This window comes from Schistocerca gregaria, chromosome 10, assembly GCF_023897955.1.
Source record: "Schistocerca gregaria isolate iqSchGreg1 chromosome 10, iqSchGreg1.2, whole genome shotgun sequence".
In the NCBI taxonomy this organism is placed as follows: Eukaryota; Metazoa; Arthropoda; class Insecta; order Orthoptera; family Acrididae; genus Schistocerca; species Schistocerca gregaria.
In genome coordinates this window covers 28,287,702-28,359,790 of record NC_064929.1, presented here as the reverse complement: position 1 = coordinate 28,359,790, position 72,089 = coordinate 28,287,702, and positions in this window count along the sequence as shown.

The window sequence follows — 72,089 nt, the reverse complement described above, 5'->3', positions numbered from 1 at the left end:
AGTAGTTTCCAATGCACATCTGTAGGCTTTCTGTAATCTGTGGACTATCAGAGTGTTGATGAAACACAGAGTATGCATCGGGATTGAATACAACAGTCCCCATGCGCACTTTCCTCCATGGGGGTAATTCTCAATCAGTCTACGTTTTGATCGTTCCCTGGAAGACCAGTAGTAGTTATCGATGCACATCTGTAGACAATATGTAATCTGTGGACATTCGAAGTGTTGATAAAACACAGAAATTGCATCGTGATTCAATACAACAGGCACCATGCGCACGTTCCTCCATGGGAGTAATGTCTCAAACAGTCAATTCTTTGATCGTTCCCTGGAAGACCAGAAGTAGTTTCCGATCACATCTGGAGGCATTCTGTAATCTGTGGACTTTCAAAGTGCTGATGAAACACAGAAATTGCATCGGGATTGTATTCAACAGTCACCATCCGCACTTACCTCCATGTTAAAAATGTCTCAAACAGTCTACGCTTTGATCGTTCCCTGTAAGACCAGTGTAAGTTCCCGATGCACATCTGGAGGAATTCTGTAATCTGTGGACTATCAAAGTGTTGATGAAACACATCAACTGCTTCGGGATTGAATACAACAGTTACAATGCGCACTTCCCCCTTTGGAGTAATATCACTAACAGTCTACGCTTTGATCGTTCCCTGGAAGACCAGTTGTAGTTTCCGATGCACATTTGGAGGCATTCTGTAATCTGTGGTTTATCAGAGTGTTGATGAAACACAGAAATTGCCTCGGGATTGAATACAACAGTCCCCATGCGCACTTTCCTCCATGGGAGTAATTCTCAAACAGTCAACGTTTTGATCGTTCCCTGGAAGACCAGTAGTCGTTTCCGATGCACATCTGTAGACAATCTGTAATCTGTGGACCTTCAAAGTGTTGATGAAACACAGAAATTGCCTCGGGATTCAATACGACAGTCCCCATGCGCACTTTCCTCCATGGGAGTAATTCTCAAACAGTCTACGTTTTGATCGTTCCCTGGAAGACCAGAAGTAGTTTCCGATCACATTTGGAGGCATTCTGTAATCTGTGGACCTTCAAAGTTTTGATGAAACACAGAAATTGCATCTGCCGTGAATACAACAGACTCCATCCGCATTTCCCTCCATGGGGGTAATTCTCAAAAAGTCTACGCTTTGATCGTTCCCTTGAAGACCAGTAGTAGTATCCGATACACATCTGTAGGCATTCTGTAATCTGTGGACTATCATAGTGTTGATGAAACACAGAAATTGCATCGGGATTGAATACAACAGTCAACATGCGCACAACCCTCCATGGGAATAATCTCTGAAACAGTTTACGTTTTTATCGTTCCCAGGAAGACCAGTAGTAGTTTCCGATGCACATCTGGAGGCATTCTGTAATCTGTGGATCTTCAGAGTGTTGATGAAACACAGATATTGCATCGGGATTGAATACAACAGTCACCATTCGCAGTTTCCTCCATGGGAGTAATTCTCAAACGTCTACGCTTTGATCGTTCCCTGGAAGACCAGTAGTAGTTTGCGATGCACATCTGGTGGCATTCTGTGATCTGTGGACCTTCAAAGTGTTGATGAATCACAGAAATTGCATCGGGAGTGAATACAACAGTCACCATCCGCACTTTCCTCCATGGGAGTAATTCTCAGTCTACGCTTTGATCGTTCCCTTGAAGACCAGTAGTAGTTTCCGATGCACATCTGGAGGCATTCTGAAATCTGTGGACCTTCAAAGTGTTGATGAAACACAGAAGTTGCATCGGGAGTGAATACAACAGTCACCATCCGCACTTTCCTCCATGGGAGTAAATCTAAAAGAGGCTACGCTTTGATCGTTCCCTGGAAGACCAGTAGTAGTTTCCGATGAACTTCTGTAGGCATTCTGTAATCTGTGGACTATCAGACTGTTGATGAAACACAGAAATTTCATCGGGATTGAATACAACAGTCACCATGCGCACATCCCTCCATGGGAAAAATGTCTGAAACAGTCTACGCTTTTATCGCTCCCAGGAAGACCAGTAGTAGTTTATGATGTACATCTGGAGACAATCTGCAATTTGTGGACTATCAGAGTGTTGATGAAACACAGAAATTGCATCGGGATTGAATACAACAGTCACCATGCGCACTTGCCTCCATGGGAGTAATGTCTCAAACAGTCTACGCTTTGATCGTTCCCTTGAAGACCAGTGGTAGTTTCCGATGCACATTTGGAGGCATTCTGTAATCTGTGGACTATCAGAGTGTTAATGAAACACAGATATTGCATCGGGATTGAATACAGCAGTCACCATGCGCACTTTCCGCCATGGGAGTAATGTCTCTTACAGTCTACGATTTGATCGTTCCCTGGAAGACCAGTAGTAGTTTCCGATGCACATCTGTAGGTATTCTGTATTCTGTGGACTATCAGAATATTGATGAAACACAGAAATTGCATCGGGATTGCACACAACAGTCACCATGCGCACTTTCCTGCATGGGAGTAATGTCTCAAACAGTCTACGCTTTGATCGTTCCCTGGAGGACCAGCAGTAGTTTCCGATGCACATCTGGAGGCATTCTGTAATCTGTGGACTATCAAAGTGTTGATGAAACACAGAAATTGCATCGGGATTGAATACAACATTCCCCATGCGCACTTTCCTCCATGGGAGTAATTCTCAAACAGACTACGTTTTTATCGTTCCCTGGAAGACCAGTAGTAGTTACCGATTCACATCAGGAGGTATTCTGTAGTCTGTGGACTATCAGTGAGTTGATGAAACACAGACATTGCATCGGGATAGAATACAACAGTTACCATGCGCAGTTTCCTCCATGGGAGCAAAGTCTCTAACAGTCTACGCTTTGATAATTCCCAGGAAGACCAGTAGTAGTTTCCGATGTACATCTGGAGGCATTCTGTAATCTGTGGACTATCTGAGTGTTGATGAAACACAGAAATTACATCGGGATTGAATACAGCAGTCACCATGCGCACTTTCTTCCATGGGAGTAATGTCTCTAACAGTCTAAGCTTTTATCGTACCCCGGAAGACCATTAGTAGTTTCCATTGCACATCTGGAGGCATTATGTAATCTGTGGACTATCAGAGTGTTGATGAAACACAGAAATTGCATCGGGATTGAATACAACAGTCACCATGCGCACTTTCCTCCATGGGAGTAAAGTCTCTAACAGTCTACGCTTTGATCAATCCCTGGAAGACCAGTAGTAGTTTCTGATTCACATCTGGAGGCATTCTGTAATCTGTGGACTATCAGAGTGTTGATGAAACACAGAAATTGCATCGGGATTGAATACAACAGTCACCATGCGCACTTCCTACAATGGGAGTAATGTCTCTAACAGTCTAAGCTTTTATAGTTCCGCAGAAGACCAGTAGTAGTTTCCGATGCACATCTGGATTCGTTCTGTGATCTGTGGACTATCAGAGTGTTGATGAAACACAGAAATTGCAACGGGATTGCATACAACAGACACCATGCGCACGTTGCCCCATGGGAGTAATGTCTAAAACAGTCTATTCTTTGATCGTTCCCTGGAAGAGCAGAAGTTGTTTCCGATGCACATCTGGAGGCATTCTGTAATCTGTGGGCCTTCAAAGTGCTGATGAAACACAGAAATGGCATCGGGATTGAGTACAACAGTCACCATCCTCACTTTCCTCCATGTTAAAAATGTCTCAAACTGTCTACGCTTTGATCGTTCCCTGGAAGACCAGTGTAAGTTTCCGACGCACATCTGGAGGAATTCTGTAATCTGTGGACTATCAGAGTGCTGATGAAACACAGAAATTGCATCGGGATTGAATACAGCAGTCACCATGCGCACTTTCCTCCATGGGAGTAATGTCTCTAACAGTCTAAGCTTTTATCGTTCCCCGGAAGACCAGTAGTAGTTTCCAATGCACATCTGGAGGCATTCTGTAATCTGTGTACTATCAGAGTGTTGATGAAACACAGAAATTGCATCGGGATTGAATACAACAGTCACCATGCCCACTTTCCTCCATGGGAGTAATGTCTCAAACAGTCTACGCTTTGATCGTTCCCTGGAAGACCAGTAGTAGTTTCCGATGCACATCTGGAGGCATTCTGTAATCTCTGGACTATCAGACTGATGATGAAACAGAGAAATTTTATCGGGATTGCATGCAACAGGCACCATGCGCACTTCCCTCCATGGGAGTAATGTCTCAAACAGTCTATTCTTTGATCGTACCCTGGAAGATTGGAAGTAGTTTCCGATGCACATCTGGAGGCATTCTGTAATCTGTGGACTATCAGAGCGTTGATGAAACACAGAAATTGCATCGGGATTGAATACAACTGTCACTATGCGCACTTTCCTCCGTAAAAGTAATGTCTCAAACAGACAACGCTTTGATCGTTCCCTGGAAGACCAGAAGTAGTTTCAGATCACATCTGGAAGCATTCTGTAATCTGTGGACCTTCAAAGTGCTGATGAAACACAGAAATTGCATCGGGATTGTGTACAACAGTCACCATCCGCACTTTCCTCCATGATAAAAATGTATCAAACAGTCTACGCTTTGATCGTTCCCTGGAAGACCAGTGTAAGTTTCCGATGCACATCTGGAGGAATTCTGTAATCTGTGGACTATCAAAGTGTTGATGAAACACATAAATTGCATCGGGATTGAATACAACAGTTACCATGCGCACTTTCCCCCTTTGGAGTAATGTCTCTAACAGTCTTCGCTTTGATCGTTCCCTGGAAGACCAGTAGTAGTTTCCGATGCACATTTGGAGGCATTCTGTAATCTGTGGACTATCAGAGTGTTGATGAAACACAGAAATTGCCTCGGGATTAAATACAACAGTCACCATGAAACTTTCCTCCATGGGAGTAATGTCTCAAACAGTCTACGCTTTGATCGTTCCCTTGAAGACCAGTGGTAGTTTCCGATGCACATCTGGAGGCATTCTGTAATCTGTGGACTATCAGAGTGTTAAATATACACAGATATTGCATCGGGATTGAATACAGCAGTCACCATGCGCATTTTCCCCCATGGGAGTAATGTCTCTTACAGTCTACGATTTGATCGTTCCCTGTTAGACCAGTAGTAGTTTCCGATGCACATCTGTAGGTATTCTGTATTCTGTGGACTATCAGAATATTGATGAAACACAGAAATTCCATCGGGATTGCACACAACAGTCACCATGCGCACTTTCCTGCATGTGAGTAATATCTCAAACAGTCTACGCTTTGATCGTTCCCTGGAAGACCAGCAGTAGTTTCCGATGCACATCTGGAGGCATTCTGTAATCTGTATACTATCAAAGTGTTGATGAAACACAGAAATTGCATCTGGATTGAATACAACTGTCCCCATGCGCACTTTCCTCCATGGGAGTAATTCTCAAACAGTCTACGCATTTATCGTTCCCTGGAAGACCAGTAGTAGTTACCGATGCACATCAGGAGGCATTCTGTAATCTGTGGACTATCAGAGTGTTGATGAAACACAGAAATTGCATCGGGATAGGATACAACAGTCACCATGCGCACTTTCCTCCATGGGAGTAAAGTCTCTAACAGTCTAAGCTTTTATCGTTCCCCGGAAGACCCGTAGTAGTTTCCAATGCACATCTGGAGGCATTCTGTAATCTGTGGACTATCAGAGTGTTGATGAAACACAGAAATTACATCGGGATTGAGTACAACAGGCACAATGTGCACTTTTCTCCATGGGAGTAGTGTCTCAAACAGTCTATTCTTTGGTCGTTCACTGGAAGTCCAGAAGTAGCTTCCGATGCACATCTGGAGGCATTCTGTAATCTATGGACCTTCAAAGTGCTGATGAAACACAGAAATTGCATCGGGATTGAATACAACAGGCACCATGCGCACTTTCCTTCATGGGAGTAATTCTCAAACAGTCTACGTTTTGATCGTTCCCTGGAAGGCCAGTAGTCGTTATCGATGCACATCTGTAGACAATCTGTAATCTGTGGACCTTCAAAGTGTTGTTGAAACACAGAAATTGTCTCGGGATTCAATACAACTGTCACCATGCGCACTTTCCTCCATGGGAGTAATGTCTCAAACAGTCTAGGCTTTGATCGTTCCCTGGAAGACCAGTAGTAGTTACCGATGCACATCTGGAGGCATTCTGTTATCTGTGAACTATCAGAGTGTTGATGAAACACAAAAATTGCATCGCGATAGAATACAACAGTCACCATGCGCACTTTCCTCCATGGGAGTAAAGTCTCTAACAGTCTACGCTTTGATCGTTCCCAGGAAGACCAGTAGTAGTTTCCGATGCACATCTGGAGGCATTCTGTAATCTGTGGACTATCAGAGTGTTGATGAAACACAGAAAATGCATCGGGATTGAATACAAGAGTCACCATGCGCACTTTCCTCCATGGGTGTAATGTCTCAAACAGTCTACGCTTTGATCGTTCCCTGGAAACCAGTAGTAGTTTCCGATGCACATCTGGAGGCATTATGTAATCTGTGGACTATCAGAGCGTTGATGAAACACAGAAATTGCAACGGGATTGAATATAACTGTCACTATGCGCACTTTCCTCCGTAAAAGTAATGTCTCAAACAGACTACGCTTTGATCGTTCCCAGGAAGACCAGTAGTAGTTTTTGATGCACATCTGGAGGCATTCTGTAATCTGTGGACTATCAAAGTGTTGATGAAACACAGAAATTACATCGGGATTGAATACAACAGTCCCCATTCGCACTTTCCTCCATGGGAGTAATGTCTCTAACAGTCTAAGCTTTTATCGTTCCCCGGAAGACCAGTAGTAGTTTCCGATGCACATCTGGAGGCATTCTGTAATCTGTGGACTATCAGAGTGTTGATGAAAAACAGAAATTGCATCGGGATTGAATACAACAGGCACCATGCGCACGTTCCTCCATGGGAGTAATGTCTCAAACAGTCTATTCTTTGATCGTTCCCTGGAAGACCAGAAGTAGTTTCCGATGCACATCTGGAGGCATTCTGTAATCTGTGGACCTTCAAAGTGCTGATGAAACACAGAAATTGCATCGGGATTGAATACAACAGTCACCATCTGCACTTCCCTCCATGTTAAAAATGTCTCAAACAGTCTACGCTTTGATCGTTCCCTGGAAGACCAGTGTAAGTTTCCGACGCACATCTGGAGGAATTCTGTAATCTGTGGACTATCAAAGTGTTGATGAAACACATTAATTGCATCGGGATTGAATACAACATTTACCATGCGCACTTTCCCCCTTGGGAGTAATGTCTCTAACAGTCTACGCTTTGATGGTTCCCTGGAATATCAGCAGTAGTTTCCGATGCACATTTGGAGGCATTCTGTAATCTGTGGACTATCAGAGTGTTGATGAAACACAGAAATTGCCTCGGGATTGAATACAACAGTCACCATGCGCACTTTCCTCCATGGGAGTAATGTCTGAAGCAGTCTACGCTTTGATCGTTCCCTGGGAGACCAGAAGTAGTTTCCGATGCACATCTGGAGGCATTCGGTAATCTGTGGACCTTCAAAGTGTTGATGAAACACAGAAATTGCATCTTGCGTGAATACAACTGTCACCATCCGCACTTTCCTCCATGGGAGTAATTCTCAAACAGTCTACGCTTTGATCGTTCCCTTGAAGATCAGTAGTAGTTTCCGATACACATCTGGTGGCATTCTGTAATCTGTGGACCTTCAAAGTGTTGATGAATCACAGAAATTGCATCGGGAGTGAATACAACAGTCACCATCCGCACTTTCCTCCATGGGAGTAATTCTCAAAAAGTTTACGCTTTGATCGTTCCCTTGCAGAACAGTAGTAGTTTCCGATACACATCTGTTTGCATTCTGTAATGTGTGGACCTTCAAAGTGTTGATGAATCACAGAAATTGCATCGGGAGTGAATACAACAGTCACCATGCGCACTTTCCTCCATGGGAGTAATTCTCAAACAATCTACATTTTTATCGTTCCCTGGAAGACCAGTAGTAGTTACCGATGCACATCAGGAGGAATTCTGTAATCTGTGGACTATCAGAGTGTTGATGAAACACAGAAATTGCATCTGGATAGAATACAACAGGCACCATGCGCACTTTCCTCCATGGGAGTAAAGTCTCTAACAGTCTACGCTTTGATAATTCCCTGGAAGACCAGTAGTAGTTTCCGATGCACATCTGGATTCATTCTGTAATCTGTGGACTGTCTGAGTGTGGATGAAACACAGAAATTACATCGGGATTGAATACAGCAGTCACCATGCGCACTTTCCTCCATGGGAGTAATGGCTCTAACAGTCTAAGCATTTATCGTTCCCCGCATGACCAGTAGTAGTTTCCAATGCACATCTGGAGGCATTCTGTAATCTATGGAACTTCAAAGTGCTGATGAAACACAGAAATTGCATCGGGATTGAATACAACAGGCACCATGCGCACTTTCCTCCATAGGAGTAATGTCTCAAACAGTCTATTCTTTGATCGTACCCTTTAAGATTAGAAATAGTTTCCGATGCACATCTGGAGTCATTCTGTAATCTGTGGACCTTCAAAATGTTGATGAAACACAGAAATTGCATCGGGCGTGAATACAACAGTCACCATCCGCACTTTCCTCCATGGGAATATATCTCAAACAGTCTACGCTTTGATCGTTCCCTTGAAGATCAGTAGTAGTTTCCGATACACATATGGGTGCATTCTGTAATGTGTGGACCTTCAAAGTGTTGGTGAATCACAGAAATTGCATCGGGAGTGAATACAACAGTCACCATCCGCACTTTCCTGCATGGGAGTAATGTCTCAAACAGTCTACGCTTTGATCGTTCCCTGGAAGACCAGCAGTAGTTTCCGATGCACATCTGGAGGAATTCTGTAATCTGTGGACTATCAAAGTGTTGATGAAACACAGAAATTGCATCGGGATGGAATACAACAGTCCCCATGCGCACTTTCCTCCATGGGAGTAATTCTCAAACAGTCTACAATTTTATCGTTCCCTGGAAGACCAGTAGTAGTTACCGATACACATCTGGAGGCATTCTGTAATCTGTGGACTATCAGAGTGTTGATGAAACACAGAAATTGCATCGCGATAGAATACAAAAGTCACCATGCGCACTTTCCTCCATGTGTGTAAAGTCTCTAACAGTCTACGCTTTGATCGTTCAGTGGACGACCGGTAGTAGTTTCTGATGCACATCTGGAGGCATTCTGTAATCTGTGGACTATCAGAGTGTTGATTAAACACAGAAAATGCATTGGGATTGAATACAACAGTCACCATGCGCACTTTCTCTAAATGGGAGTATTGACTCAGACAGTTTACGCTTTGATCGTTCCCAGGAAGACCAGTAGTACTTTCCGATGCACATCTGGAGGCATTCTGTAATCTGTGGACTATCAGAGTGTTGATGAAACACAGAAAATGCATTGGGATTGAATACAACAGTCACCATGCGCACTTTCTCTAAATGGGAGTATTGACTCAGACAGTTTACGCTTTGATCGTTCCCAGGAAGACCAGTAGTACTTTCCGATACACATCTGGAGGCATTCTGTAATCTGTGGACTATCAGACCGTTGATGAAACACAGAAATTACATCGGGATTGAATACAACAGTCCCCATGCGCACTTTCCTCCATGGGAGTATTGTCTCTAACAGTCTAAGCTTTTATCGTTCCCCGGAAGACCAGTAGTAGTTTCCGATGCACATCTGGAGGCATTCTGTAATCTGTGGACTATCAGAGTGTTGATGAAACACAGAAATTGCATCGGGAGTGAATACAACAGGCACCATGCGCACGTTCCACCATGGGAGTAATGTCTCAAACAGTCTATTCTTTGATCGTTCCCTGGAAGACCGGAAGTAGTTTCCGATGCACATCTGGAGGCATTCTGTAGTCTGTGGAACTTCAAAGTGCTGATGAAACACAGAAATTGCATCGGGATTGAATACAACAGTCACCATCCGCACTTTCCTCCATGTTGAAATGTCTCAAACAGTCCCACGCTTTGATCGTTCCCTGGAAGGCCAGTGTAATTTTCCGACGCACATCTGGAGGAATTCTGTAATCTGTGGACTATCAAAGTGTTGATGAAGCACATAAATTGCATCGGGATTGAATACAACAGTTACCATGCGCACTTTCCTGCTTGGGAGTAATGTCTCTAACAGTCTACGCTTTGACCATTCCCTGGAAGACCAGTATTAGATTCCGATGCACATCTGGAGGCATTCTGTAATCTGTGGACTATCTGAGTGTTGATGAAACACAGAAATTACATCGGGATTGAATACAGCTGTCACCATGCGCACTTTCCTCCATGGGAGTAATGTCTCTAACAGTCTAAGCTTTTATCGTTCCCCGGAAGTCCAGAAGTAGTTTCCGATGCACATCTGGAGGCATTCTGTAATCTGTGGACCTTCAAAGTGCTGATGAAACACACAAATTGCATCGGGATTGAATACAACAGTCACCATGCGCACTTTCCACCTTGGGAGTAATGTTTCTAACAGTCTACGCATTGATCGTTCCCTGGAAGACCAGTAGTAGTTTCCGATGCACATTTGGAGGCATTCTGTAATCTATGGAACTTCAAAGTGCTGATGAAACACAGAAATTGCATCGGGATTGAATACAACAGGCACCATGCGCACTTTCCTCCATAGGAGTAATGTCTCAAACAGTCTATTCTTTGATCGTAACCTTTAAGATTAGAAATAGTTTCCGATGCACATCTGGAGTCATTCTGTAATCTGTGGACCTTCAAAATGTTGATGAAACACAGAAATTGCATCGGGCGTGAATACAACAGTCACCATCCGCACTTTCCTCCATGGGAATATATCTCAAACAGTCTACGCTTTGATCGTTCCCTTGAAGATCAGTAGTAGTTTCCGATACACATCTGGTTGCATTCTGTAATGTGTGGACCTTCAAAGTGTTGGTGAATCACAGAAATTGCATCGGGAGTGAATACAACAGTCACCATCCGCACTTTCCTGTATGGGAGTAATGTCTCAAACAGTCTACGCTTTGATCGTTCCCTGGAAGACCAGCAGTAGTTTCCGATGCACATCTGGAGGAATTCTGTAATCTGTGGACTATCAAAGTGTTGATGAAACACAGAAATTGCATCGGGATGGAACACAACAGTCCCCATGCGCACTTTCCTCAATGGGAGTAATTCTCAAACAGTCTACAATTTTATCGTTCCCTGGAAGACCAGTAGTAGTTACCGATACACATCTGGAGGCATTCTGTAATCTGTGGACTATCAGAGTGTTGATGAAACACAGAAATTGCATCGCGATAGAATACAAAAGTCACCATGCGCACTTTCCTCCATGTGTGTAAAGTCTCTAACAGTCTACGCTTTGATCGTTCAGTGGACGACCAGTAGTAGTTTCTGATGCACATCTGGAGGCATTCTGTAATCTGTGGACTATCAGAGTGTTGATGAAACACAGAAAATGCATTGGGATTGAATACAACAGTCACCATGCGCACTTTCTCTAAATGGGAGTATTGACTCAGACAGTTTACGCTTTGATCGTTCCCAGGAAGACCAGTAGTAGTTTCCGATGCACATCTGGAGGCATTCTGTAATCTGTGGACTATCAGAGTGTTGATGAAACACAGAAAATGCATCGGGATTGAATACAACAGTCACCATGCGCACTTTCCTCCATGGGAGTAATGTCTCAAACAGTCTACGCTTTGATCGTTCCCTGGAAACCAGTAGTAGTTTCCGATGCACATCTGGAGGCCTTATGCAATCTGTGCACTATCAGACCGTTGATGAAACACAGAAATTACATCGGGATTGAATACAACAGTCCCCATGCGCACTTTCCTCCATGGGAGTATTGTCTCTAACAGTCTAAGCTTTTATCGTTCCCCGGAAGACCAGTAGTAGTTTCCGATGCACATCTGGAGGCATTCTGTAATCTGTGGACTATCAGAGTGTTGATGAAACACAGAAATTGCATCGGGAGTGAATACAACAGGCACCATGCGCACGTTCCTCCATGGGAGTAATGTCTCAAACAGTCTATTCTTTGATCGTTCCCTGGAAGACCGGAAGTAGTTTCCGATGCACATCTGGAGGCATTCTGTAGTCTGTGGAACTTCAAAGGGCTGATGAAACACAGAACTTGCATCGGGATTGAATACAACAGTCACCATCCGCACTTTCCTCCATGTTGAAATGTCTCAAACAGTCCCACGCTTTGATCGTTCCCTGGAAGGCCAGTGTAATTTTCCGACGCACGTCTGGAGGAATTCTGTAATCTGTGGACTATCAAAGTGTTAATGAAGCACATAAATTGCATCGGGATTGAATACAACAGTTACCATGCGCACTTTCCTGCTTGGGAGTAATGTCTCTAACAGTCTACGCTTTGACCATTCCCTGGAAGACCAGTATTAGATTCCGATGCACATCTGGAGGCATTCTGTAATCTGTGGATTATCTGAGTGTTGATGAAACACAGAAATTACATCGGGATTGAATACAGCTGTCACCATGCGCACTTTCCTCCATGGGAGTAATGTCTCTAACAGTCTAAGCTTTTATCGTTCCCCGGAAGTCCAGAAGTAGTTTCCGATGCACATCTGGAGGCATTCTGTAATCTGTGGACCTTCAAAGTGCTGATGAAACACAGAAATTGCATCGGGATTGAATACAACAGTCACCATGCGCACTTTCCACCATGGGAGTAATGTCTCTAACAGTCTACGCTTTGATCGTTCCCTGGAAGACCAGTAGTAGTTTCCGATGCACATTTGGAGGCATTCTGTAATCTGTGGACTATCAGAGTGTTGATGAAACACAGAAATTGCCTCGGGATTGAATACAACAGTCACCATGCGCACTTTCCTCCATGGGAGTAAAGTCTGATACAGTCTACGCTTTGATCGTTCCCTGGGAGACCAGAAATACTTTCCGATGCACATCTGGAGTCATTCTGTAAACTGTGGACCTTCAAAGTGTTGATGAAACACAGAAATTGCATCGGGCGTGAATACAACAGTCACCATCCGCACTTTCCTCCATGGGAGTAATTCTCAAACAGTCTACGCTTTGATCGTTCCCTTGAAGATTAGTAGTAGTTTCCGATGAACATCTGGTGGCATTCTGTAATCTGTGGACCTTCAAAGTGTTGATGAATCACAGAAATTGCATCGCGAGTGAATACAACAGTCACCATCCGCACTTACCTCCATGGGAGTAATTCTCAAACAGTCTATGCTTTGATCGTTCCCTTGAAGACCAGTAGTAGTTTCCCATGCACATCTGGTGGCATTCTGTATTCTGTGGACCTTCAAAGTGTTGATGAATCACAGAAATTGCACCGGGATTGAATAGAACAGTCACCATGCCCACTTTCCTCCATGGGAGTAATGTCTCTAACAGTCTACGCTTTGATAATTCCCTGGAAGACCAGTAGTAGTTTCCGATGCACATCTGGATTCATTCTGTAATCTGTGGACTATCTGAGTGTGGATGAAACACAGAAATTACATCGGGATTGAATACAGCAGTCACCATGCGCACTTTCCTCCATGGGAGTAATGTCTCTAACAGTCTAAGCATTTATCGTTCCCAGCATGACCAGTAGTAGTTTCTAATGCACATCTGGAGGCATTCTGTAATCTATTTAACTTCAAAGTGCTGATGAAACACAGAAATTGCATCGGGATTGAATACAACAGGCACCATGCGCACTTTCCTCCATAGGAGTAATGTCTCAAACAGTCTATTCTTTGATCGTACCCTTTAAGATTAGAAGTAGTTTCCGATGCACATCTGGAGGCATTCTGTAATCTGTGGACTATCAGAACGTTGATGAAACACAGAAATTGCATCGGGATTGAATATAACTGTCACTATGCGCACTTCCCTCCGTAAAAGTAATGTCTCAAACAGACTACGCTTTGATCGTTCCAAGGAAGACCAGTAGTAGTTTCCGATGCACATCTGTAGGCATTCTGTAATCTGTGGACTATCAAAGTGTTGATGAAACACAGAAAATACATCGTAATTGAATACAACAGTCCCCATGCGCACTTCCCTCCATGGGAGTAATTCTCAAACAGTCTACGTTTTGATCGTTCCCTGGAAGGCCAGTAGTAGTTATCGATGCACATCTATAGACATTCTCTAATCTGTGGACCTTCAAAGTGTTGATAAAACACAGAAATTGCCTCGGGATTCAATACAACAGTCACCATGCGCACTTTCCTCCATGGGAGTAATGTCTCAAACAGTCTACGCTTTGATCGTTCCCTGGAAGGCCAGTAGTAGTTACCGATGCACATCTGGAGGCATTCTGTAATCTGTGGACTATCAGAGTGTTGATGAAACACAGAAATTGCATCGCGATAGAATACAAAAGTCACCATGCGCACTTTCCTCCATGTGTGTAAAGTCTCTAACAGTCTACGCTTTGATCGTTCAGTGGACGACCAGTAGTAGTTTCCGATGCACATCTGGAGGCATTCTGTAATCTGTGGACTATCAGAGTGTTAATGAAACACAGAAAATGCATTGGGATTGAATACAACAGTCACCATGCGCACTTTCTCTAAATGGGAGTATTGACTCTGACAGTTTACGCTTTGATCGTTCCCAGGAAGACCAGTAGTAGTTTCCGATGCACATCTGGAGGCATTCTGTAATCTGTGGACTATCAGAGTGTTGATGAAACACAGAAAATGCATCGGGATTGAATACAACAGTCACCATGCGCACTTTCCTCCATGGGAGTAATGTCTCAAACAGTCTACGCTTTGATCGTTCCCTGGAAACCAGTAGTAGTTTCCGATGCACATCTGGAGGCATTATGCAATCTGTGCACTATCAGACCGTTGATGAAACACAGAAATTGCATCGGGATTGAATATAACTGTCACTATGCGCACTTTCCTCCGTAAAAGTAATTTCTCAAACAGACTACGCTTTGATCGTTCCCAGGAAGACCAGTAGTACTTTCCGATGCACATCTGGAGGCATTCTGTAATCTGTGGACTATCAGAGTGTTGATGAAACACAGAAATTGCATCGGGAGTGAATACAACAGGCACCATGCGCACGTTCCTCCATGGGAGTAATGTCTCAAACAGTCTATTCTTTGATCGTTCCCTGGAAGACCGGAAGTAGTTTCCGATGCACATCTGGAGGCCTTCTGTAGTCTGTGGAACTTCAAAGTGCTGATGAAACACAGAAATTGCATCGGGATTGAATACAACAGTCACCGTCCGCACTTTCCTCCATGTTGAAATGTCTCAAACAGTCCCACGTTTTGATCGTTCCCTGGAAGGCCAGTGTAATCTTCCGACGCACATCTGGAGGAATTCTGTAATCTGTGGACTATCAAAGTGTTGATGAAGCACAGAAGTTGCATCGGGATTGAATACAACAGTTACCATGCGCACTTTCCACCTTGGGAATAATGTCTCTAACAGTCTACGTTTTGATCGTTCCCTGGAAGACCAGTAGTAGTTTCCGATGCACATTTGGAGGCATTCTGTAATCTGTGGACTATCAGAGTGTTGATGAGACACTGAAACTGCATCGGGATTGAATACAACAGTCACCATTCGCAGTTTTCTCCATGGGAGTAATTCTCAAACGTCTACGCTTTGATCGTTCCCTGGAAGACCATTAGTAGTTTCCGACGCACATCTGGAGGCATTCTGTAATCTGTGGACCTTAAAAGTGTTGATGAAACACAGATATTGCCTCGGGATTGAATACAACAGTCACCATCCGCTCTTTCCTCCATGGGAGTAATTCTCAAACAGTCTACGATTTTATCGTTCCCTTGAAGACCAGTAGTAGTTTCCGATGCACATCTGGTGGCAATCTGTAATCTGTGGCCCTTCAAAGTGTTGATAAATCACAGAAATTGCATCGGGAGTGAATACAACAGTCACCATGCCCACTTTCCTCCATGGGAGTAATGTCTCAAACAGTCTACGATTTGATCGTTCCCTGGAAGATCAGTAGTAGTTTCCGATGCACATCTGGAGGCATTCTGTAATCTGTGGACTATCAGAGTGTTGATGAAACACAGATAATGCATCGGGATTGAATACAACAGTCACCATGCGCAATTTCCTCCATGGTAGTAATGTCTCAAACAGTCTATTCTTTGATCGTACCCTGGAAGATTAGAAGTAGTTTCCGATGCACATCTGGAGGCATTCTGTAATCTATGGACTATCAGAGTGTTGATGAAACACAGAAATTGCATCGGACGTGAATACAACAGTCACCATGCGCACTTTCCTCCATTGGAGTATTGTCTAAGACAGCCTACGCTTTGATCGTTCCCAGGAAGACCAGTTGCAGTTTCCGATGCACATCTTGAGGCATTCTGCAATCTGTGGACTATCAGAGTGTTGATGAAACACAGAAAATGCATCGGGATTGAATAGAACAGTCACCATGCGCATTTTCCTCCAAGGGAGTAATGTCTCAAACAGTCTACGCTTTGATCGTTCCCTGGAAACCAGTAGTAGTTTCCGATGTACATCTGGTGGCATTCTGTAATCTGTGGACCTTCAAAATGTTTATGAATCACAGAAATTGCATCGCGAGTGAATACAACAGTCACCATCCGCACTTTCCTCCATGGGAGTAATGTCTCAATCAGTCTACGCATTGATCGTTCCCGGGATGACCAGTAGTAGTTACCGACGCACATCTGGAGGCATTCTGTAATCTTTGGACTATCAGAGTGTTGATGAAGCACAGAAATTGCATTGCGATAGAATACAACATTCACCATGCGCACTTTCCTCCATGGGAGTAAAGACTCTAACAGTCTACGCTTTGATCAATCCCTGGAAGACCAGTACTAGTTTCCGATGCACATCTGGAGGCATTCTGTAATCTGTGGACTATCAGAGTGTTGATGAAACACAGAAATTGCATAGGACTTGAATACAAATGGCACCAACGCACGTTCATCCATGGGAGTAATGTCTCAAACAGTCTATTCTTTGAGCGTTCCCTGGAAGACCAGAAGCAGTTTCCGATGCACATCTGGAGGCATTCTGTAATCTGTGGACCTTCAAAGTGCTGATGAAACACAGAAATTGCATCGGGATTGAATACAACAGTCACCATCCGCTCTTTCCTCCATGTTAAAAATGTCTCAAACAGTCTACGGTTTGATTGTTCCCTGGAAGACCAGTGTAAGTTTCCGATGCACATCTGGAGGAATTCTGTAATCTGTCGACTATCAAAGTGTTGATGAAACACAGAAATTGCATCGGGATTGAATACAACAGTTACCATGCACACTTTCCACCTTGGGAGTAATGTTTCTAACAGTGTACGTATTGATCGTTCCCTGGAAGACCAGTAGTAGTTTCCGTGGCACACCTGGAGGCATTCTGTAATCTGTGGACTATCTGAGTTTTGATGAAACACAGAAATTACATCGGGATTGAATATAGCAATCACCATGCGCACTTTCCTCCATGGGAGTAATGTCTCTAACAGTCTAAGCTTTTATCGTTCCCCGGAAGACCAGTAGTAGTTTCCGATGCACATCTGGAGGCATTCTGAAATCTGTGGTCTAACTGAGTGTTGATGAAACACAGAAATTGCATCGGGATTGAATACAACAGTCACCATCCGCACTTTCCCCCATGGGAGTAATTCTCAAACAGTCTACGCTTTGATCGTTCCCTTGAAGACCAGTAGTAGTTTCCGAAGCACATCTGGTGGCATTCTGTCACCTGTGGACCTTAAAAGTGTTAATAAATCACAGAAATTGCATCGGGAGTGAATACAACAGTCACCATGCCCACTTTCCTCCATGGGAGTAATGTCTCAAACAGTCTACGATTTGATCGTTCCCTGGAAGATCAGTAGTAGTTTCCGATGCACATCTGGAGGCATTCTGTAATCTGTGGACTATCAGAGTGTTGATGAAACACAGATAATGCATCGGGATTGAATACAACAGTCACCATGCGCAATTTCCTCCATGGTAGTAATGTCTCAAACAGTCTATTCTTTGATCGTACCCTGGAAGATTAGAAGTAGTTTCCGATGCACATCTGGAGGCATTCTGTAATCTATGGACTATCAGAGTGTTGATGAAACACAGAAATTGCATCGGACGTGAATACAACAGTCACCATGCGCACTTTCCTCCATTGGAGTATTGTCTAAGACAGCCTACGCTTTGATCGTTCCCAGGAAGACCAGTTGCAGTTTCCGATGCACATCTTGAGGCATTCTGCAATCTGTGGACTATCAGAGTGTTGATGAAACACAGAAAATGCATCGGGATTGAATAGAACAGTCACCATGCGCATTTTCCTCCAAGGGAGTAATGTCTCAAACAGTCTACGCTTTGATCGTTCCCTGGAAACCAGTAGTAGTTTCCGATGTACATCTGGTGGCATTCTGTAATCTGTGGACCTTCAAAATGTTTATGAATCACAGAAATTGCATCGCGAGTGAATACAACAGTCACCATCCGCACTTTCCTCCATGGGAGTAATGTCTCAATCAGTCTACGCATTGATCGTTCCCGGGATGACCAGTAGTAGTTACCGACGCACATCTGGAGGCATTCTGTAATCTTTGGACTATCAGAGTGTTGATGAAGCACAGAAATTGCATTGCGATAGAATACAACATTCACCATGCGCACTTTCCTCCATGGGAGTAAAGACTCTAACAGTCTACGCTTTGATCAATCCCTGGAAGACCAGTACTAGTTTCCGATGCACATCTGGAGGCATTCTGTAATCTGTGGACTATCAGAGTGTTGATGAAACACAGAAATTGCATAGGACTTGAATACAAATGGCACCAACGCACGTTCATCCATGGGAGTAATGTCTCAAACAGTCTATTCTTTGAGCGTTCCCTGGAAGACCAGAAGCAGTTTCCGATGCACATCTGGAGGCATTCTGTAATCTGTGGACCTTCAAAGTGCTGATGAAACACAGAAATTGCATCGGGATTGAATACAACAGTCACCATCCGCTCTTTCCTCCATGTTAAAAATGTCTCAAACAGTCTACGGTTTGATTGTTCCCTGGAAGACCAGTGTAAGTTTCCGATGCACATCTGGAGGAATTCTGTAATCTGTCGACTATCAAAGTGTTGATGAAACACAGAAATTGCATCGGGATTGAATACAACAGTTACCATGCACACTTTCCACCTTGGGAGTAATGTTTCTAACAGTGTACGTATTGATCGTTCCCTGGAAGACCAGTAGTAGTTTCCGTGGCACACCTGGAGGCATTCTGTAATCTGTGGACTATCTGAGTTTTGATGAAACACAGAAATTACATCGGGATTGAATATAGCAATCACCATGCGCACTTTCCTCCATGGGAGTAATGTCTCTAACAGTCTAAGCTTTTATCGTTCCCCGGAAGACCAGTAGTAGTTTCCGATGCACATCTGGAGGCATTCTGAAATCTGTGGTCTAACTGAGTGTTGATGAAACACAGAAATTGCATCGGGATTGAATACAACAGTCACCATGCGCACTTTCCAACTTGGGAGTAATGTCTCTAACAGTCTAAGCTTTGATCGTTCCTTGGAAGACCAGTAGTAGTTTCCGATGCACATCTGGAGGCATTCTGTAATCTGTGGACCTTCACAGTGTTGATGATGCACAGAACTTGCATCGGGCGTGAATACAACAGTCACCATCCGCACTATATTCCATGGGAGTAATTTTCAAACAGTCTACGCTTTGATTGTTCCCTTGAAGACCAGTAGTAGTTTCCGATGCACATCTGGTGGCATACTGTATTCTGTGGACCTTCAAAGTGTTGATGAATCACAGAAATTACATTGGGATTGAATAGAACAGTCACCATGTCCACTTTCCTCCATGAGAGAAATGTCTGAAACATGCTACGCTTTGATCGTTCCCTGGAAGACCAGTAGTAGTTTCCGTGGCACACCTGGAGGCATTCTGTAATCTGTGGACTATCAGACTGTTGATGAAACACAGATATTGCATCGGGATTGAATACAACAGTCACCACGCGCACTTTCCTCCATGGGAGTAATGTCTCTAACAGTCTACGCTTTTATCGTTCCTTGGAAGACCAGTAGTAGTTTCCGATGCATATTTGGTGGCATTCTGTAATCTGTGGACATTCAGAATGTTGATGAAAAACAGAAATTGCCTTGGGATTGAATACAACAGTCACCATGCGCACTTTCCTCCATGGGAGTAATGTTTCTAACAGTCTACGCTTTTATCGTTCCTTGGAAGACCAGTAGTAGTTTCCGATGCAAATTTGGACTCATTCTGTAATCTGTGGACTATCAGACTGTTGATGAAACACAGAAATTTAATCGGGATTGAATACAACAGTCACCATTCACAGTTTCCTCCATGGGAGTAATTCTTAAACCTCTACGCTTTGATCGTTCCCTGGAAGACCAGTAGTAGTTTCCGACGCACATCTGGAGGCATTCTGTAATCTGTGGACCTTCAAAGTGTTGATGAAACACAGAAATTGCATCGGGAGTGAATACAACAGTCACCATCCGCACTTTCCTAAATGGGAGTAATTCTCAAACAGTCTACGCTTTTATCGATCCCTTGAAGACCAGTAGTAGTTTCCGATGCACATCTGGTGGCATTCTGTAATCTGTGGTCCTTCAAAGTGTTGATGAATCACAGAAATTGCATCGGGATTGTATACAACAGTCACCATGCCCACTTTCCTCCATTTGTGTAATGTCTCAAACAGTCTTTTTTTATCGTTCCCTGGAAGACCAGTAGTAGTTTCCGATGCACATCTGGAGGCATTCTGTAATCTGTGGAATATCAGACTGTTTTTGAAACACAGACAATGCATCGGGATTTAATACAACAGTCACCATGCGCACTTTCCTCCATGGGTGTAATGTCTTAAAGATTTTACGCTTTGATCGATCCCTGGAAGACCAGTAGTAGTTTCCGATGCACATTTGGAGGCATTCTGTAATCTGTGGATTATCAGAGTGTTTATGAAACACTAAAATTGCATCGAGATTGAGTACAACAGTCACCAAGCGCACTTTCCTCCATGGAGTAATGTCTCAAACAGTCTACGCTTTCAACGTTCCCTGGAAGACCAGTAGTAGTTTCCGTGGCACACCTGCAGGCATTCTGTAATCTGTGGACTATCAGACTGTTGATGAAACACAGAAATTGCATCGGAATTGAATACAACAGTCACCATGCGCACTTTCCTCCATGGGAGTAATGTCTCAAACAGCCTACGCTTTGATCGTTACCTGGAAGACCAGTAGTAGTTTCCGATGCACATCTGGATGCATTCTGTAATCTGTGGACTATCAGAGTGTTAATGAAACACCGAAATTTCATCGGGATTGAATACAACTGTCACCATTCGCAGTTTCCTCCATGGGAGTAATTCTCAAACGTCTACGCTTTGATCGTTCCCTGGAAGACCAGTAGTAGTTTCCGACGCACATCTGAAGGCATTCTGTAATCTGTGGACCTTCAAAGTGTTGATGAAACCGGGAAATTGCCTCGGGATTGAATACAACAGTCACCATGCGCACTTTCCTCGATGGGAGTAATGTCTCAAAAAGTCTACGCTTTGATCGTTCCCTGGGAGACCAGAAGTAGTTTCCGATGCACATCTGGAGGCATTCTGTAATCTGTGGACCTTCAAAGTGTTAATGAAACACAGAAATTGTATCGGGAGTGAATACAACAGTCACCATCCGCACTTTCCTACTTGGGAGTAATTCTCAAACAGTCTACGCTTTTATCGTTCACTTGAAGACCAGTAGTAGTTTCCGATGCACATCTGGAGGAATTCTGTAATCTGTGGACTATCAAAGTGTTGATGAAACACAGAAATTACATCGGGATTGAATACAACAGTTACCATGCGCACTTTCCTCCATGGGAGTAATTCTCAAACAGTCTACGTTTTGATCGTTCCCTGGAAATCCAGTAGTAGTTATCGTTGCACATCTGTAGACAATCTGTAATCTGTGGACCTTCAAAGTGTTGATGAAACACAGAAATTGCCTCAGGACTCAATACAACAGTCACCATGCGCACTTTCCTCCATGGGAGTAATGTCTCAAACTGTCTACGCTTTGATCGTCCCCTGGAAGACCAGTAGTAGTTACCGATGCACATCTGGAGGCATTCTGTAATCTGTGGACTATCAGAGTGTTGATGAAACACAGAAAATTCATCGGGATTGAATACAACAGTCACCATGAGCACTCTCCTCCATGGGAGCAATGTCTCAAACAGTCTACGCTTTGATCGTTCCCTGGAGGACCAGTTTTAGTTTCCGATGCACATCTGGAGGCATTCTGTAATCTGTGGACTATCAGAGTGTTGATGAAACACAGAAATTGCATCGGGATTGAATACAACAGTTACCACGCGCACTTTCCTCCAAGGGAGTAATGTCTCTAACAGTCTACGCTTTGACCGTTCCCTGGAAGGCCAGTAGTAGTTTCCGATGCACATCTGAAGGCATTCTGCAATCTGTGGACTATCAGAGTGTTTATGAAACACTAAAATTGCATCGGGATTGAGCACAACAGTCGCCATGCGCACTTTCCTCCATGGAGTAATGTCTCAAACAGTCTACGCTTTGATCGTTCCCTGGAAGACCAGTAGTAGTTTCCGATGCACATCTGTAGGCATTCTGTAATCTGTGGACTATCAGAGTGTTGATGAAACACAGAAATTGCATCGGGATTGAATACAACAGTCACCATGCGCACTTTCCAACTTGGGAGTAATGTCTCTAACAGTCTAAGCTTTGATCGTTCCTTGGAAGACCAGTAGTAGTTTCCGATGCACATCTGGAGGCATTCTGTAATCTGTGGACCTTCACAGTGTTGATGATGCACAGAACTTGCATCGGGCGTGAATACAACGGTCACCATCCGCACTATATTCCATGGGAGTAATTTTCAAACAGTCTACGCTTTGATTGTTCCCTTGAAGACCAGTAGTAGTTTCCGATGCACATCTGGTGGCATACTGTATTCTGTGGACCTTCAAAGTGTTGATGAATCACAGAAATTACATTGGGATTGAATAGAACAGTCACCATGTCCACTTTCCTCCATGAGAGAAATGTCTGAAACATGCTACGCTTTGATCGTTCCCTGGATGACCAGTAGTAGTTTCCGTGGCACACCTGGAGGCATTCTGTAATCTGTGGACTATCAGACTGTTGATGAAACACAGATATTGCATCGGGATTGAATACAACAGTCACCACGCGCACTTTCCTCCATGGGAGTAATGTCTCTAACAGTCTACGCTTTTATCGTTCCTTGGAAGACCAGTAGTAGTTTCCGATGCATATTTGGTGGCATTCTGTAATCTGTGGACATTCAGAATGTTGATGAAAAACAGAAATTGCCTTGGGATTGAATACAACAGTCACCATGCGCACTTTCCTCCATGGGAGTAATGTTTCTAACAGTCTACGCTTTTATCGTTCCTTGGAAGACCAGTAGTAGTTTCCGATGCAAATTTGGACTCATTCTGTAATCTGTGGACTATCAGACTGTTGATGAAACACAGAAATTTAATCGGGATTGAATACAACAGTCACCATTCACAGTTTCCTCCATGGGAGTAATTCTTAAACCTCTACGCTTTGATCGTTCCCTGGAAGACCAGTAGTAGTTTCCGACGCACATCTGGAGGCATTCTGTAATCTGTGGACCTTCAAAGTGTTGATGAAACACAGAAATTGCATCGGGAGTGAATACAACAGTCACCATCCGCACTTTCCTAAATGGGAGTAATTCTCAAACAGTCTACGCTTTTATCGATCCCTTGAAGACCAGTAGTAGTTTCCGATGCACATCTGGTGGCATTCTGTAATCTGTGGTCCTTCAAAGTGTTGATGAATCACAGAAATTGCATCGGGATTGTATACAACAGTCACCATGCCCACTTTCCTCCATGGGTGTAATGTCTCAAACAGTCTTTTTTTATCGTTCCCTGGAAGACCAGTAGTAGTTTCCGATGCACATCTGGAGGCATTCTGTAATCTGTGGAATATCAGACTGTTTTTGAAACACAGACAATGCATCGGGATTTAATACAACAGTCACCATGCGCACTTTCCTCCATGGGTGTAATGTCTTAAAGATTTTACGCTTTGATCGATCCCTGGAAGACCAGTAGTAGTTTCCGATGCACATTTGGAGGCATTCTGTAATCTGTGGATTATCAGAGTGTTTATGAAACACTAAAATTGCATCGAGATTGAGTACAACAGTCACCAAGCGCACTTTCCTCCATGGAGTAATGTCTCAAACAGTCTACGCTTTCAACGTTCCCTGGAAGACCAGTAGTAGTTTCCGTGGCACACCTGCAGGCATTCTGTAATCTGTGGACTATCAGACTGTTGATGAAACACAGAAATTGCATCGGAATTGAATACAACAGTCACCATGCGCACTTTCCTCCATGGGAGTAATGTCTCAAACAGCCTACGCTTTGATCGTTACCTGGAAGACCAGTAGTAGTTTCCGATGCACATCTGGACGCATTCTGTAATCTGTGGACTATCAGAGTGTTAATGAAACACCGAAATTTCATCGGGATTGAATACAACTGTCACCATTCGCAGTTTCCTCCATGGGAGTAATTCTCAAACGTCTACGCTTTGATCGTTCCCTGGAAGACCAGTAGTAGTTTCCGACGCACATCTGAAGGCATTCTGTAATCTGTGGACCTTCAAAGTGTTGATGAAACCGGGAAATTGCCTCGGGATTGAATACAACAGTCACCATGCGCACTTTCCTCGATGGGAGTAATGTCTCAAAAAGTCTACGCTTTGATCGTTCCCTGGGAGACCAGAAGTAGTTTCCGATGCACATCTGGAGGCATTCTGTAATCTGTGGACCTTCAAAGTGTTAATGAAACACAGAAATTGTATCGGGAGTGAATACAACAGTCACCATCCGCACTTTCCTACTTGGGAGTAATTCTCAAACAGTCTACGCTTTTATCGTTCACTTGAAGACCAGTAGTAGTTTCCGATGCACATCTGGAGGAATTCTGTAATCTGTGGACTATCAAAGTGTTGATGAAACACAGAAATTACATCGGGATTGAATACAACAGTTACCATGCGCACTTTCCTCCATGGGAGTAATTCTCAAACAGTCTACGTTTTGATCGTTCCCTGGAAATCCAGTAGTAGTTATCGTTGCACATCTGTAGACAATCTGTAATCTGTGGACCTTCAAAGTGTTGATGAAACACAGAAATTGCCTCAGGACTCAATACAACAGTCACCATGCGCACTTTCCTCCATGGGAGTAATGTCTCAAACTGTCTACGCTTTGATCGTCCCCTGGAAGACCAGTAGTAGTTACCGATGCACATCTGGAGGCATTCTGTAATCTGTGGACTATCAGAGTGTTGATGAAACACAGAAAATTCATCGGGATTGAATACAACAGTCACCATGAGCACTCTCCTCCATGGGAGCAATGTCTCAAACAGTCTACGCTTTGATCGTTCCCTGGAGGACCAGTTTTAGTTTCCGATGCACATCTGGAGGCATTCTGTAATCTGTGGACTATCAGAGTGTTGATGAAACACAGAAATTGCATCGGGATTGAATACAACAGTTACCACGCGCACTTTCCTCCAAGGGAGTAATGTCTCTAACAGTCTACGCTTTGACCGTTCCCTGGAAGGCCAGTAGTAGTTTCCGATGCACATCTGAAGGCATTCTGCAATCTGTGGACTATCAGAGTGTTTATGAAACACTAAAATTGCATCGGGATTGAGCACAACAGTCGCCATGCGCACTTTCCTCCATGGAGTAATGTCTCAAACAGTCTACGCTTTGATCGTTCCCTGGAAGACCAGTAGTAGTTTCCGATGCACATCTGTAGGCATTCTGTAATCTGTGGACTATCAGAGTGTTGATGAAACACAGAAATTTCATCGGGATTGAATACAACAGTCACCATTCGCAGTTTCCTCCATGGGAGTAATTCTCAAACGTCTACGCTTTGATCGTTCCCTGGAAGACCAGTAGTAGTTACCGATGCACATCTGGTGGCATTCTGTAATCTGTGGACCTTCAAAGTGTTGATGAATCACAGAAATTGCATCGGGATTGGATACAACAGTCACCATGTGCACTTTCCTCCATGGGAGCAATGTCTCAAACAGTCTACGCTTTGATCGTTCCCTGGAGGACCAGTTTTAGTTTGCGATGCACATCTGGAGGCATTCTGTAATCTGTGGACCTTCAAAGTGTTGATTAAACACATAAATTGCGTCGGGAGTGAATACAACAGTCACCATCCGCACTTTCCTCCATGGGAGTCATTCACAAACAGTCTACGCTTTTATCGTTCCCTTGAAGACCAGTAGTAGTTTCCGATGCACATCTGCTGGCGTTATGTAATCTGTGGACTTTCAAAGTGTTGATGAATCACAGAAACTGCATCCGGATTGAATACAACAGTCACCATGAACACTTTCCACCATGGGAGTAATGTCTCAAACAGCCTACGCTTTTATCGTTCCCTGGAAGACCTGAAGAAGTTTCCGATGCACATCTGGACGCATTCTGTAATCTGTGGAGTACCAGAGTGTTGACGAAACACAGAAATTGCATCGGGATTGAATACAACAGTCACCATACGCACTTTCCTCCATGGGAGTAATCTCTCAAACAGTCTACGCTTTGATCGTTCCCAGGAAGACCAGTAGTAGTTTCCGATGCACATCTGGAAGCATTCTGTAATCTGTGGACTATCAGAGAGTTGATGAAACACAGAATTTGTATCGGGATTGATTACAACAGTCACCATGCGCACTTTCCTCCATGGCAGTAATGTCTCAAACAGTCTGCGCTTTGAACGTTCCCTGGAAGACCAGTAGTAGTTTTCGATGCACATCTGGAGGCATTCTGAAATCTGTGGGCTAACTGAGTGTTGATGAAACACAGAAATTGCTTCGGGATTGAATAGAACAGTCATTATCCGCACTCTCCTCCATGGGAGTAAAGTCTGAAACAGTCTACGCTTTGATCGTTCCCTGGAAGACCAGTAGTAGTTTCCGATGCACATTTAGAGGCATTCTGTAATCTGTGGACTATCAGAGTGTTGATGAAACACAGAAATTGCATCGGGATTGAATACAACAGTCACCATTCGCAGTTTCCTCCGTGGGAGTAATGTCTGAAACAGTCTACGCTTTGATCGTACGCTGGAAGACCAGTGGTAGTTTCCGATGCACATTTGGAGGCATTCTGTAATCTGTGGACTATCAGAGTGTTGATGAAACACATAAATTGCATCGGGATTGAATATATCAATCACAATTCGCAGTTTCCCCCATGGGAGTAATTCTCAAACGTCTACGCTTTGATCGTTCCCTGGAAGACCAGTAGTGGTTTCCGACGAACATCTGGAGTCATTCTGTAATCTGTGGACCTTCAAAGTGTTGATTAAACACAGAAATTGCATCGGGACTGAATACAACAGTCACCATCCGCACTTTCCTCCATGGGAGTAATTCACAAACAGTCTACGCTTTTATCGTTCCCTTGAAGACCAGTAGTAGTTTCCGATGCACATCTGGAGGCATTCTGAAATCTGTGGACCAACTGAGTGTTGATGAAACACGGAAATTGCATCGGGATTGAATACAACAGTCACCATGCGCACTTTCCTCCATGGGAGTAATGTCTTAAACAGTTTACGCTTTGATCGTTCCCTCGAAGATCAGTAGTAGTTTCCGATGCATACCAGGAGGCATTCTGTAATCTGTGGGCTATCTGAGTGTTTATGAAACACAGAAATTGCATCGGGATTGAATACAACAGTCACCATGCGCACTTTCCTCCATGGGAGTAGTGTCTCAAAGAGTCTACGCTTTGATCGTTCCCTGGAAGACCAGAAGTAGTTTCCGATGCACATCTGGAGGCATTCTGTAATCTGTGGGCTATCAGAGTGTTGATGAAACACAGAAATTGCATCAGGATTGAATACAACAGTCACCATGCAACTTTCCTCCATGGCAGTAATGTCTCAAACAGTCTACGCTTTGATCGTTCCCTGGAAGACCGGTAGTAGTTTTCGATGCACATCTGGAGGCATTCTGAAATCTGTGGACTAACTGAGTGTTGATGATACACAGAAATTGCATCGGGATTGAATACAACAGTCACCATCCGCACTTTCCTAAATGGGAGTAAAGTCTGAAACAGTCTACGCTTTGATCGTTCCCTGGAAGACCAGTAGTAGTTTCCGATGCACATCTGGTGGCGTTATGTAATTTGTGGACTACCAGACTGTTGATGAAACTCAGAAATTGCATCGGGATTGAACACTACAGTCACCATGCTCACTTTCTTTCACGTGAGTAGTGTCTCAAACAGTCTACTCTTTGATCGTTCTGTGGAAGACCAGTAGTAGTTTCCGATGCACATCTGGTAGCATTCTGTAATCTGTGGACTATCAGAGTGTTGATGAAACACATAAATTGCATCGGGATTGAATACAACAGTCACCATGCGCACTTTCCTCCATGGGAGTAATGTCTCAAACAGTCTACGCTTTGATCGTTCCCTGGAAGACCAGTCTTAGTTTCCGATGCACATCTGTAGGCATTCTGTAATCTGTGGACTATCACACTGTTGATGAAACACAGAAATTGCATCGGGACTGAATACAACAGTCACCATGCGCACTCTCCTCCATGGGAGTAATGTCTCAAAGAGTCTACGCTTTGATCGTTCTCTGGAAGACCAGTAGTAGTTTCCGATGCACATCTGGAGGCATTCTGTAATCTGTGGACTATCAGAGTATTGATGAAACACAGAAATTGCACCGGGATTGTATACAACAGTCACGATGCTTACCTTCGTCTATCGGAGTAATGTCTCAAAGAGTTTACGCTTTGATCCATCTTTGGAAGACCAGTAGTAGTTTCCGATGCACATCTGGAGGCATTCTGTAATCTGTGGAATATCAGAGTGTTCATGTAACACAGAAATTGCATCGGGATTGAATACAACAGTCACCATGCGCACTTCCCTCCATGGGAGTAGTGTCTCATACAGTCTACGCTTTGATCGTTCCCTGGAATACCAGAAGTAGTTTCCATGCACATATGGAGGCATTCTGAAATCTCTGGACTAACTGAGTGTTGATGAAACATAGAAATTGCATCGGGATTGAATACAACAGTCACGATGCTTACCTTCCTCCATGGGAGTAATATCTCAATGATTTTACGCTTTGATCGATCCCTGGAAGACCAGTAGTAGTTTCCGATGAACATCTGGAGGCATTCTGTAATCTGTGGACTATCAGACTGTTGATGAAACGCAGAAATTGCATCGGGAATGAATACAACAATCACCATGCGCACTTTCCTCCATGGGAGAAATCTCTCAAACAGTCTACGCTTTGATCGTTCCCAGGAAGACCAGAAGTAGTTTCCGATGCACATCTGGAGGCATTCTGTAATCTGTGGACCTTCAAAGTGCTGATGAAACACAGAAATTGCATCGGGATTGAATACAACAGTCACCATCCGAACTTTCCTCCATGTTAAAAATGTCTCAAACAGTCTACGCTTTGATCGTTCCTTGGAAGACCAGTGTAAGTTTGCGATGCACATCTGGAGGAATTCTGTAATCTGTGGACTATCAAAGTGTTGATGAAACACAGAAATTGCATCGGGATTGAATACAACAGATACCATGCGCACTTTCCACCTTGGGTGTAATGTCTCTAACAGTCTACGCTTTGATCGTTCTCTGGAAGACCAGTAGTAGTTTCCGATGCACATCTGGAGGCATTCTGTAATCTGTGGACTATCTGAGTATTGATGAAACACAGAAATTGCATCGGGATTGAATACAACAGTCAAAATCTGCGCTTTCCTCCATGGGAGTAATTCTCAAACAGTCTACGCTTTGATCGTTCAGTGGAAGACCAGTAGTGGTTTCCGATGCACATCTGGAGGCATTCTGTAATCTGTGGAGTATCAGACTGTTGATGAAACACAGACAATGCATCGGGATTGAATACAACAGTCACCATGCGCACTTTCCTTAATGGGAGTAATGTCTTAAAGAGTTTACGCTTTGATCGTTCCCTGGAAGACCAGTAGTAGTTTCCGATTCACATCTGGAGGCATTCTGCAATCTGTGGACTATCAGCGCGTTGATGAAACACAGAAATTGCATCGGGATTGAATACAACAGTCACCATGCGCACTTTCCTCCATGGGAGCAATGTCTCAAATAATCTACGCTTTGATAGTTCTCTGGAGGACCAGTTTTAGTTTCCGATGCACATCTGGAGGCATTCAGTAATCCGTGGACCTTCAAAGTGTTGATGAAACACAGAAATTGCATCAGGATTGAATACAACAGTCACCATGCGCACTTTCCTCAATGTTAGTAATGTGTCAAACAGCCTATGTTTTGATCGTTCCCTGGAAGACCAGTGTTACTTTCCTAAGCACGTCAGGAGGCATTCTGTAATCTGTGGACTATCAGAGTGTTGATGAAACACAGAAATTGCATCGGGAATGTATACAACAGTTACCATGCTCACTTTCCTCCATGGGAGTAATGTCTCTAACAGTCTACGCTTTGATCGTTAGCTGGAAGACCAGTAGTAGATTCCGATGCACATCTGGAGGCATTCTGTAATCTGTGGACTATCAGAGTGTTGATGAAACACAGAAATTGCATCGGGATTGAATACAACAGTCACCATGCGCACTTTCCTCCATGGGAGTAGTGTCTCAAACAGTCTACGCTTTGATCGTTCCCTGGAAGACCAGACGTAGTTTCTGATGCACATCTGGAGGCATTCTGTAATCTGTGGACTAACTGAGTGTTGATGAAACAAAGAAATTGCATCGGGATTGAATGCAACAGTCATAATCCGCACTCTCCTCCATGGGAGTAAAGTCTGAAACAGTCTACGCTTTGACCGTTCCCTGGAAGACCAGTAGTAGTTTACGGTGCACATCTGGTGGAATTATGTAATTTGTGGACTATCAGACTGTTGATGAAACACTAAAATTGCATCGGGATTGAGTACAACAGTCACCATGCGCACTTTCCTCCATGGGAGTAATGTCTCAAACAGTCTACGCTTTGATCGTTCCCTGGAAGACCAGTAGTAGTTTGTGATGCACACCTGGATCATTCTGCAATCTGTGGACTACCAGACTGTTGATGATACACAGAAATTGCATCGGAATTGTAATACAACAGTAACTATGCGCACCTTCCTCCATGGGAGTAATGTCTCGAGCAGTCTACGCTTTGATCGTTCCCTGGAAGACCAGTAGTAGTTTCCGATGCACATCTAGGGGCATTCTGTAATCTGTGGACTATCAGAGTGTTGATGAAACACATAAATTGCATCGGGATTGAATACAGCAGTCACCATGCGCACTTTCCTGCATGGGAGTAAGGTCTCAAACAGTCTACGCTTTGATCGTTCCCTGGAAGACCAGTAGTAGTTTTCGATGCACGTCTGGAGGCATTCTGAAATCTGTGGACTAACTGAGTGTTGATGAATCACAGAAATTGCATCGGGATTGAATACAACAGTCACCATTCGCACTCTCCTCCATGGGAGTAAAGTCTGAAACAGTCTACGCTTTGATCGTTCCCTGGAAGACCAGTAGTAGTTTCCGTTGCACATCTGGTGGCATAATGTAATTTGTGGACTATCAGACTGTTGATGAAACACATAAATTGAATCGGGATTGAATACAACAGTCACCATGCGCACTTTCCTCCATGGGAGTAATGTCTCAAAAGGTCTACGCTTTGATCTTTCCCTGGAAGACCAGTGGTACTTTCCGATGCACATCTGGAGGCATTCTGTAACCTGTGGACTATCAGACTGTTGATGAAACACAGAAATTGCATCGGGATTGAATACAAAAGTCACCATGCGCACTTTCCTCCATGGGAGTAATGTCTCAAACAGTCTACGCTTTGATCGTTCCGTGGAAGACCAGTAGTAGATTTCGATGCACATCTGGGTGCATTCTGAAATCTGTGGACTAACTGAGTGTTGATGAAACACAGAAATTGCATCTTGATTGAATATAACAGTCACCATCCGCACTCTCCTCCATGGTAGTAAAGTCTGAAACAGTCTACGCTTTGATCGTTCCCTGGAAGACCAGTAGTAGTTTCCGATGCACATCTGGTGGCATTATGTAATTTGTGGACTATCAGAGTGTTTATGAAACACAGAAATTGCCTCTTGATTTAATACAACAGTCACCATGCGCACTTTCCTCCGTGGGAGTAATGTCTGAAACAGTCTACGCTTTGATCGTTCGCTGGAAGACCAGTGGTAGTTTCCGATGCAGATTTGGAGGCATTCTGTAATCTGTGGACTATCAGAGTGTTGATGAAACACAGAAATTGCATCGGGATTGAATACAACAGTGACAATTCGCAGTTTCCTCCATGGGAGTAATTCTCAAACGTCAACGGTTTGATCGTTCCCTGGAAGACCAGTAGTAGTTTCCGACGCACATCTGGAGGAATTCTGTAATCTGTGGACCTTCAAAGTGTTGATGAAACACAGAAATTGCCTCGGGATTGAAGACAACAGTCACCATGCGCACTTTCCTCCATGGGAGTAATGTCTGAAACAGTCTACGCTTTGATCGTTCCCTGGGAGACCAGAAGTAGTTTCCGATGCACATCTGGAGGCATTCTGTAATCTGTGGACCTTCAAAGTGTTGATGAAACACAGAAATTGCATCGGGAGTGAATACAACAGTCAGCATCCGCACTTTCCTCCATGGGAGTAATTCTCAAACAGTCTACGCTCTAATCGTTCCCTTGAAGACCAGTAGTAGTTTCCGATGCACATCTGGTGGCTTCTGTAATCTGTGGACCTGCAAAGTGTTGATGAATCACAGAAATTGCATCGAGAGTGAATACAACAGTCAGCATCCGCACTTTCCTCCATGGGAGTAATTCTCAAACAGTCTACGCTTTGATCGTTCCCTGGAAGACCAGTAGTAGTTTCCGATGCACATCTGGAGGCATTCTGTAATCTGTGGACCTTCGAAGTGCTGATGAAACACAGAAATTGCATCGGGATTGAATACAACAGTCACCATGCGCACTTTCCTCCGTGGGAGTAATGTCTGAAACAGTCTACGCTTTGATCGTTCGCTGGAAGACCAGTGGTAGTTTCCGATGCAGATCTGGAGGCATTCTTTAATCTGTGGACTATCAGAGTGTTGATGAAACACAGATATTGCAGCGGGATTGAATACAACAGTCACCATGCGCACTTTCCTCCATGGGAGTAATGTCTTTAAGAGTTTACGCTTTGATCGTTCCCTGGAAGACCTGTAGTAGTTTTCGATGCACATCTGGAGGCATTCTGAAATCTGTGGACCAACTGAGTGTTGATGAAACACAGATATTGCATCGGGATTTAATACAACAGTCACCATGCGCACTTCCCTCCATGGGAGTAATGTCTTAAACAGTCTACGCTTTTATCGTTCCCTGGATGTTCTGAAGTAGTTTCCGATGCACATCTGGAGGCATTCTGTAATCTGTGGAGTATCAGAGTGTTGATGAAACACAGAAATTGCATCGGGATTGAATACAACAGTCACCATGCGCACTTTCCTCCATGGGAGTAATGTCTTAAACAGTTTACGCTTTGATCGTTCCCTGGAAGATCAGTAGTAGTTTCCGATGCATACCAGGAGGCATTCTGTAATCTGTGGTCTATCAGAGTGTTTATGAAACACAGAAATTGCATCGGGATTGAATACAACAGTCACCATGCGCACTTTCCTCCATGGGAGTAGTGTCTCAAAGAGTCTACGCTTTGATCGTTCCCTGGAAGACCAGAAGTAGTTTCCGATGCACATCTGGAGGCATTCTGTAATCTGTGGGCTATCAGAGTGTTGCTGAAACACAGAAATTGCATCGGGATTGAATACAACAGTCACCATGCAACTTTCCTCCATGGCAGTAATGTCTCAAACAGTCTACGCTTTGATCGTTCCCTGGAAGACCGGTAGTAGTTTTCGATGCACATCTGGAGGCATTCTGAAATCTGTGGACTAACTGAGTGTTGATGATACACAGAAATTGCATCGGGATTGAATACAACAGTCACCATCCGCACTTTCCTAAATGGGAGTAAAGTCTGAAACAGTCTACGCTTTGATCGTTCCCAGGAAGACCAGTAGTAGTTTCCGATGCACATCTGGAGGCATTCTGTAATCTGTGGACTATCAGAGTATTGATGAAACACAGAAATTGCTCCGGGATTGTATACAACAGTCACGATGCTTACCTTCGTCTATGGGAGTAATGTCTCAAAGAGTTTACGCTTTGATCCATCTTTGGAAGACCAGTAGTAGTTTCCGATGCACATCTGGAGGCATTCTGTAATCTGTGGAATATCAGAGTGTTCATGTAACACATAAATTGCATCGGGATTGAATACAACAGTCACCATGCGCACTTCCTTCCATGGGAGTAGTGTCTCATACAGTCTACGCTTTGATCGTTCCCTGGAATACCAGAAGTAGTTTCCATGCACATATGGAGGCATTCTGAAATCTGTGGACTAACTGAGTGTTGATGAAACATAGAAATTGCATCGGGATTGAATACAACAGTCACGATGCTTACCTTCCTCCATGGGAGTAATATCTCAAAGATTTTACGCTTTGATCGATCCCTGGAAGACCAGTAGTAGTTTCCGATGAACATCTGGAGGCATTCTGTAATCTGTGGACTATCAGACTGTTGATGAAACGCAGAAATTGCATCGGGAATGAATACAACAATCACAATGCGCACTTTCCTCCATGGGAGAAATCTCTCAAACAGTCTACGCTTTGATCGTTCCCAGGAAGACCAGAAGTAGTTTCCGATGCACATCTGGAGGCATTCTGTAATCTGTGGACCTTCGAAGTGCTGATGAAACACAGAAATTGCATCGGGATTGAATACAACAGTCACCATCCGCACTTTACTCTATGTTAAAAATGTCTCAAACAGTCTACGCTTTGATCGTCCCTTGGAAGACCAGTGTAAGTTTGCAATGCACATCTGGATGAATTCTGTAATCTGTGGACTATCAAAGTGTTGATGAATCACAGAAATTGCTTCGGGATTGATTACAACAGTTACCATGCGCACTTTCCACCTTGGGAGTAATGTCTCTAACAGTCTACGCTTTGATCGTTCCCTGGAAGATCAGTAGAAGTTTCCGATGCACATTTGGAGGCATTCTGTAATCTGTGGACTATCACAGTGTTGATGAAACACAGAAATTGCCTCTTGATTGAATACAACAGTCACCATGCGCACTTTCCTCCGTGGGAGTAATGTCTGAAACAGTCTACGCTTTGATCGTTCGCTGGAAGACCAGTGGTAGTTTCCGATGCAGATCGGGAGGCATTCTGTAATCTGTGGACTATCAGAGTGTTGATGAAACACAGATATTGCAGCGGGATTGAATACAACAGTCACCATGCGCACTTTCCTCCATGGGAGTAATGTCTTAAACAGTTTACGCTTTGATCGTTCCCTGGAAGATCAGTAGTAGTTTCCGATGCATACCAGGAGGCATTCTGTAATCTGTGGTCTATCAGAGTGTTTATGAAACACAGAAATTGCATCGGGATTGAATACAACAGTCACCATGCGCACTTTCCTCCATGGGAGTAGTGTCTCAAAGAGTCTACGCTTTGATCGTTCCCTGGAAGACCAGAAGTAGTTTCCGATGCACATCTGGAGGCATTCTGTAATCTGTGGGCTATCAGAGTGTTGCTGAAACACAGAAATTGCATCGGGATTGAATACAACAGTCACCATGCAACTTTCCTCCATGGCAGTAATGTCTCAAACAGTCTACCCCTTGATCGTTCCCTGGAAGACCGGTAGTAGTGTTCGATGCACATCTGGAGGCATTCTGAAATCTGTGGACTAACTGAGTGTTGATGATACACAGAAATTGCATCGGGATTGAATACAACAGTCACCATCCGCACTTTCCTAAATGGGAGTAAAGTCTGAAACAGTCTACGCTTTGATCGTTCCCAGGAAGACCAGTAGTAGTTTCCGATGCACATCTGGAGGCATTCTGTAATCTGTGGACTATCAGAGTATTGATGAAACACAGAAATTGCTCCGGGATTGTATACAACAGTCACGATGCTTACCTTCGTCTATGGGAGTAATGTCTCAAAGAGTTTACGCTTTGATCCATCTTTGGAAGACCAGTAGTAGTTTCCGATGCACATCTGGAGGCATTCTGTAATCTGTGGAATATCAGAGTGTTCATGTAACACATAAATTGCTTCAGGATTGAATACAACAGTCACCATGCGCACTTCCCTCCATGGGAGTAGTGTCTCATACAGTCTACGCTTTGATCGTTCCCTGGAATACCAGAAGTAGTTTCCATGCACATATGGAGGCATTCTGAAATCTGTGGACTAACTGAGTGTTGATGAAACATAGAAATTGCATCGGGATTGAATACAACAGTCACGATGCTTACCTTCCTCCATGGGAGTAATATCTCAAAGATTTTACGCTTTGATCGATCCCTGGAAGACCAGTTGTAGTTTCCGATGAACATCTGGAGGCATTCTGTAATCTGTGGACTATCAGACTGTTGATGAAACGCAGAAATTGCATCGGGAATGAATACAACATTCACAATGCGCACTTTCCTCCATGGGAGAAATCTCTCAAACAGTCTACGCTTTGATCGTTCCCAGGAAGACCAGAAGTAGTTTCCGATGCACATCTGGAGGCATTCTGTAATCTGTGGACCTTCGAAGTGCTGATGAAACACAGAAATTGCATCGGGATTGAATACAACAGTCACCATCCGCACTTTACTCTATGTTAAAAATGTCTCAAACAGTCTACGCTTTGATCGTCCCTTGGAAGACCAGTGTAAGTTTGCAATGCACATCTGGATGAATTCTGTAATCTGTGGACTATCAAAGTGTTGATGAATCACAGAAATTGCATCGGGATTGATTACAACAGTTACCATGCGCACTTTCCACCTTGGGAGTAATGTCTCTAACAGTCTACGCTTTGATCGTTCCCTGGAAGATCAGTAGAAGTTTCCGATGCACATTTGGAGGCATTCTGTAATCTGTGGACTATCACAGTGTTGATGAAACACAGAAATTGCCTCTTGATTGAATACAACAGTCACCATGCGCACTTTCCTCCGTGGGAGTAATGTCTGAAACAGTCTACGCTTTGATCGTTCGCTGGAAGACCAGTGGTAGTTTCCGATGCAGATCTGGAGGCATTCTGTAATCTGTGGACTATCAGAGTGTTGATGAAACACAGATATTGCAGCGGGATTGAATACAACAGTCACCATGCGCACTTTCCTCCATGGGAGTAATGTCTTTAAGAGTTTACGCTTTGATCGTTCCCTGGAAGACCTGTAGTAGTTTTCGATGCACATCTGGAGGCATTCTGAAATCTGTGGACCAACTGAGTGTTGATGAAACACAGATATTGCATCGGGATTTAATACAACAGTCACCATGCGCACTTCCCTCCATGGGAGTAATGTCTCAAACAGTCTACGCTTTTATCGTTCCCTGGAAGTTCTGAAGTAGTTTCCGATGCACATCTGGAGGCATTCTGTAATCTGTGGACTATCAGAGTGTTGATGAAACACAGAAATTGCATCGGGATTGAATACAACAGTCACCATGCGCACTTTCCTCCATGGGAGTAATGTCTTAAACAGTTTACGCTTTGATCGTTCCCTGGAAGATCAGTAGTAGTTTCCGATGCATACCAGGAGGCATTCAGTAATCTGTGGGCTATCAGAGTGTTTATGAAACACAGAAATTGCATCGGGATTGAATACAACAGTCACCATGCGCACTTTCCTCCATGGGAGTAGTGTCTCAAAGAGTCTACGCTTTGATCGTTCCCTGGAAGACCAGAAGTAGTTTCCGATGCACATCTGGAGGCATCCTGTAATCTCTGGGCTATCAGAGTGTTGATGAAACACAGAAACTGCATCGGGATTGAATACAACAGTCACCATGCAACTTTCCTCCATGGCAGTAATGTCTCAAACAGTCTACGCTTTGATCGTTCCCTGGAAGACCGGTAGTAGTTTTCGATGCACATCTGGAGGCATTCTGAAATCTGTGGACTAACTGAGTGTTGATGATACACAGAAATTGCATCGGGATTGAATACAACAGTCACCATACGCACTTTCCTAAATGGGAGTAAAGTCTGAAACCGTCTACGCTTTGATCGTTCCCAGGAAGACCAGTAGTAGTTTCCGATGCACATCTGGTGGCGTTATGTATTTTGTGGACTACCAGACTGTTGATGAAACTCAGAAATTGCATCGGGATTGAACACTACAGTCACCATGCTCAATTTCTTTCACGTGAGTAGTGTCTCAAACAGTCTACTCTTTGATCGTTCTGTGGAAGACCAGTAGTAGTTTCCGATGCACATCTGGTAGCATTCTGTAATCTCTGGACTATCAGAGTGTTGATGAAACACATAAATTGCATCGGGATTGAATACAACAGTCACCATGCGCACTTTCCTCCATGGGAGTAATGTCTCAAACAGTCTACGCTTTGATCGTTCCCTGGAAGACCAGTGGTAGTTTCCGATGCACATCTGTAGGCATTCTGTAACCTGTGGGCTATCAGACTGTTTATGAAACACAGAAATTGCATCGGGATTGAATACAACAGTCACCATGCGCACTTTCCTCCATGGGAGTAATGTCTCAAAGAGTCTACGCTTTGATCGTTCTCTGGAAGACCAGTAGTAGTTTCCGATGCACATCTGGAGGCATTCTGTAATCTGTGGACTATCAGAGTATTGATGAAACACAGAAATTGCTCCGGGATTGTATACAACAGTCACGATGCTTACCTTCCTCCATGGGAGTAATATCTCAAAGATTTTACGCTTTGATCGATCCCTGGAAGACCAGTAGTAGTTTTCGATGAACATCTGGAGGCATTCTGTAATCTGTGGACTATCAGACTGTTGATGAAACGCAGAAATTGCATCGGGAATGAATACAACAATCACAATGCGCACTTTCCTCCATGGGAGAAATCTCTCAAACAGTCTACGCTTTGATCGTTCCCAGGAAGACCAGAAGTAGTTTCCGATGCACATCTGGAGGCATTCTGTAATCTGTGGACCTTCAAAGTGCTGATGAAACACTGAAATTGCATCGGGATTGAATACAACAGATACCATGCGCACTTTCCACCTTGGGTGTAATGTCTCTAACAGTCTACGCTTTGATCGTTCTCTGGAAGACCAGTAGTAGTTTCCGATGCACATCTGGAGGCATTCTGTAATCTGTGGACTATCTGAGTATTGATGAAACACAGAAATTGCATCGGGATTGAATACAACAGTCAAAATCTGCGCTTTCCTCCATGGGAGTAATTCTCAAACAGTCTACGCTTTGATCGTTCAGTGGAAGACCAGTAGTGGTTTCCGATGCACATCTGGAGGCATTCTGTAATCTGTGGAGTATCAGACTGTTGATGAAACACAGACAATGCATCGGGATTGAATACAACAGTCACCATGCGCACTTTCCTTAATGGGAGTAATGTCTTAAAGAGTTTACGCTTTGATCGTTCCCTGGAAGACCAGTAGTAGTTTCCGATTCACATCTGGAGGCATTCTGCAATCTGTGGACTATCAGCGCGTTGATGAAACACAGAAATTGCATCGGGATTGAATACAACAGTCACAATGCGCACTTTCCTCCATGGGAGCAATGTCTCAAATAATCTACGCTTTGATAGTTCTCTGGAGGACCAGTTTTAGTTTCCGATGCACATCTGGAGGCATTCTGTAATCAGTGGACTATCAGAGTGTTGATGAAACACAGAAATTGCATCGGGATTGAATACAACAGTCACCATGCGCACTTTCCTCGATGGGAGTAATGTCTCAAACAGTCTACGCTTTGATCGTTCCCTGGAAGACCAGTAGTAGTTTCCGATGCACATCTGAAGGCATTCTGTAATTTGTGGACTATCAGAGTGCTGATGAAACACAGAAATTGCATCGGGATTGAATAAAACAGTCACCATGCGCTCTATCCTAAATGGGAGTAATGTCTAAACGGTCTACGCTTTGATCGTTCCCTTGAAAACCAGTAGTAGTTTCGGATGCACATCTGGAGGCATTCTGTAATCTGTGGACTATCAGAGTGTTGATGAAACACAGAAATTGCATCGGGATTGAATACAACAGTCACCATGCGCACTTTCCTCCATGGGAGCAATGTCTCAAACAGTCTACGCTTTGATCGTTCCCTGGAGGACCAGTAGCAGTTTCCGATGCACATCTGAAGGCATTCTGTAATCCGTGGACCTTCAAAGTGTTGATGAAACACAGAAATTGCATCGGGATTGAATACGTCACTATCCGCTCTTTCCTCCATGTTACTAATGTCTCAAACAGTCTACGCTTTGATCGTTCCCTGGAAGACCAGTGTTACTTTCCGATGCACATCACGAGGCATTCTGTAATCTGTGGACTATCAGAGTGTTGATGAAACAAAGAAATTGCATCGGGATTGAATACAACACCTACCATGCGCACTTTCCTCCATGGGAGTAATGTCCCTAACAGTCTACGCTTTGATCGTTCCCTGGTAGATCAATAGTAGTTTCCGATGCACATCTGGAGGCATTCTGTAATCTGTGGACTATCAGAGTGTTTATGAAACACTAAAATTGCATAGGGATTGATTACAACAGTCACCATGCGCACTTTCCTCCATGGGAGTAATGTCTCAAACAGTGTACGCTTTGATCGTTCCCTGGAAGTCCAGTAGTAGTTTCCGATGCACATCTGGAGGCATTCTGTAATCTGTGGACTATCAGAGTGTTGATGAAACACAGAAATTCCATCGGGATTGAATACAACAGTCACCATGCGCACTTTACTCCATGGGAGTGTTGTCTCAAACAGCCTACGATTTGATCGTTCCGTGGAAGGCCTGAAGTAGTTTCCGATGCATATCTGGAGGCATTCTGTAATCTGTGGACTATCAGAGTGGTGATGAAACACAGAAATTGCATCGGGATTGAACACAACAGCCACCATGCGCACTTTCCTCCATGGGAGTAATGTCTCAAACAGTCTACGATTTGATCGTTCCCTGGAAGACCAGTAGTAGCTTCCGATGCACATCTGGATGCAATCTGTAATCTGTGGACTATCAGAGTGTTGATGAAACACAGAAATTGCATCGAGATTGAATACAACAGTCAACATGTGCACTTTCCTCCATGGGAGTATTGTTTCTATCAGTCTACGCTTTGATCTTTCCCTGTAAGACCAGTAGTAGATTCCGATGCACATCTGGAGGCATTCTGTAATCTGTGGACTATCAGAGTGCTGATGAAACACAGAAATAGCATCGGGATTGAATAAAACAGTCACCATGCGCACTTTCCCAAATGGGAGTAATGTCTAAACGGTCTACGCTTTGATGGTTCCCTTGAAATCCAGTAGTAGTTTCGGATGCACATCTTGAGGCATTCTGTAATCTGTGGACTATCAGAGTGTTGATGAAACACAGAAATTGCATCGGGATTGAATACAACAGTCACCATGCGCACTTTCCTCCATGGGAGTAATGTCTGAAACAGTCTACGCTTTGATCGGTTCCCTGGAAGACCAGTAGTAGTTTCCGATGCACGTCTGGAGGCATTCTGTAATCTGTGGACTATCAGAGTGTTGATGAAACACAGAAATTCCATCGGGATTGAATACAACAGTCACCATGCGCACTTTACTCCATGGGAGTGTTGTCCCAAACAGCCTACGCTTTGATCGTTCCCTGGAAGACCTGAGGTAGTTTCCGATGCACATCTGGAGGCATTCTGTAATCTGTGGACTATCAGAGTGCTGATGAAACACAGAAATTGCATCGGGATTGAATACAACAGTCGCTATGCGCACTTTCCTCCATGGGAGTAATGTCTCAAAGAGTCTACGCTTTGATCGTTCCCTGGAAGACGTGAAGTAGTTTCCGATGCACATCTGGAGGCATTCTGTAATCTGTGGACTACCACATTGTTAATCAAACACAGAAATTGCATCGGGATTGAATACAACAGTCACCATGCGCACTTTCCTCCATGGGAGTAATGTCTCTAACAGTCTACGCTTTGATCGTTCCCTGGAAGACCAGTAGTAGTTTCTGAAGCACATCTGCAGGCATTCTGTAGTCTGTGGACTATCAGTGTTGATGAGGCACTAGAATTGCATCGGGATTGAGTACAATAGCCACCATGCGCAATTTCCTCCATGGGAGTAATGTCTCAAACAGTCTACGTTGTAATCGATCCCTGGAAGTCCAGTAGTAGTTTTCGATGCACACCTGGAGGAATTCTGTAATCCGTGGACTATCAGACTGTTGATGAAACACATAAATTGCATCGGAATTGAATACAATAGTCACCATGCGCACTTTCCTCCATGGGGGTAATGTCTCAAACAGTCTACGCTTTGATCGTTTCCTGGAAGACCAGTAGTAGTTTCCGATGCACATCTGAAGGCATTCTGTAATTTGTGGACTACCAGAGTGCTGATGAAACACAGAAATTGCATCGGGATTGAATAAAACAGTCACCATGCGCTCTATCCTAAATGGGAGTGATGTCTAAACGGTCTACGCTTTGATCGTTCCCTTGAAAACCAGTAGTAGTTTCGGATGCACATCTGGAGCCATTCTGTAATCTGTGGACTATCACAGTGTTGATGAAACACAGAAATTGCATCGGGATTGAATACAACAGTCACCATGCGCACTTTCCTCCATGGGACCAATGTCTCAAACCGTCTACGCTTTGCTCGTTCCCTGGAGGACCAGTAGCAGTTTCCGATGCACATCTGGAGGCATTCTGTCATCTGTGGACTATCAGAGTGTTAATGAAACACAGAAATTGCATCGGGATTGAATACGTCACCATCCGCACTTTCCTCCATGTTAGTAATGTCTCAAACAGACTACGCTTTGATCGTTCCCTGGAAGACCAGTGTTACTTTCCGATGCACATCAGGAGGCATTCTGTAATCTGTGGACTATCAGAGTGTTGATGAAACTAAGAAATTGCATCGGGATTGAATACAACAGTCACCATGCGCACTTTCCTCCATGGGAGTAATGTCCCTAACAGTCTACGCTTTGATCGTTCCCTGGTAGACCAGTAGTAGTTTCCGATGCACATCTGGAGGCATTCTGTAATCTGTGGACTATCAGAGTGTTTATGAAACACGAAAATTGCATCGGGATTGAGTACAACAGTCACCATACGCACTTTCCTCCATGGTAGTAATGTCTCAAACAGTGTACGCTTTGATCGTTCCCTGGAAGTCCAGTAGTAGTTTCCGATGCACACCTGGAGGCATTCTGTAATCTGGGGACTATCAGAATGTCGATGAAACACAGAAATTGCATCGGAATTGAATACAACAGTCACCATGCGCACTTTCCTCCATGGGAGTAATGTCTCAAACGGTCTAAGCTTTGATCGTTCCCTGGAAGACCAGTAGTAGTTTCCGATGCACATCTGGAGGCATTCTGTAATCTGTGGACTATCAGAGTGTTGATGAAACACAGAAATTCCATCGGGATTGAATACAACAGTCACCATGCGCACTTTACTCCATGGGGGTGTTGTCTCAAACAGCCAAGGCTTTGATCGTTCCCTGGAAGACCAGAAGTAGTTTCTGATGCACAGCTGGAGGCATTCTGTAATCTGTGGACTATCAGACTGTTGATGAAACACAGAAATTGCATCGGAATTCAGTACAACAGTCACCATGCGCACTTTCCTCCATGGGAGTAATGTCGCAAACAGTCTACGCTTTGATCGTTCCCTGGAAGACCAGTAGTAGTTTCCGATGCACATCTGGAGGCATTCTGTAATCTGTGGACTATCAGAGTGTTGATGAAACACAGAAATTCCACCGGGATTCAATACAACAGTCACCATGCGCACTTTACTCCATGGGAGTGTTGTCTCAAACAGCCTACGCTTTGATCGTTCCGTGGAAGGCCTGAAGTAGTTTCCGATGCACATCTGGAGGCATTCTGTAATCTGTGGACTATCAGAGTGTTGATGAAACACAGAAGTTGCATCGGGAATGAATACAACAGTCACCATGCGCACTTTCCTCGATGGGAGTATTGTCTCAAACAGTCTACGCTTTGATCATTCCCTGGAAGACCAGTAGTAGTTTCCGATGCACATATGAAGGCATTCTGTAATTTGTGGACTACCAGAGTGCTGATGAAACACAGAAATTGCATCGGGATTGAATAAAACAGTCACCATGCGCTCTATCCTAAATGGGAGTAATGTCTAAACGGTCTACGCTTTGATCGTTCCCTTGAAAACCAGTAGTAGTTTCGGATGCACATCTGGAGGCATTCTGTAATCTGTGGACTATCAGAGTGTTGATGAAACACAGAAATTGCATCGGGATTGAATACAACAGTCACCATGCGCACTTTCCTCCATGGGAGCAATGTCTCAAACAGTCTACGCTTTGATCGTTCCCTGGAGGACCAGTAGCAGTTTCCGATGCACATCTGGAGGCATTGTGTAATCCGTGGACCTTCAAAGTGTTAAGGAAACACAGAAATTGCATCGTGATTGAATACGTCACTATCCGCACTTTCCTCCATGTTAGTAATGTCTCAAACAGTCTTCGCTGTGATCGTTCCCTGGAAGAACAGTTTTACTTTCCGATGCACATCAGGAGGCATTCTGTAATCTGTGGACTATCAGAGTGTTGATGAAACACAGAAATTGCCTCGGGATTGAGTACAACAGTCACCATGCGCACTTTCCTCCATGGGAGTAATGTCTCAAACAGTGTACGCTTTGATCGTTCCCTTGAAGTCCAGTAGTAGTTTCCGATGCACACCTGGAGGATTTCTGTAATCTGTGGACTATCAGACTGTTGATGAAACACAGAAATTGCATCGGAATTGAATACAACAGACACCATGCGCACTTTCCTCCATGGGAGTAATGTCGCAAACAGTCTACGCTTTGATCGTTCCCTGGAAGACCAGTAGTAGTTTCCGATGCACATCTGGAGGCATTCTGTAATCTGTGGACTATCAGAGTGTTGATGAAACACAGAAAATCCACCGGGATTCAATACAACAGTCACCATGCGCACTTTACTCCATGGGAGTGTTGTCTCAAACAGCCTACGCTTTGATCGTTCCGTGGAAGGCCTGAAGTAGTTTCCGATGCACATCTGGAGGTATTCTGTAATCAGTGGACTATCAGAGTGTTGATGAAACACAGAAATTGCATCGGGATTGAATACAACAGTCACCATGCGCACTTTCCTCCATGGGAGCAATGTCTCAAACAGTCTACGCTTTGATCGTTCCCTGGAGGACCAGTAGCAGTTTCCGATGCACATCTGAAGGCATTCTGTAATCCGTGGACCTTCAAAGTGTTGATGAAACACAGAAATTGCATCGGAATTGAATACAACAGACACCATGCGCACTTTCCTCCATGGGAGTAATGTCTCAAACAGTCTACGCTTTGATCGTTCCCTGGAAGACCAGTAGTAGTTTCCGATGCACATCTGGAGGCATTCTGTAATCTGTGGACTATCAGAGTGTTGATGAAACACAGAAATTATATCGGGATTGAATACAACAGTCACCATGCGCACTTTACTCCATGGGAGTGTTGTCTCAAACAGCTTACGCTTTGATCGTTCCGTGGAAGGCCTGAAGTAGTTTCCGATGCACATCTGGAGGCATTCTGTAATCTGTGGACTATCAGAGTGTTGATGAAACACAGATATTGCATCGGGATTGAACACAACAGTCACCATGCGCACTTTCCTCCATGGGAGTAATGTCTCAAACAGTCTACGATTTGATCGTTCCCTGGAAGACCAGTAGTAGTTTCCGATGCACATCTGGATGCAATCTGTAATCTGTGGACCATCAGAGTGTTGATGAAACACAGAAATTGCATCGAGATTGAATACAACAGTCAACATGTGCACTTTCCTCCATGGGAGTGTTGTTTCTAACAGTCTACGCTTTGATCGTTCCCTGTAAGACCAGTAGTAGTTTCCGATGCACATCTGGAGGCATTCTGTAATCTGTGGACTATCAGAGTGCTGATGAAACACAGAAATTGCATCGGGATTGAATAAATAGTCACCATGCGCACTTTCCCAAATGGGAGTAATGTCTAAACGGTCTACGCTTTGATGGTTCCCTTGAAATCCAGTAGTAGTTTCGGATGCACATCTTGAGGCATTCTGTAATCTGTGGACTATCAGAGTGTTGATGAAACACAGAAATTGCATCGGGATTGAATACAACAGTCACCATGCGCACTTTCCTCCATGGGAGTAGTGTCTGAAACAGTCTACGCTTTGATCGTTCCCAGGAAGACCAGTAGTAGTTTCCGATGCACGTCTGGAGGCATTCTGTAATCTGTTGACTATCAGAGTGTTGATGAAACCCAGAAATTCCATCGCGAATGAATACAACAGTCACCATGCGCACTTTACTCCATGGGAGTGTTGTCCCAAACAGCCTACGCTTTGATCGTTCCCTGGAAGACCTGAGGTAGTTTCCGATGCACATCTGGAGGCATTCTGTAATCTGTGGACTATCAGAGGGTTGATGAAACACAGAAATTGCATCGGGATTGAATACAACAGTCGCTATACGCACTTTCCTCCATGGGAGTGTTGTCTCAAACAGCTTACGCTTTGATCGTTCCGTGGAAGGCCTGAAGTAGTTTCCGATGCACATCTGGAGGCATTCTGTAATCTGTGGACTATCAGAGTGTTGATGAAACACAGATATTGCATCGGGATTGAACACAACAGTCACCATGCGCACTTTCCTCCATGGGAGTAATGTCTCAAACAGTCTACGATTTGATCGTTCCCTGGAAGACCAGTAGTAGTTTCCGATGCACATCTGGATGCAATCTGTAATCTGTGGACCATCAGAGTGTTGATGAAACACAGAAATTGCATCGAGATTGAATACAACAGTCAACATGTGCACTTTCCTCCATGGGAGTATTGTTTCTAACAGTCTACGCTTTGATCGTTCCCTGTAAGACCAGTAGTAGTTTCCGATGCACATCTGGAGGCATTCTGTAATCTGTGGACTATCAGAGTGCTGATGAAACACAGAAATTGCATCGGGATTGAATAAATAGTCACCATGCGCACTTTCCCAAATGGGAGTAATGTCTAAACGGTCTACGCTTTGATGGTTCCCTTGAAATCCAGTAGTAGTTTCGGATGCACATCTTGAGGCATTCTGTAATCTGTGGACTATCAGAGTGTTGATGAAACACAGAAATTGCATCGGGATTGAATACAACAGTCACCATGCGCACTTTCCTCCATGGGAGTAGTGTCTGAAACAGTCTACGCTTTGATCGTTCCCAGGAAGACCAGTAGTAGTTTCCGATGCACGTCTGGAGGCATTCTGTAATCTGTTGACTATCAGAGTGTTGATGAAACCCAGAAATTCCATCGCGAATGAATACAACAGTCACCATGCGCACTTTACTCCATGGGAGTGTTGTCCCAAACAGCCTACGCTTTGATCGTTCCCTGGAAGACCTGAGGTAGTTTCCGATGCACATCTGGAGGCATTCTGTAATCTGTGGACTATCAGAGGGTTGATGAAACACAGAAATTGCATCGGGATTGAATACAACAGTCGCTATACGCACTTTCCTCCATGGGAGTAATGTCTCAAACAGTCTACGCTTTGATCGTTCCCTGGAAGACGTGAAGTAGTTTCCGATGCACATCTGGAGGCATTCTGTAATCTGTGGACTACCACATTGTTAATGAAACACAGAAATTTCATCGGGATTGAATACAACAGTCACCATGCGCACTTTCCTCCATGGGAGTAATGTCTCTAACAGTCTACGCTTTGATCGTTCCCTGGAAGACCAGTAGTAGTTTCTGAAGCACATCTGCAGGCATTCTGTAATCTGTGGACTATCAGTGTTGATGAAGCACTAAAATTGCATCGGGATTGAGTACAATAGCCACCATGCGCACTTTCCTCCATGGGAGTAATGTCTCAAACAGTCTACGTTGTAATCGATCCCTGGAAGTCCAGTAGCAGTTTTCGATGCACACCTGGAGGAATTCTGTAATCTGTGGACTATCAGAGTGTTGATGAAACACAGAAATTCCACCGGGATTCAATACAACAGTCACCATGCGCACTTTACTCCATGGGAGTGTTGTCTCAAACAGCCTACGCTTTGATCGTTCCGTGGAAGGCCTGAAGTAGTTTCCGATGCACATCTGGAGGTATTCTGTAATCAGTGGACTATCAGAGTGTTGATGAAACACAGAAATTGCATCGGGATTGAATACAACAGTCACCATGCGCACTTTCCTCCATGGGAGCAATGTCTCAAACAGTCTACGCTTTGATCGTTCCCTGGAGGACCAGTAGCAGTTTCCGATGCACATCTGGATGCAATCTGTAATCTGTGGACCATCAGAGTGTTGATGAAACACAGAAATTGCATCGAGATTGAATACAACAGTCAACATGTGCACTTTCCTCCATGGGAGTATTGTTTCTAACAGTCTACGCTTTGATCGTTCCCTGTAAGACCAGTAGTAGTTTCCGATGCACATCTGGAGGCATTCTGTAATCTGTGGACTATCAGAGTGCTGATGAAACACAGAAATTGCATCGGGATTGAATAAATAGTCACCATGCGCACTTTCCCAAATGGGAGTAATGTCTAAACGGTCTACGCTTTGATGGTTCCCTTGAAATCCAGTAGTAGTTTCGGATGCACATCTTGAGGCATTCTGTAATCTGTGGACTATCAGAGTGTTGATGAAACACAGAAATTGCATCGGGATTGAATACAACAGTCACCATGCGCACTTTCCTCCATGGGAGTAGTGTCTGAAACAGTCTACGCTTTGATCGTTCCCAGGAAGACCAGTAGTAGTTTCCGATGCACGTCTGGAGGCATTCTGTAATCTGTTGACTATCAGAGTGTTGATGAAACCCAGAAATTCCATCGCGAATGAATACAACAGTCACCATGCGCACTTTACTCCATGGGAGTGTTGTCCCAAACAGCCTACGCTTTGATCGTTCCCTGGAAGACCTGAGGTAGTTTCCGATGCACATCTGGAGGCATTCTGTAATCTGTGGACTATCAGAGGGTTGATGAAACACAGAAATTGCATCGGGATTGAATACAACAGTCGCTATACGCACTTTCCTCCATGGGAGTAATGTCTCAAACAGTCTACGCTTTGATCGTTCCCTGGAAGACGTGAAGTAGTTTCCGATGCACATCTGGAGGCATTCTGTAATCTGTGGACTACCACATTGTTAATGAAACACAGAAATTTCATCGGGATTGAATACAACAGTCACCATGCGCACTTTCCTCCATGGGAGTAATGTCTCTAACAGTCTACGCTTTGATCGTTCCCTGGAAGACCAGTAGTAGTTTCTGAAGCACATCTGCAGGCATTCTGTAATCTGTGGACTATCAGTGTTGATGAAGCACTAAAATTGCATCGGGATTGAGTACAATAGCCACCATGCGCACTTTCCTCCATGGGAGTAATGTCTCAAACAGTCTACGTTGTAATCGATCCCTGGAAGTCCAGTAGCAGTTTTCGATGCACACCTGGAGGAATTCTGTAATCTGTGGACTATCAGAGTGTTGATGAAACACAGAAATTCCACCGGGATTCAATACAACAGTCACCATGCGCACTTTACTCCATGGGAGTGTTGTCTCAAACAGCCTACGCTTTGATCGTTCCGTGGAAGGCCTGAAGTAGTTTCCGATGCACATCTGGAGGTATTCTGTAATCAGTGGACTATCAGAGTGTTGATGAAACACAGAAATTGCATCGGGATTGAATACAACAGTCACCATGCGCACTTTCCTCCATGGGAGCAATGTCTCAAACAGTCTACGCTTTGATCGTTCCCTGGAGGACCAGTAGCAGTTTCCGATGCACATCTGAAGGCATTCTGTAATCCGTGGACCTTCAAAGTGTTGATGAAACACAGAAATTGCATCGGAATTGAATACAACAGACACCATGCGCACTTTCCTCCATGGGAGTAATGTCTCAAACAGTGTACGCTTTGACGTTCCCTGGAAGTCCAGTAGTAGTTTCCGATGCACACCTGGAGGTATTCTGTAATCTGTGGACTATCAGACTGTTGATGAAACACAGAAATTGCATCGGAATTGAATACAACAGTCACCATGCGCACTTTCCTCCATGGGAGTAATGTCTCAAACAGTCTACGCTTTGATCGTTCCCTGGAAGACCAGTAGTAGTTTCCGATGCACATCTGGAGGAATTCTGTAATCTGTGGACTATCAGAGTGCTGATGAAACACAGAAATTGCATCGGGATTGAATAAAACAGTCACCATGCGCACTTTCCTAAATGGGAGTGATGTCTAAACGGTCTACGCTTTGATCGTTCCCTTGAAAACCAGTAGTAGTTTCGGATGCACATCTGGAGGCATTCTGTAATCTGTGGACTATCACAGTGTTGATGACACACAGAAATTGCATCGGGATTGAATACAACAGTCACCATGCGCACTTTCCTCCATGGGACCAATGTCTCAAACCGTCTACGCTTTGCTCGTTCCCTGGAGGACCAGTAGCAGTTTCCGATGCACATCTGGAAGCATTCTGTCATCTGTGGACTATCAGAGTGTTAATGAAACACAGAAATTGCATCGGGATTGAATACGTCACCATGCGCACTTTCCTCCATGTTAGTAATGTCTCAAACAGACTACGCTTTGATCGTTCCCTGGAAGACCAGTGTTACTTTCCGATGCACATCAGGAGGCATTCTGTAATCTGTGGACTATCAGAGTGTTGATGAAACTAAGAAATTGCATCGGGATTGAATACAACAGTCACCATGCGCACTTTCCTCCATGGGAGTAATGTCCCTAACAGTCTACGCTTTGATCGTTCCCTGGTAGACCAGTAGTAGTTTCCGATGCACATCTGGAGGCATTCTGTAATCTGTGGACTATCAGAGTGTTTATGAAACACGAAAATTGCATCGGGATTGAGTACAACAGTCACCATACGCACTTTCCTCCATGGGAGTAATGTCTCAAACAGTGTACGCTTTGATCGTTCCCTGGAAGTCCAGTAGTAGTTTCCGATGCACACCTGGAGGCATTCTGTAATCTGGGGACTATCAGAATGTTGATGAAACACAGAAATTGCATCGGAATTGATTACAACAGTCACCATGCGCACTTTCCTCCATGGGAGTAATGTCTCAAACGGTCTAAGCTTTGATCGTTCCCTGGAAGACCAGTAGTAGTTTCCGATGCACATCTGGAGGCATTCTGTAATCTGTGGACTATCAGAGTGTTGATGAAACACAGAAATTCCATCGGGATTGAATACAACAGTCACCATGCGCACTTTACACCATGGGGGTGTTGTCTCAAACAGCCAAGGCTTTGATCGTTCCCTGGAAGACCAGAAGTAGTTTCTGATGCACAGCTGGAGGCATTCTGTAATCTGTGGACTATCAGAGTGTTGTTGAAACACAGAAATTGCATCGGGATTGAATACAACAGCCACCATGCGCACTTTCCTCCATGGGAGTAATGTCTCAAACAGTCTACGCTCTGATCATTCCCTGGAGGACCAGTAGCAGTGTCCGATGCACATCTGGAGGCATTCTGTAATCCGTGGACCTTCAAAGTGTTGATGAAACACAGAAATTGCTTCGGGATTGAATACGTCACTATCCGCACTTTCCTCCATGTTAGTAATGTCTCAAACAGTCTACGCTTTGATCTTTCCCTGGAAGACCTGTAGTAGTTTCCGATGCACATCTGGAGGCATTCTGTAATCTGTGGACTATCAGAGTGTTGATGAAACACAGAAATTGCATCGGGATTGAATACAACAGTCACCATGCGCACTTTCCTCCATGGGAGTAGTGTCTCATACAGTCTACGCTTTGATCGTTCCTAGGAAGACCAGTAGTAGTTTCCGATGCACCTCTGGAGGCATTCTGTAATCTGTGGACTATCAGAGTGTTGACGAAACACAGAAATTGCATCGGGATTCAATACAACAGTCACCATGCGCACTTACCTCCATGGGAGTAATGTCTCAAACACTCTACGCTTTGATCTTTCCCTGGAAGACCTGTAGTAGTTTCCGATGCACATCTGGAGGCATTCTGTAATCTGTGGACTATCAGTGTTGATGAAGCAATAAAATTGCATCGGGATTGAGTACAATAGCCACCATGCGCACTTTCCTCCATGGGAGTAATGTCTCAAACAGTCTAAGTTGTAATCGATCCCTGGAAGTCCAGTAGTAGTTTTCGATGCACACCTGGAGGAATTCTGTAATCTGTGGACTATCAGACTGTTAATGATATACAGAAATTGCATCGGAATTGAATACAACAGTCACCATGCGCACTTTCCTCCAAGGGGGTAATGTCTCAAACAGTCTACGCTTTGATCGTTTCCTGGAAGACCAGTAGTAGTTTCCGATGCACATCTGAAGGCATTCTGTAATCTGTGGACTATCAGAGTGCTGATGAAACACAGAAATTGCATCGGGATTGAATAAAACAGTCACCATGCGCACTTTCCCAAATGGGAGTAATGTCTAAACGGTCTACACTTTGATGGTTCCCTTGAAATCCAGTAGTAGTTTCCGATGCACGTCTGGAGGCATTCTGTTATCTGTGGACTATGAGAGTGTTGATGAAACACAAAAATTCCATCGGGATTGAATACAACAGTCACCATGCGCACTTTACTCCATGGGAGTGTTGTCCCAAACAGCCTACGCTTTGATCGTTCCCTGGAAGACCTGAGGTAGTTTCCGATGCACATGTGGAGGCATTCTGTAATCTGTGGACTATCAGAGTGTTGATGAAACACAGAAATTGCATCGGGATTGAATACAACAGTCGCTATGCGCACTTTCCTCCATGGGAGTAATGTCTCAAACAGTCTACGCTTTGATCGTTCCCTGGAAGACGTGAAGTAGTTTCCGATGCACATCTGGAGGCATTCTGTAATCTGTGGACTGCCACATTGTTAATGAAACACAGAAGTTGCATCGGGATTGAATACAACAGGCACCATGCGCACTTTCCTCCATGGGAGTAATGTCTCTAACAGTCTACGCTTTGATCGTTCCCTGGAAGACCAGTAGTAGTTTCTGAAGCACATCTGGAGGCATTCTGTAATCTCTGGACTATCAGTGTTGATGAAGCACAAAAATTGCATCGGGATTGAGTACAATAGCCACCATGCGCACTTTCCTCCATGGGAGTAATGTCTCAAACAGTCTACGTTGTAATCGATCCCTGGAAGTCCAGTAGTAGTTTTCGATGCACACCTGGAGGAATTCTGTAATCTGTGGACTATCAGACTGTTAATGATATACAGAAATTGCATCGGAATTGAATACAACAGTCACCATGCGCACTTTCCTCCATGGGGGTAATGTCTCAAACAGTCTACGCTTTGATCGTTTCCTGGAAGACCAGTAGTAGTTTCCGATGCACATCTGAAGGCATTCTGTAATCTGTGGACTATCAGAGTGCTGATGAAACACAGAAATTGCATCGGGATTGAATAAAACAGTCACCATGCGCACTTTCCCAAATGGGAGTAATGTCTAAACGGTCTACACTTTGATGGTTCCCTTGAAATCCAGTAGTAGTTTCCGATGCACGTCTGGAGGCATTCTGTTATCTGTGGACTATCAGAGTGTTGATGAAACACAAAAATTCCATCGGGATTGAATACAACAGTCACCATGCGCACTTTACTCCATGGGAGTGTTGTCCCAAACAGCCTACGCTTTGATCGTTCCCTGGAAGACCTGAGGTAGTTTCCGATGCACATGTGGAGGCATTCTGTAATCTGTGGATTATCAGAGTGTTGATGAAACACAGAAATTGCATCGGGATTGAATACAACAGTCGCTATGCGCACTTTCCTCCATGGGAGTTATGTCTCAAACAGTCTACGCTTTGATCGTTCCCTGGAAGACGTGAAGTAGTTTCCGATGCACATCTGGAGGCATTCTGTAATCTGTGGACTGCCACATTGTTAATGAAACACAGAAGTTGCATCGGGATTGATTACAACAGTCACCATGCGCACTTTCCTCCATGGGAGTAATGTCTCTAACAGTCTACGCTTTGATCGTTCCCTGGAAGACCAGTAGTAGTTTCTGAAGCACATCTGGAGGCATTCTGTAATCTCTTGACTATCAGTGTTGATGAAGCACAAAAATTGCATCGGGATTGAGTACAATAGCCACCATGCGCACTTTCCTCCATGGGAGTAATGTCTCAAACAGTCTACGTTGTAATCGATCCCTGGAAGTCCAGTAGTAGTTTTCGATGCACACCTGGAGGAATTCTGTAATCTGTTGACTATCAGACTGTTGATGGAACACAGAAATTGCATCGGAATTGAATACAACAGTCACCATGCGCACTTTCCTCCATGGGGGTAATGTCTCAAACAGTCTACGCTTTGATCGTTTCCTGGAAGACCAGTAGTAGTTTCCGATGCACATCTGAAGGCATTCTGTAATATGTGGACTATCAGAGTGCTGATGAAACACAGAAATTGCATCGGGACTGAATAAAACAGTCACCATGCGCACTTTCCTAAATGGGAGTGATGTCTAAACGGTCTACGCTTTGATCGTTCCCTTGAAAACCAGTAGTAGTTTCGGATGCACATCTGGAGGCATTCTGTAATCTGTGGACTATTAGACTGTTGATCTAACACAGAAATTGCATCGGAATTGAATACAACAGTCACCATGCGCACTTTCCTCCATGGGACCAATGTCTCAAACCGTCTACGCTTTGCTCGTTCCCTGGAGGACCAGTAGCAGTTTCCGATGCACATCTGGAGCCATTCTGTCATCTGTGGACTATCAGAGTGTTAATGAAACACAGAAATTGCATCGGGATTGAATACGTCACCATCCGCACATTCCTCCATGTTAGTAATGTCTCAAACAGACTACGCTTTGATCGTTCCCTGGAAGACCAGTGTTACTTTCCGATGCACATCAGGAGGCATTCTGTAATCTGTGGACTATCAGAGTGTTGATGAAACTAAGATATTGCATCGGGATTGAATACAACAGTCACCATGCGCACTTTCCTCCATGGGAGTAATGTCCGTAACAGTATACGCTTTGATTGTTCCCTGGTAGACCAGTAGTAGTTTCCGATGCACATCTGGAGGCATTCTGCAATCTGTGGACTATCAGAGTGTTTATGAAACACTAAAATTGCATCGGGATTGAGTACAACAGTCACCATGCGCACTTTCCTCCATGGGAGTAATGTCTCAAACAGTGTACGCTTTGATCGTTCCCTGGAAGTCCAGTAGTAGTTTCCGATGCACACCTGGAGGCATTCTGTAATCTGGGGACTATCAGACTGTTGATGAAACACAGAAATTGCATCGGAATTGAATACAACAGTCACCATGCGCACTTTCCTCCATGGGAGTAATGTCTCAAACGGTCTAAGCTTTGATCGTTCCCTGGAAGACCAGTAGTAGTTTCCGATGCACATCTGGAGGCATTCTGTAATCTGTGGACTATCAGAGTGTTGATGAAACACAGAAATTCCATCGGGAATGAATACAACAGTCACCATGCGCACTTTACTCCATGAGGGTGTTGTCTCAAACAGCCAAGGCTTTGATCGTTCCCTGGAAGACCAGAAGTAGTTTCTGATTCACAGCTGGAGGCATTCTGTAATCTGTGGACTATCAGAGTGTTGTTGAAACACAGAAATTGCATCGGGATTGAATACAACAGTCAACATGCGCACTTTCCTCCATGGGAGTAATGTCTCAAACAGTCTACGCTCTGATCATTCCCTGGAGGACCAGTAGCAGTTTCCGATGCACATCTGGAGGCATTCTGTAATCCATGGACCTTCAAAGTGTTGATGAAACACAGAAATTGCATCGGGATTGAATACGTCACTATCCGCACTTTCCTCCATGTTAGTAATGTCTCAAACAGTCTACGCTTTGATCGTTCCCTGGAAGACCAGTGTTACTTTCCGATGCACATCAGTAGGCATTCTGTAATCTGTGGACTATCAGAGTGTTGACAAAACACAGAAATTGCCTCGGGATTGAATACAACAGTCACCATGGGCACTTTCCTCCATGGGAGTAATGTCCCTAACAGTCTACGCTTTGATCGTTCCCTGGTAGACCAATAGTAGTTTCCGATGCACATCTGGAGGCATTCTGTAATCTGTGGACTATCAGAGTGTTTATGAAACACTAAAATTGCATCGGGATTGAGTACAACAGTTACCATGCGCACTTTCCCCCGTGGGAGTAATGTCTCAAACAGTGTACGATTTGATCGTTCCCTGGAAGTCCAGTAGTACTTTCCGATGCACACCTGGAGGCATTCTGTAATCTGTGGACTATCAGAGTGTTGATGAAATACAGAAATTCCATCGGGATTAAATACAACAGTCACCATGCGCACTTTACTATATGGGAGTGATGTCACAAACAGCCTACGTTTTGATCGTTCCCTGAAATGCCTGTGGTAGTTTCCGATGCACATCTGGAGGCATTCTGTAATCTGTGGACTATCAGAGTGTTGATGAAACACAGAAATGGCATCGGGATTGAATACAACTGTCACCATGTGCACTTTCCTCCATGGGAGTATTGTCTCTAACAGTCTACGCTTTGATCGTTCCCTGGAAGACCAGTAGTAGTTTCCGAAGCACATCTGGAGGCATTCTGTAATCTGTGGACTATCAGAGTGTTGATGAAGCAATAAAATTGCATCGGGAATGAGTACAATAGCCACCATGCGCACTTCCTCCCATGGGAGTAATGTCTCAAACAGTCTACGTTTTAATCGATCCCTGGAAGTCCAGTAGTAGTTTTCGATGCACACCTGGCCTCATACTGTAATCTGTGGACTATCAGACTGTTGATGAAATACAGAAATTGCATCGGAATTGAATACAACAGTCACCATGCGCACTTTCCGCCATGGGAGTAATGTCTCAAACAGTCTACGCTTTGATCGTTCCCTGGAAGACCAGAAGTAGTTTCCGGTGCACATCTGAAGGCATTCTGCATTCTGTGGACTATCAGAGTGTTAATAAAACACAGAAATTGCATCGGGATTGAATACAACACACACAATGCGCACTTTCCTACATGGGAGTAAATTCTCAAACAGTCTACGCTTTGATAGTTCCCTGGAAGACCTGAAGTTGCTTCCCACGCACATCTGGAGGCATTCTGTAATCTGTGGACTATCAGAGTGTTGACGAAACACAGAAATTGCATCGGGATTCAATACAACAGTCACCATGAGCACTTTCCTCCATGGGAGTAATGTCTCAAACAGTCTACGCTTTGATCGTTCCTAGGAAGACCAGTAGTAGTTTCCGATGCACATCTGGAGGCATTCTGTAATCTGTGGAGTATCAGAGTGTAGATGAAACACAGAAATTGCATCGGGATTGAATACAACAGTCACCATGCGCACTTTACACCATGGGAGTAATGTCTCAAACAGTCTACGCTTTGATCGTTTCCTGGAAGACCAGTAGTAGTTTCCGATGCACATCTGAAGGCATTCTGTAATATGTGGACTATCAGAGTGCTGATGAAACACAGAAATTGCATCGGGACTGAATAAAACAGTCACCATGCGCACTTTCCTAAATGGGAGTGATGTCTAAACGGTCTACGCTTTGATCGTTCCCTTGAAAACCAGTAGTAGTTTCGGATGCACATCTGGAGGCATTCTGTAATCTGTGGACTATCAGACTGTTGATCTAACACAGAAATTGCATCGGAATTGAATACAACAGTCACCATGCGCACTTTCCTCCATGGGACCAATGTCTCAAACCGTCTACGCTTTGCTCGTTCCCTGGAGGACCAGTAGCAGTTTCCGATGCACATCTGGAGCCATTCTGTCATCTGTGGACTATCAGAGTGTTAATGAAACACAGAAATTGCATCGGGATTGAATACGTCACCATCCGCACATTCCTCCATGTTAGTAATGTCTCAAACAGACTACGCTTTGATCGTTCCCTGGAAGACCAGTGTTACTTTCCGATGCACATCAGGAGGCATTCTGTAATCTGTGGACTATCAGAGTGTTGATGAAACTAAGATATTGCATCGGGATTGAATACAACAGTCACCATGCGCACTTTCCTCCATGGGAGTAATGTCCGTAACAGTATACGCTTTGATTGTTCCCTGGTAGACCAGTAGTAGTTTCCGATGCACATCTGGAGGCATTCTGCAATCTGTGGACTATCAGAGTGTTTATGAAACACTAAAATTGCATCGGGATTGAGTACAACAGTCACCATGCGCACTTTCCTCCATGGGAGTAATGTCTCAAACAGTGTACGCTTTGATCGTTCCCTGGAAGTCCAGTAGTAGTTTCCGATGCACACCTGGAGGCATTCTGTAATCTGGGGACTATCAGACTGTTGATGAAACACAGAAATTGCATCGGAATTGAATACAACAGTCACCATGCGCACTTTCCTCCATGGGAGTAATGTCTCAAACGGTCTAAGCTTTGATCGTTCCCTGGAAGACCAGTAGTAGTTTCCGATGCACATCTGGAGGCATTCTGTAATCTGTGGACTATCAGAGTGTTGATGAAACACAGAAATTCCATCGGGAATGAATACAACAGTCACCATGCGCACTTTACTCCATGAGGGTGTTGTCTCAAACAGCCAAGGCTTTGATCGTTCCCTGGAAGACCAGAAGTAGTTTCTGATTCACAGCTGGAGGCATTCTGTAATCTGTGGACTATCAGAGTGTTGTTGAAACACAGAAATTGCATCGGGATTGAATACAACAGTCAACATGCGCACTTTCCTCCATGGGAGTAATGTCTCAAACAGTCTACGCTCTGATCATTCCCTGGAGGACCAGTAGCAGTTTCCGATGCACATCTGGAGGCATTCTGTAATCCATGGACCTTAAAAGTGTTGATGAAACACAGAAATTGCATCGGGATTGAATACGTCACTATCCGCACTTTCCTCCATGTTAGTAATGTCTCAAACAGTCTACGCTTTGATCGTTCCCTGGAAGACCAGTGTTACTTTCCGATGCACATCAGTAGGCATTCTGTAATCTGTGGACTATCAGAGTGTTGACAAAACACAGAAATTGCCTCGGGATTGAATACAACAGTCACCATGGGCACTTTCCTCCATGGGAGTAATGTCCCTAACAGTCTACGCTTTGATCGTTCCCTGGTAGACCACTAGTAGTTTCCGATGCACATCTGGAGGCATTCTGTAATCTGTGGACTATCAGAGTGTTTATGAAACACTAAAATTGCATCGGGATTGAGTACAACAGTTACCATGCGCACTTTCCCCCGTGGGAGTAATGTCTCAAACAGTGTACGATTTGATCGTTCCCTGGAAGTCCAGTAGTACTTTCCGATGCACACCTGGAGGCATTCTGTAATCTGTGGACTATCAGAGTGTTGATGAAATACAGAAATTCCATCGGGATTAAATACAACAGTCACCATGCGCACTTTACTATATGGGAGTGATGTCACAAACAGCCTACGTTTTGATCGTTCCCTGAAATGCCTGTGGTAGTTTCCGATGCACATCTGGAGGCATTCTGTAATCTGTGGACTATCAGAGTGTTGATGAAACACAGAAATGGCATCGGGATTGAATACAACTGTCACCATGTGCACTTTCCTCCATGGGAGTATTGTCTCTAACAGTCTACGCTTTGATCGTTCCCTGGAAGACCAGTAGTAGTTTCCGAAGCACATCTGGAGGCATTCTGTAATCTGTGGACTATCAGAGTGTTGATGAAGCAATAAAATTGCATCGGGAATGAGTACAATAGCCACCATGCGCACTTCCTCCCATGGGAGTAATGTCTCAAACAGTCTACGTTTTAATCGATCCCTGGAAGTCCAGTAGTAGTTTTCGATGCACACCTGGCCTCATACTGTAATCTGTGGACTATCAGACTGTTGATGAAATACAGAAATTGCATCGGAATTGAATACAACAGTCACCATGCGCACTTTCCGCCATGGGAGTAATGTCTCAAACAGTCTACGCTTTGATCGTTCCCTGGAAGACCAGAAGTAGTTTCCGGTGCACATCTGAAGGCATTCTGCATTCTGTGGACTATCAGAGTGTTAATAAAACACAGAAATTGCATCGGGATTGAATACAACACACACAATGCGCACTTTCCTACATGGGAGTAAATTCTCAAACAGTCTACGCTTTGATAGTTCCCTGGAAGACCTGAAGTTGCTTCCCACGCACATCTGGAGGCATTCTGTAATCTGTGGACTATCAGAGTGTTGACGAAACACAGAAATTGCATCGGGATTCAATACAACAGTCACCATGAGCACTTTCCTCCATGGGAGTAATGTCTCAAACAGTCTACGCTTTGATCGTTCCTAGGAAGACCAGTAGTAGTTTCCGATGCACATCTGGAGGCATTCTGTAATCTGTGGAGTATCAGAGTGTAGATGAAACACAGAAATTGCATCGGGATTGAATACAACAGTCACCATGCGCACTTTACACCATGGGAGTAATGTCTCAAACACTCTACGCTTTGATCTTTCCCTGGAAGGCCTGTAGTAGTTTCCGATGCACATCTGGAGGCATTCTGTAATCTGTGGACTATCAGTGTTGATGAAGCACAAATATTGCATCGGGATTGAGTACAATAGCCACCATGCGCACTTTCCTCCATGGGAGTAATGTCTCAAACACTCTACGCTTTGATCTTTCCCTGGAAGACCTGTAGTAGTTTCCGATGCACATCTGGAGGCATTCTGTAATCTGTGGACTATCAGAGTGTTGACGAAACACAGAAATTGCATCGGGATTCAATACAACAGTCACCATGCGCACTTTCCTCCATGGGAGTAATGTCTCAAACACTCTACGCTTTGATCTTTCCCTGGAAGGCCTGTAGTAGTTTCCGATGCACATCTGGAGGCATTCTGTAATCTGTGGACTATCAGTGTTGATGAAGCACAAATATTGCATCGGGATTGAGTACAATAGCCACCATGCGCACTTTCCTCCATGGGAGTAATGTCTCAAACAGTCTACGTTGTAATCGATCCCTGGAAGTCCAGAAGTAGTTTTCGATGCACACCTGGAGGAATTCTGTAATCTGTGGACTATCAGACTGTTAATGAAATACAGAAATTGCATCGGAATTAAATACAACAGTCACCATGCGCACTTTCCTCCATGGGGGTAATGTCTCAAACAGTCTACGCTTTGATCGCTTCCTGGAAGACCAGTAGTAGTTTCCGATGCACATCTGAAGGCATTCTGTAATCTGTGGACTATCAGAGTGCTGATGAAACACAGAAATTGCATCGGGATTGAATAAAACTGTCACCATGCGCACATTCCTAAATGGGAGTAATGTCTAAACGGTCTACGCTTTGATCGTTCCCTTGAAAACCAGTAGTAGTTTCGGATGCACATCTGGAGGCATTCTGTAATCTGTGGACTATCAGAGTGTTGATGAAACACAGAAATTGCATCGGGATTGAATACAACAGTCACCATGCGCACTTTCCTCCATGCGAGCAATGTCTCAAACAGTCTACGCTTTGCTCGTTCCCTGGGGACCAGTAGCAGTTTCCGATGCACACCTGGAGGCATTCTGTAATCCGTGGACCTTCAAATTGTTGATGAAACACAGAAATTGCATCGGGATTGAATACGTCACCATCCGCACTTTCCTCCATGTTAGTAATGTCTCAAACAGACTACGATTTGATCGTTCCCTGGAAGACCAGTGTTACTTTCCGATGCACATCAGGAGGCATTCTGTAATCTGTGGACTATCAGAGTGTTGATGAAACACAGAAATTGCATCGGGATTGAATACAACAGTCACCATGCGCACTTTCCTCCATGGGAGTAATGTCCTTAACAGTCTATGCTTTGATCGTTCCCTGGTAGACCAGTAGTAGTTTCCGATGCACATCTGGAGGCATTCTGTAATCTGTAGACTATCAGAGTGTTTATGAAACACTAAAATTGCATCGGGATTGAGTACAACAGTCACCATGCGTCTTTCCTCCATGGGAGTAATGTCTCAAACAGTGTACGCTTTGATCGTTCCCTGGAAGTCCAGTAGTAGTTTCCGATGCACACCTGGAGGCATTCTGTAATCTGTGGACTATCAGAGTGTTGATGAAATACAGAAATTCCATCGGGATTAAATACAACAGTCACCATGCGCACTTTTCTATATGGGAGTGTTGTCTCAAACAGCCTACGCTTTGATCGTTCCCTGGAAGACATGTAGTAGTTTACGATGCACATCTGGTGGCATTATGTAATCTGTGGACTATCAGAGTGTTGATGAAACACAGAAATTGCATCGGGATTGAATACAACTGTCACCCTGTGCACTTTCCTTCATGGGAGTATTGTCTCTAACAGTCTACGCTTTGATCGTTCCCTGGAAGACCAGTAGTAGTTTCCGAAGCACATCTGGTGGCATTCTGTAATCTGTGGACTATCAGAGTGTTGATGAAGCACTAAAATTGCATCGGGATTGAGTACAATAGCCACCATGCGCACTTCCTTCCATGGGAGTAATGTCTCAAACAGTGTACGCTTTGATCGTTCCCTGGAAGTCCAGTAGTAGTTTCCGATGCACACCTGGAGGCATTCTGTAATCTGTGGACAATCAGAGTGTTGATGAAATACAGAAATTCCATCGGGATTAAATACAACAGTCACCATGCGCACTTTTCTATATGGGAGTGTTGTCTCAAACAGCCTACGCTTTGATCGTTCCCTGGAAGACAAGTAGTAGTTTACGATGCACATCTGGTGGCATTATGTAATCTGTGGACTATCAGAGTGTTGATGAAACACAGAAATTGCATCGGGATTGAATACAACTGTCACCATGTGCACTTTCCGCCATGGGAGTAATGTCTCAAACAGTCTACGCTTTGATCGTTCCCTGGAAGACCGGTAGTAGTTTCCGGTGCACATCTGAAGGCATTCTGTAATCTGTGGACTATCAGAGTGCTGATGAAACACAGAAATTGCATTGGGATTGAATAAAACAGTCACAATGCGCACTTTCCCAAATGGGAATAATGTCTAAACGGTCTACGTTTTGATCGTTCTCTTGAAATCCAGTAGTAGTTTCGGATGCACATCTTGAGGCATTCTGTAATCTGTGGACTATCAGAGTGTTGATGAAACACAGAAATTGCATCGGGATTGAATACAACAGTCACCATGCGCACTTTCCTCCATGGGAGTAGTGTCTCAAAAATTCTACGCTTTGATCGTTCCCTGGAAGACCAGTAGTAGTTTCCGATGCACATCTGGAGGCATCCTGTAATCTGTGGACTATCAGAGTGTTGATGAAACACAGAAATTGCATCGGGATTGAATACAACAGTCACCATGCGCCCTTCCCTCCATGGGAGTAGTGTCTCAAAAATTCTACGCTTTGATCGTTCCCTGGAAGACCAGTAGTAGTTTCCGATGCACATCTGGAGGCATTCTGTAATCTGTGGACTATCAGAGTGTTGATGAAACACAGAAATTGCATCGGGATTGAATACAACAGACACCATGCGCACTTTCCTCCATGGGAGTAATGTCTCTAACAGTCTACGCTTTGATCATTCCCTGGAAGACCAGTAGTAGTTTCCGATGCACATCTGGAGGAATTCTGTAATCTGTGGACTATCAGAGTGCTGATGAAACACAGAAATTGCATCGGGATTGAATGAAACAGTCACCATGAACACTTTCCTAAATGGGAGTACTGTCTCAAACAGTCTACGCTTTGATCGTTCCCTGGAAGACCTGAAGTAGTTTCCGATGCACATCTGGAGGCATTCTGTATTCTGTGGACTATCAGAGTGTTAATAAAACACAGAAATTGCATCGTGATTGAATACAACAGACACAATGCGCTCTTTCCTCCATGGGAGTAAATTCTCAAACTGTCTACGCTTTGATAGTTCCCTGGAAGACCTGAAGTTGTTTCCCATGCACATCTGGAGGCATTCTGTAATCTGTGGACTATCAGAGTGTTGACGAAACACAGAAATTGCTTCGGGATTCGATACAACAGTCACCATGCGCACTTTCCTCCATGGGAGTAATGTCTCAAACAGTCTACGTTTCGATCGTTCCTAGGAAGACCAGTAGTAGTTTCCGATGCACATCTGGAGGCATTCTGTAATCTGTGGAGTATCAGTGTGTAGATGAAACACAGAAATTGCATCGGGATTGAATACAACAGTCACCATGCGCACTTTCCTCCATGGGAGTAATGTCTCAAACACTCTACGCTTTGATCGTTCCCTGGATGTCCAGTAGTAGTTTCCGATGCACACCTGGAGGCATTCTGTAATCTGTGGACTATGAGACTGTTGATGAAACACAGAAATTGCATCGGAATTGAATACAACAGTCACCATGCGCACTTTCCTCCATGGGAGTAGTGTCTCATTCAGTCTACGCTTTGATCGTTCCCACGAATACCAGAAGTAGTTTCCGATGCACATCTGGAGGCATTCTGTAATCTGTGGACTATCAGACTGTTGATGAAACACAGAAATTGCATCGGAATTGCATACAACAGTCACCATGCGCACTTTCCTCCATGGGAGTAATGTCTCAAACAGTGTACGCTTTGAGTTCCCTGGAAGACCTGTAGTAGTTTCCGATGCACATCTGGAGGCATTCTGTAATCTGTGGACTATCAGGGTGTTGATGAAACACAGAAATTGCATCGGGATTGAATACAACAGTCACCATGCGCACTTTTCTCCATGGGAGTAGAGTCTCATACAGTCTACGCTTTGATCGTTCCCTGGAATACCAGAAGTAGTTTCCGATGCTCATCTGGAGGCATTCTGTAATCTGTGGACTATCAGAGTGTTGATGAAACACAGAAATTGCATCGGGATTGAATACAACAGTCACCATGCGCACTTTCCTCCATGGGAGTAATGTCTCAAACAGTCTACGCTTTGATCGTTCCCTGGAGGACTAGTAGCAGTTTCCGATGCACATCTGGAATCATTCTGTAATCCGTCGACATTCAAAGTGTTGATGAAACGCAGAAATTGCATCGGGATTAAATATGTCACCATCCGCAATTTCCTCCATGGGAGTAATGTCTCAAACAGTTTACGCTTTGATACTTCCCTGGAAGATCAGTAGTAATTACCGATGCACATATGGAGGCATTCTGTAATCTGTGGACTATCAGAGTGTTGGTGAAACACAGAAATTGCATCGGGATTGAATACAATAGTCACCATGCGCTCTTTCCTCCATGTGAGTAGTGTGTCAAACAGTCTACGCTTTGATCGTTAACTGGAGGACCAGAAGTAGTTTCCGATGCACTTCTGGAGGCATTCTGTAATCTGTGGACTAACAGTGTGTTGATGAAACACAGAAATTGCACCTGGATTGAATACAAAAGTCACCATGCGCAATTTCCTACACGGGAGTAATTCTCAAACAGTCTACGCTTTGATCGTTCCCTGGAAGACCAGTAGTTTTTTCCGATGCACATCTGAAGGCATTCTGTAATCTGTGGACTATCAGAGTGCTGATAAAACACAGAAATTGCATCGGGATTGAATAAAACAGACACCATGCGCTCTTTCCTCCAAGGGAGTAAATTCTCAAACAGCCTACGCTTTGATAGTTCCCCGGAAGACCTGAAGTTGTTTCCGATGCACATCTGGAGGCATTCTGTAATCTGTGGACTATGAGAGTGTTGACGAAACACAGAAATTGCATCGGGATTCAATACAACAGTCACCATTCGCACTTTCCTCCATGCGAGTAATGTCTCAAATTGTCTACGCTTTGATCGTTCCTAGGAAGGCCAGTAATAGTTTCCGATGAACATCTGGAGGCATTCTGTAATCCGTGGAGTATCAGAGTGTTGATGAAACACAGAAATTGCATCGGGATTAAATACAACAGTCACCTTGCGCACTTTCCTTCATTGGAGTAATGTCTCAAAAACTCTACGATTTGATCGTTCCCTGGAAGTCCAGTAGTAGTTTCCGATGCACACCTGGATTCATTCTGTAATCTGTGGACTATCAGACTGTTGATGAAACACAGAAATTGCATCGGAATTGAATACAACAGTCACCATGCGCACTTTCCTCCATGGGAGTAATGTCTCAAACAGTGTACGCTTTGATCGTTCCCTGGAAGATCAGTAATAGTTTCCGATGCACATCTGGAGGCATTCTGTAATCTGTGGACTATCAGAGAGTTGATGAAACACAGAAATTGCATCGGGATTGAATACAACAGTCACCATCCGCACTTTCCTCCATGGGATTAATGTCTGAAACAGTCTACGTTTGATCGTTCCCTGGAAGACGAGTAGTAGTTTCCGATGCACACCTGGACGCATTCTGTAATCTGTGGACTATCAGAGTGTTGATGAAACACAGAAATTGCATCGGGATTGAATAAAACAGTCACCATGAACCCTTTCCTCCATGTGAGTAATGTCTCAAACAGTGTACGCTTTGAGTAACCTGGAAGACCTGTAGTAGTTTCCGATGCACATCTTTAGGCATTCTGTAATCTGTGGACTATCAGGCTGTTGGTGAAATACAGAAATTGCATCGGGATTGAATACAACAGTAACCATGAGCACTTTCTTCCATGAGAGTAATGTCTCTAACAGTCTACACTTTGATCGTTCCCTGGAAGACCAGTAGTTGTTTCCGATGCACATCTGGAGGCATTCTGTAATCTGTGGACTATCAGAGTGTTGATGAAGCACTAAAATCGCATCGGGATTGAGTACAATAGTCACCATGCGCACTTTCCTCCATGGGAGTAATGTTTAAAACAGTCTACGCTTTGTTCGTTCCCTGGAAGTCCAGTAGTAGTTTCGGATGCACACCTGGAGGCATTCTGTAATCTGTGGACTATCAGACTGTTGATGAAGCACTAAAATCGCATCGGGATTGAGTACAATAGTCACCATGCGCACTTTCCTCCATGGGAGTAATGTTTAAAACAGTCTACGCTCTGATCATTCCCTGGAGGACCAGTAGCAGTTTCCGATTCACATCTGGAGGCATTCTGTAATCCATGGACCTTAAAAGTGTTGATGAAACACAGAAATTGCATCGGGATTGAATACGTCACTATCCGCACTTTCCTCCATGTTAGTAATGTCTCAAACAGTCTACGCTTTGATCGTTCCCTGGAAGACCAGTGTTACTTTCCGATGCACATCAGTAGGCATTCTGTAATCTGTGGACTATCAGAGTGTTGACAAAACACAGAAATTGCCTCGGGATTGAATACAACAGTCACCATGGGCACTTTCCTCCATGGGAGTAATGTCCCTAACAGTCTACGCTTTGATCGTTCCCTGGTAGACCACTAGTAGTTTCCGATGCACATCTGGAGGCATTCTGTAATCTGTGGACTATCAGAGTGTTTATGAAACACTAAAATTGCATCGGGATTGAGTACAACAGTTACCATGCGCACTTTCCCCCGTGGGAGTAATGTCTCAAACAGTGTACGATTTGATCGTTCCCTGGAAGTCCAGTAGTACTTTCCGATGCACACCTGGAGGCATTCTGTAATCTGTGGACTATCAGAGTGTTGATGAAATACAGAAATTCCATCGGGATTAAATACAACAGTCACCATGCGCACTTTACTATATGGGAGTGATGTCACAAACAGCCTACGTTTTGATCGTTCCCTGAAATGCCTGTGGTAGTTTCCGATGCACATCTGGAGGCATTCTGTAATCTGTGGACTATCAGAGTGTTGATGAAACACAGAAATGGCATCGGGATTGAATACAACTGTCACCATGTGCACTTTCCTCCATGGGAGTATTGTCTCTAACAGTCTACGCTTTGATCGTTCCCTGGAAGACCAGTAGTAGTTTCCGAAGCACATCTGGAGGCATTCTGTAATCTGTGGACTATCAGAGTGTTGATGAAGCAATAAAATTGCATCGGGAATGAGTACAATAGCCACCATGCGCACTTCCTCCCATGGGAGTAATGTCTCAAACAGTCTACGTTTTAATCGATCCCTGGAAGTCCAGTAGTAGTTTTCGATGCACACCTGGCCTCATACTGTAATCTGTGGACTATCAGACTGTTGATGAAATACAGAAATTGCATCGGAATTGAATACAACAGTCACCATGCGCACTTTCCGCCATGGGAGTAATGTCTCAAACAGTCTACGCTTTGATCGTTCCCTGGAAGACCAGAAGTAGTTTCCGGTGCACATCTGAAGGCATTCTGCATTCTGTGGACTATCAGAGTGTTAATAAAACACAGAAATTGCATCGGGATTGAATACAACACACACAATGCGCACTTTCCTACATGGGAGTAAATTCTCAAACAGTCTACGCTTTGATAGTTCCCTGGAAGACCTGAAGTTGCTTCCCACGCACATCTGGAGGCATTCTGTAATCTGTGGACTATCAGAGTGTTGACGAAACACAGAAATTGCATCGGGATTCAATACAACAGTCACCATGAGCACTTTCCTCCATGGGAGTAATGTCTCAAACAGTCTACGCTTTGATCGTTCCTAGGAAGACCAGTAGTAGTTTCCGATGCACATCTGGAGGCATTCTGTAATCTGTGGAGTATCAGAGTGTAGATGAAACACAGAAATTGCATCGGGATTGAATACAACAGTCACCATGCGCACTTTACACCATGGGAGTAATGTCTCAAACACTCTACGCTTTGATCTTTCCCTGGAAGGCCTGTAGTAGTTTCCGATGCACATCTGGAGGCATTCTGTAATCTGTGGACTATCAGTGTTGATGAAGCACAAATATTGCATCGGGATTGAGTACAATAGCCACCATGCGCACTTTCCTCCATGGGAGTAATGTCTCAAACACTCTACGCTTTGATCTTTCCCTGGAAGACCTGTAGTAGTTTCCGATGCACATCTGGAGGCATTCTGTAATCTGTGGACTATCAGAGTGTTGACGAAACACAGAAATTGCATCGGGATTCAATACAACAGTCACCATGCGCACTTTCCTCCATGGGAGTAATGTCTCAAACACTCTACGCTTTGATCTTTCCCTGGAAGGCCTGTAGTAGTTTCCGATGCACATCTGGAGGCATTCTGTAATCTGTGGACTATCAGTGTTGATGAAGCACAAATATTGCATCGGGATTGAGTACAATAGCCACCATGCGCACTTTCCTCCATGGGAGTAATGTCTCAAACAGTCTACGTTGTAATCGATCCCTGGAAGTCCAGAAGTAGTTTTCGATGCACACCTGGAGGAATTCTGTAATCTGTGGACTATCAGACTGTTAATGAAATACAGAAATTGCATCGGAATTAAATACAACAGTCACCATGCGCACTTTCCTCCATGGGGGTAATGTCTCAAACAGTCTACGCTTTGATCGCTTCCTGGAAGACCAGTAGTAGTTTCCGATGCACATCTGAAGGCATTCTGTAATCTGTGGACTATCAGAGTGCTGATGAAACACAGAAATTGCATCGGGATTGAATAAAACTGTCACCATGCGCACATTCCTAAATGGGAGTAATGTCTAAACGGTCTACGCTTTGATCGTTCCCTTGAAAACCAGTAGTAGTTTCGGATGCACATCTGGAGGCATTCTGTAATCTGTGGACTATCAGAGTGTTGATGAAACACAGAAATTGCATCGGGATTGAATACAACAGTCACCATGCGCACTTTCCTCCATGCGAGCAATGTCTCAAACAGTCTACGCTTTGCTCGTTCCCTGGGGACCAGTAGCAGTTTCCGATGCACACCTGGAGGCATTCTGTAATCCGTGGACCTTCAAATTGTTGATGAAACACAGAAATTGCATCGGGATTGAATACGTCACCATCCGCACTTTCCTCCATGTTAGTAATGTCTCAAACAGACTACGATTTGATCGTTCCCTGGAAGACCAGTGTTACTTTCCGATGCACATCAGGAGGCATTCTGTAATCTGTGGACTATCAGAGTGTTGATGAAACACAGAAATTGCATCGGGATTGAATACAACAGTCACCATGCGCACTTTCCTCCATGGGAGTAATGTCCTTAACAGTCTATGCTTTGATCGTTCCCTGGTAGACCAGTAGTAGTTTCCGATGCACATCTGGAGGCATTCTGTAATCTGTAGACTATCAGAGTGTTTATGAAACACTAAAATTGCATCGGGATTGAGTACAACAGTCACCATGCGTCTTTCCTCCATGGGAGTAATGTCTCAAACAGTGTACGCTTTGATCGTTCCCTGGAAGTCCAGTAGTAGTTTCCGATGCACACCTGGAGGCATTCTGTAATCTGTGGACTATCAGAGTGTTGATGAAATACAGAAATTCCATCGGGATTAAATACAACAGTCACCATGCGCACTTTTCTATATGGGAGTGTTGTCTCAAACAGCCTACGCTTTGATCGTTCCCTGGAAGACATGTAGTAGTTTACGATGCACATCTGGTGGCATTATGTAATCTGTGGACTATCAGAGTGTTGATGAAACACAGAGATTGCATCGGGATTGAATACAACTGTCACCCTGTGCACTTTCCTTCATGGGAGTATTGTCTCTAACAGTCTACGCTTTGATCGTTCCCTGGAAGACCAGTAGTAGTTTCCGAAGCACATCTGGTGGCATTCTGTAATCTGTGGACTATCAGAGTGTTGATGAAGCACTAAAATTGCATCGGGATTGAGTACAATAGCCACCATGCGCACTTCCTTCCATGGGAGTAATGTCTCAAACAGTGTACGCTTTGATCGTTCCCTGGAAGTCCAGTAGTAGTTTCCGATGCACACCTGGAGGCATTCTGTAATCTGTGGACAATCAGAGTGTTGATGAAATACAGAAATTCCATCGGGATTAAATACAACAGTCACCATGCGCACTTTTCTATATGGGAGTGTTGTCTCAAACAGCCTACGCTTTGATCGTTCCCTGGAAGACAAGTAGTAGTTTACGATGCACATCTGGTGGCATTATGTAATCTGTGGACTATCAGAGTGTTGATGAAACACAGAAATTGCATCGGGATTGAATACAACTGTCACCATGTGCACTTTCCGCCATGGGAGTAATGTCTCAAACAGTCTACGCTTTGATCGTTCCCTGGAAGACCGGTAGTAGTTTCCGGTGCACATCTGAAGGCATTCTGTAATCTGTGGACTATCAGAGTGCTGATGAAACACAGAAATTGCATTGGGATTGAATAAAACAGTCACAATGCGCACTTTCCCAAATGGGAATAATGTCTAAACGGTCTACGTTTTGATCGTTCTCTTGAAATCCAGTAGTAGTTTCGGATGCACATCTTGAGGCATTCTGTAATCTGTGGACTATCAGAGTGTTGATGAAACACAGAAATTGCATCGGGATTGAATACAACAGTCACCATGCGCACTTTCCTCCATGGGAGTAGTGTCTCAAAAATTCTACGCTTTGATCGTTCCCTGGAAGACCAGTAGTAGTTTCCGATGCACATCTGGAGGCATCCTGTAATCTGTGGACTATCAGAGTGTTGATGAAACACAGAAATTGCATCGGGATTGAATACAACAGTCACCATGCGCCCTTCCCTCCATGGGAGTAGTGTCTCAAAAATTCTACGCTTTGATCGTTCCCTGGAAGACCAGTAGTAGTTTCCGATGCACATCTGGAGGCATTCTGTAATCTGTGGACTATCAGAGTGTTGATGAAACACAGAAATTGCATCGGGATTGAATACAACAGACACCATGCGCAC